The 72,089-nt window shown below is 30.2% G+C and overlaps 1 protein-coding gene across 1 annotated transcript; it reads right to left on the minus strand.

Moving 5' to 3' along the window:
* Nucleotides 1–24,819: 24,819 nt before the first annotated feature.
* On the minus strand, nucleotides 24,820–59,525 carry LOC145315041 (uncharacterized). The gene is made up of 4 exons (XM_080155100.1): nucleotides 59,262–59,525; nucleotides 29,404–29,616; nucleotides 28,999–29,096; nucleotides 24,820–28,556 (listed from the first exon to the last, which is right to left on the minus strand). Exons 1-4 carry the CDS (start codon nucleotides 59,310–59,312, stop codon nucleotides 27,122–27,124), a joined length of 1,797 nt encoding a protein of 598 aa, XP_080011226.1. The 5' UTR covers nucleotides 59,313–59,525; the 3' UTR covers nucleotides 24,820–27,121.
* Between the last annotated feature and the right edge of the window lie 12,564 nt (nucleotides 59,526–72,089).

Genomic DNA, 72,089 nt, shown 5'->3' on the forward strand with positions numbered 1-72,089 from the left:
ATAAGCATAAATGTGTGGCACATATAGCGCTATTCCAAAAAGGAGTATTTAAAAAAATGTATATTCCAGACAATTTTATTGCCTGTTGGAAGCTTTAATCTACTTTTTCAGAAATTTTGTGAATTCTTTTTTCAAATCAAATATCCTTATCAATGTTTGTATTACATTGAAAATAAATAGTTTTCCTAAAGGATTTTCTTTAATCTTATTAGCCCAACAAATTTTAAACAATGTTCCTTGCAAGCATCTTTATATTTTCTAGTAGTGTTGCTACTGTAAGGTTATATAGACAGACATAAATATTTAAAGATTGAAGAATAAATGTATGTATAGTTGTACAGATAAACAGACCGATTGCACATATAGAGTATAGACAGACAGACAGATATTCAGACAGGTGAAAGTACACTAAGATAGATCGATAAACAGACAGAATGATATTAAATATTTTGCTGTCGAACTACTGATGTTTTTATTCTTGTAATATTTGTCCTTATGTTTATTTACATAAGCAAATATACTTTTTCTGTGTCTTACATTACAAATAGTTAGGTCTACACATTCTAGAGAACTAATGGATGGGATGCCAATCACTAAAATAAGTTAGACTCAAAGACATACAGAAGGACAGACTAAAAGACTTAGTTTATGTTTAGAATTAATTAGAATTGATGTATCTATTTCTTTGTGATTTTAATATAAAGGATAAGTTTCTAAGTCATCCCTAATTCCTGAGTAAAATTATGTTTATTTATGCTAAAAACATGGAATGAAAAATAAACAAAGCTAATGAGTTTTTTTTCTCATTCTTTTTTGTTTTCTTAAAATTTATCAAAAGAAATTGTTTTAAATTGTAGTTTTAATCTAATATTCCAAATTGATCTAATGTAATATTTATCTCTTTTTGTATCCTAAGAAAAACTACATTGCCTAAAATAATCTAGTACTAAATATTTGTTACCAATTAATTTTTTCTTTAATGTAAATAAGATTCTAAAAAACTGAGCAGCAAAAAAAAATCTTAATAAATAACCACCAGTTCTCTGCAGACAGACATTCACATAACGGCAGAGGAATCTTCACAAGAAATGTCAGCTTTTTCTACTTTTTTGTGATTTTTGCTGGTATAAATTTTTTTTTCAATTGTCCTATCATCCCTGGAAAAGTTCTTCCTGTGTTTCGTGACTTTCCTTGAAAAAAATCTATAAACCTTTCCAAATGATGGCCAATAGTTTACACAATGTTTTGTACATTTTTAATTATTTTTGCGAGTTGATTGGTAGCATCGACACAAACTGATTTATTTCTTTCCTTTTTTCCAGTGGCACAAATAAGGTCCGGATTTCAACGTTTTCAATATCTTATAAAGAAGACAAAATATATAACTTATTCCTGTCCACTTTTACTCTTATTCAAAGTTTTACTAGAAAATAGAATCAAAGGACATTCGACGGCACAGTGGATTATGTTTTCAAGTAAAAAAAAAACTTTCTACTTCCTTTTATTTTGTATAATAGTTCACAGTAGAATAAGATAAAAATAAGAAACAGATAAATCTTGATTATGGATTATTCATAACGAAGGTAGATAGATAAATGAACAAATAAAAAAAATAAAGGATAGTTGATATAAATATAGATAGATAAAAATGTATAGATAAAAAGCCAACTAAATTGTTAGATGGATAAAACAAAGAAAAAATAGATAGATGGCGATAGTATATAAATCTTTATAATGGATTATTCATAGCCCTGACGGAGGTCGAAGGAGACAAAAGCTAGGGTTGGCACGAAATTGATGATACACGATTAACTTGTATTTTTCAAGTGATCCTATTATAAAAAAGTATAAGATATATGTGTCATTAAAAATATCGTTAACAATTGGAAATTTAAGTTTTAGTCCAAAGCAGGTTTTAAGCTATTAGTTAGGGGGATGTATTGGGGTTCGTGATGTCTTCTAAGAGATGATTCCGAGATTAGTATATACAGTATGATTCCTTCTTAAACGTTTACCGATTAGTCCATACATAATAGAAAACTTATGAATTGTCTGGGGTAGGTTTTAAGCTATTCAACAGAGAAAGAGAGTAACTTCTCTCATCTTACAGACACTAGACCCTGAAAATAAATGTATTTATTTCACTTTCTATTAATATCTATGATTTAGTTCTTTTAATAACACTAGCGGCTTTGCTCCTAACATCCATAGCTCTGTTTTAGAAGGGCTAGAGAATAACAAAAAATAGTCTAAATCCATCCTAGGACTTATGTGAAGCTACCTTTATATGGAGAACTCAATCGGTTCAAATAAAGAACCCTTTAATTTTACCGTGCAAATAATTTAGAAGGTTTAAAACTATTTAAGATTTATTAAAACAGTTCTATCCCTACTGTCTATAAAATGGATTTCCTAGTAAACGTGGAAGAAAAGAAAAAAGATTTAGTTTAGAACATGGTTTGATAGTATTAAAAAAAATTTGTTGTAATGGTAGCCAATAAAACATCATGGATTGAGATGAATCCTCTTTGGAGTAAAATAAACATGAATTTTTATATAAAAAAGTAGAGGAGATATAAAAAATACTTTTGTCAATGATTAAGAGTTTTCTTTTCGTAATGCAATTTTTGTCTATGCTAGATAGTTTTTTTATAGTCTGACAATTAGACATTAGAAAAGGGATTTACAGTGGTGTGCACAGCAATTTATAAGAGGGTATGAAGCCATTAGCGAGTAAAAAAGCGGAAGGTTGTTCTTCATATTATCTTGTTTTATCGGGATGTTAACATCCCCTACAACCAACCTCCGAATGCCTATGCACTGGTTGAAGCGACGTTGTATTGCTTTTAAATACTTCAAATTTTCATGATTTATTCTTATACTTATTTTTAAAATAACTTTGTCCCTGTCCTTGGTTTTGTCTGACATCAAAAGTGTTGTCTCCGTTTTTTGTTGCCCGAAGGTTCCCAAAAGGTTTCGGCCTGAACTGAGCATATAATATCCAGGAATATAAGTGTTTTACAACTTTCAGACGGCCAAGGGTTGTATCCTGAAGCGAAGCTGTTTAGTAACTATAGAATGTACGTCAATGCTAGCTCAAAGTATGGCAAAGTACAAAGAATCGTCTTCTTCCACATCTATGAAATGATAAAATATAGGATTTTTTTCATTCTAGCTTTTTTTTTTAGCTTTAGTTGACTATTTCTATAAAAATGTAGGTTTTTTTTCACGGAGATTCTAAACTGGTTCGTATCAGCGGAAATTACCCGGATTCAAAGCAGCGATGGAAATTCTATTTTGTTTATATAATTGTACGCTCATTTGTTTTTTGATGTAAAATATGCAGACTTTCTTAACCGCCATATATTATTGCATTAATAAATTAAGTTACCATACTTCGTGAGCAAAAATGTATAGAGGGTTAGTGATAGAGATATCATATGTTTATAGAAAATTGCAAACTGAAGAAACTTAAAAGTAAGAGTTAAAAGAACTTTTAATCTTGGCTACACCCCCTCCCTTTGCACAAAAATGGCTTACAATCAATTAAGGTTTAAAACAACTTTTATATTATTTTACGTTTTTCTTTTTTACAAACTTAAGATCCACAATTTTTCAAAACACTTTCAGCCGTGTTCCGTTTTATTAATTTTCTGTTTTATATGCACACCAAGAATATTTTATCTGATGATTGTTCTTTCTGATACAATAGACTTCTAGCTAGGCACATGGTACACTAACAATATTATATTTATATAATGCTTGATAAATTTATTAAAAGTTATAATCAGACAGTTTTAAAGTTTAATTAGGTTGTTTGTGTAAAAGTCCTATTTATGTTAAAAGGGTTGAACAAGCCATTGTTTAGAGTCACTTGACATAACTATTAAAAAACCTGGACTTAACTGGATTTCAGACAGCTCTAGTGCCCGCCAGCATGGAAGAATCCAATTCAGTAATACTAGATATTCTAAGTTCACAATGCAAATATGTTTCTTTCTTGTATGGCTACTTTGTAAGAACACCTTGATGCTTGCCAATATACATGTGATCATATTCCTTGATTATATTATCTTTGCAACATTATAGGATAGATAGATAAATACAGCCATATAGTCATATATGAAATACATGATAGTAGAAAATAGAAGAAAAGTGAATAAATATACTAAAAGGTAACAGAAAAAAACTTTTAAAGGAGAAGCTTTTCTACAATTAGAGTCGGTCCGGATTTCCGTAATGGATAGATCTTATCGTTAATCTTGGCATGAAAAAATTGTCTTATCGATTTCAAAATTAACATGGTGATTCCTGTAGTAGTTTATGTGATATGATTATCCGGCGTTAGCCGAGCGCTGCGGCTAGGCAGGCTAGGGAGCAGAGCGCTGCGGCCAGAGTTCATAGTTTGCTGTCGGGGGTGGGGGGGGGGGGGGGTACTCAAATTTTCAATATTGAAAAAATTTGGATATTATTGAGTACTGTTACAACCTGGTATAATGTAATAAGGAAAGCATCTCTATAATTAAGTCTTAAAAATGTCTTAATGTTCGCTTGCTCTAAAAGATGGATGCTGTCATCCTTGTTAATTTCTTTTACTTTTGAAACAGGTTAAAAAATGTATTCCAAAATATCTTCTCAATAATGTTAAAATTTCCATAAGATTCAAATAAAAAGCATTAACCCTGAAAAGAAATACATTACATATTTAAATACATTTTCAAGGATGAGGCAACTGGAAAAAAACTAAATTGTTTCTGTATGACTCGGTGTTTGAAACTTCAACCAATGCTGCAGCGGCCAACAGCTCAACAATCCGCAACTGAGCTGCAAATAAACTGTCCTTATTTTCAACGATGTCCAACATTGGAAAGTCGTCCATTTCATAAATAACTAAAAACTGTTATTTTAGAATAAGGAAGCTATTTTGGAAATGTAATAATAATTGTATTGATAACGATTACAGTACGATAACAGTTTTTACCAATACTTTCGGAAAAGTCAGAAGGTGAATTACTTTTAGCTTTTTTCTAGATAAAAATTCCCTGTCCCCGATTTAAATGACATAACATTTTTGAGAATTTCTTTTAAAATAAAAATAAAATACAGGTTCAGTATAATACTTTTTTGATGTATGATGAGAATTTTTCTTTTTATTTGTACCATTTTTATAAAAGTCGCTTAGCCCAAAGCAGCATCTCTGAAAAGGGCATGGTTAGATACCAGCTAAAAAAAGTTATTTTAAAATAAATTTTAAAAATTCTTTGCGGAAATTCTCACAAATTATGAAAAAAAACAAGAAATATCTAAAGCTTTACTGAAAAGGATATATGTATTTGAATAACTTGATTATAAGTTCTTCATTTAAGTATTATACGTATAACATTCTTCTTTTATATATTTGAACAAATAAATTTACATTATTTGTAAATTTTCTTGTAAAAAGTAATTCAACTAGGAATAAAATGCACTAAACTTTATTGTATTATGATTTGCATGTACTAACTTTCTTTATTTGTATAACACATCCATTTTAATCTTTTCTATTTTCAAAAAATCATATTATCAATTTTCATTTCTATACCAACTCATTGCTTTTTTTTGTGGAAAGATAACTTTTTAAACTATTCCGTCTGTAAGTTTGTCCGTTCCTAATAATATGGAATAAATCTTACTCATGAATATAATTTCAAAATTTCTTGTGAAAATCTAGGGCTTTTCAGTCCAAAGTATAAATGAATGAAAGCAATTATTAGTTTATAGATCTTTACTGCCTGTACAAATAATGGAGTTTGTAGTTATCTATCATTTTCCATATATAGACCAAAGAACAACCTAAAATGATATTTTGTCAGATTCAGACTTGTAAGGTTGTTCTGACAAACAAGTGAATAAAATAGCTCACTGATAGTAAACATATTTCATTAAGAAAAAAATTATTTAGGATATTTAGGATCTGAATCTGCCGGACACCTTATTTTAATTCGTTTCTTTTTTTGGAAATAAAGAACATTTTAGTACTTTATCAAGTTTAAATGGTGGTTAACCTTGTTGTTTATGTTGAATCCTTCTACGATAAAACATAAAAAAAAAAACATTTAACTTTTAACACTTTAATTTTTGCAGTTATGTGAGGACCTAAAGTTATAAATAGTAGTGAAAACTACTATAGACATACACTAACCCTTAGGCTATACATATGAGAGAAAATAAAGAAAGGATGGTTGATAAATATTAATTCTTTAAATTGTACTAATAGCACATTGTACTATTTAACAGGCTAACTATATATAATGGATAAAAGAATTTTACATTTTAGATATGGAAGGTAAATCATAACCAGTTAGTATATATTTAACTACAAAGTTATGTGAAACATAGTTTTTGAGACTTGTGTACTCCTATTTGAAATGTATCTACATATTTTTGAAATAAATTTTGTTGGTCAAAAATGGTAGCAAGTTAGAAAAATATAGAGGCTGCAGAGTATAACTTTTAAATTATGAGTGTTTTTTTTGTAAAAATAAAACTTATGCTTTAATTTTTCGGTAAACTTCTTTTTTTGTTTTAAAACACTTTTTTATTATAATCTGAAAAGCTACTTTAAATGTCAAAGTCAAAAGAGGAAGAATTGATTTTAAATGAAAGGTATGTGTAAGCAGAATTTTAAAAAAGAGATTCTATCATTCTAAAAATCTCTAGTTTTCTAAAATTAAGATGCTTTTATATTTTTTCATCTCCAGATTATGATTGATATCTTAATTAGGAAGGTAAGACTCACTTTCCTTATTCGTACATCATGATCAGTGTGGTTGCAGCGCTAGATCCTTAATGCCTTCTTATAGTAACTTTTTTATGATAGATGTGATGTGGCTTCTAGAATGCCAAATGTAAGAAAGCAGTAAGCTTGTAATGCATAATGCTGATATAATGTCAGCTATAGGCACTTCAGTTCTTTAATAAATATATAGCTTATATAATTGACTGTTTGGTTGTTGTACGTTTAATTGAAATAAACTTTGTTGTTCCTGAAACCTTAATTTAGATTTAAACTTCACTATGTAAAATTGGTTACACTAATAACTGGAATTTAGGTTCAATTACATATATTTTTTAAAAAGACCTATTGTGTAGGTTGGATTTTATAAACAAGAACCAAATTTTTGAAGACTTAGCAGTACTACTTAGTTTTTTAAGTAAGTATAAGTAGACAGACACTTTTTAAATTTGAAATACACGACCGTGTGTTTTAAATATTTTAAAATCTTGAAATATTGGTTTATTAACCTTCATAAAAAAAACTTACTTTAGTCTGACATAAAAATATTTTAAAGAAATGCATTTTTGTTCTGTTTTTGATTGGCATTATGTCTGCTTCATAAACTTAATTCAATTATCACAAGAATTATGCACTTTGTAGGTGGTAATGTCTCCCCAAAAGTGTTTGTTTCTCAAACTATAAAGCTAGGTGTACAATAACATAGTGTGTATTAAGATATATAAGTTTTCCGGAATTTTAAAGTTAGGGGGAGATTTGAAATCTGCGTCAAATTTTAAGGATTTTTTATAAAATTCGTTTTTTCTATAATTCTTTATCTAAGAGCGGAAATGCATTTTAAGTTAATTAATTTTGACCAATAGGATAGGTGGATTTTAAACTACCTGCGCTCTAATTGGTTGAATGATGTACGACATCCAATCAGAGCGCAGATTTTTTAAATCCACCAATCACAGATGCCAAAATTAATTAACTTAAAATGCATTTCCGCTTTTAGATAAAGAATTATAGAAAAAACGAATTTTATAAAAAATCCTTAAAATTTGATGCAGATTTCAAATCTCCCCCTAACTTTAAAATTCCGGAAAACTTATATATCTTAGTGTGTATTACTTATAAATGCTCTATTATTCTTTACTTTACAATGCCTCAACATTGGAATTTACAAAAATTCTTTAGTTTTTGAGTCTTCAAATTAAATGTACATATTTTTTAAAAGTGTAAAAAGGTCATTTTCATTTTTGTTGTAAATTGAGTTTTGATTTTTTTCATCTTCGTTTTTTTTTATTTTAGCATGTGTACAACCTTGGTAAAATATAACTTATTTTGGGTATGATTGTATAGTCACTTTCGTGGCCACGCCTCTTAAGGAACGATTCGCTGTTTATTAACAGTAGCTTTTCTCCTATTTCTAGTCCCTGTGGGTGGCTCTAACCCTGCGGGGCCAATTACCTAACCCTGTGGGGCAATCACCTAACTTAACCTAACATAACATAACCATTTAAACGCTACTGTGAAAATATGACGAATCTCCCCTTAAGAGGTGTTTCCACGAAAGGGACTGTATCCCTTATTTTTTTATAATCTTGAACTTACAAATTTTCATAGTTCATTTAAAATTGCCTTGATTTATTGCCAAACTTTGGTGATTCTTGTTCTTGATATAAATTGCAAGATCTGTAAAGTAGAACAATTAGTTTAGTTTTGTTATTTTTCAACTAACAGTTACAAGAATATTGTTATACAGAGCTGGATCTTTAAATGTGTAGCCGTTGGCGTGGCTGTAGCCGTGGCCGTAGTCATGGCTGTAGTTGTAGTTGTAGTCGTTGTCGTAGGCGTAGCTGTGGTTGTAGCTGTAGCCGTAGTCGTCGCCACAGTGCTGCTAATAAAACATGGATTTTTAAATGATTTTACAGAAGTGCAATGCCGGCTATCCTAGAATTATGGATATCTAAAATCTTTTATGGCCCACCTAAAAATAAATTATTTTCATCAGAGAAATGAAATTATATTTTATACAAAATTACTATTTTAATAACACATTTTAAATGTTTGTAATATTTACATATTATTAAGGGTTTTGAGCCAATGTAGTTGGTACTACGGCTGGCATGGCCTATATCGTGCTGGGGCACGGCACAGCACGACATTGCACGCCCGGCCAATTGCCCAGCACGGCTGGACAGACAGCCACTACACACAAGACAAAGGGAGAGTCCAATAAATTCAATATAAATAAAAAAATACATTCAATTACTAAAATTTAAAAAATGTAATCATATTCCAACCTTATCAATAATATTGCAGTAATAAATCCCCAAAAGAATTTAATTTAATTTAAGTATATTTATAGTTTTATCATATTAATTTCCTAAATACTGTCTCTTTATGTAACACAGGCAACATACTTTATTAGTATTACCCAATACCCATACGTGACGGTTCAATATTAACAAATCATTCCGTGCCCGTACGTTATTTTATACATCATATAAATAAACTACATCCTAACTTTTATAATTTACTTTTATTTTATTATTTATAAAAACCACAATTAAAATATTTTTATGATAGTTTTTAAATAAAATATTCCATGCCCGTACAATTATTCATACATTCATTTAACAATTATAATTTACGTTTTCAATAGTTTTACGTTAAAATTATCAAAAGCAGCTGTCTTCGTGGCTTTAGCAACGCTTTAGCCACACCAACAGACTGTGGTCACTTTTAGCGTGGTTAACCACGCTCCGATTACAACTACGTGTTGTCAATATGATTTAAAGATCGCATTTTTTTTTAGGCCACGATTACGCGTGGTTAATATGATTTAAAGATCGCTATTAGGTTGGTGGCTGTAACTCTGACCACGACTACAGCCACGGCTACGCTTTTAAAGATCCAGCTCAGATTAAATGGTTTATAAAAGTTTAAAATTTAGTTACACACAAATTTAATACTATAAAATAATTTTTCATGGAGGTTATCGTGGAACGGTAAAAAATAGACTTAAAACGAAGATTATTTCAATGAGTACCAAATTGTGTTATAAATAGAAACAATTTCTAAGATAAAAACAAAAATATAAAGCATAAAAGTATAAATTATTGTTACATTTTACATACGCTTTTTCTTCAAATTGTCATTTTAAATATTTGTAGATGTTTGCTCTTTTACTCTTTTTTAAAATATTTGTTAACACTTTTCTTAAAGTTAATGCGTTATTAATAATGATTTCCACACACATATAAATCCTTGTATTGATAAAATCCATTATTATGCCGTTGGATTACCGACATCCCCCAACCTTCTTCTTCTAACGAAAGAATGGCGATACATAACTCAAATATTTTGGGGCAAATGTAAAAAAAACTAAATGACAATCCCCAACCGCATTCAAGCCAACCCTTTTTTCATATGATGATAACTTCTTCTTATTGGTTTGTCAGATGATGTAAGATTCACAATATAACCAGGGGAAATAGAGGGGGAGGGGGCGATATTGGTAGTCAAGTGACAAAATAAATAATTTTACATGTGTATCTTTTCGATCATTTACATACAGAATAGAAAAATATTTTACATTTTAAATTTGACTTATTTGGCTTCTCTTTTAGTTTTTTGTCATGTTTAGAATATTATATTTCTAATTTGATTATTTACTTTCATATTATGTTTTTATTGAAGCGCAGTTACTCTTTATGTATTTAATTAAAATATGTTTTTTTTAGCTGCTATAAAAGATAGGTAACTAAATTTGCAGTGGAAATGCTCCTTGACAGCTTTTGGTGGTTTCCCTCAAAGTACCTGATGGCCATTGAAACATTCCCTTTTGAAATTAATTGAAAATTGGTAAGAATAGTTGTTTCTCCGAGAAATAACTATTCATAAGCCTAACTCCTTCAGTATAGACAGCCGAAAGGGTTACCCTGTGCCAAAAATAACCTATCAAAACCTGACCTAAGTAATAACAACAAGCAATAGAAAAACCACCCCCCCCCCCTCCCCACCCTCAACGCTTATTTTCAATTTTGTTTTCAAATAGGTAGGATGTTCTGTGCTGTCTCTTTATGTATTACAAACAATATTGTCTTTGTTTTAGATTATCATGAGAATACTTTCCCTGAATTTTAGCGGAGCTAATGCAAAAAGGTATAAAATTGCATTTATTTGCTAATTTTGTGCATATTAGGTCATATTTTCCCACTTGCCACTAATTGTGTCAAATTAAATTATTCCGTGTGTGGACAGGAAACTTTGTCTGGGTGAAAAGGGTCCTCTAAGGATTAGCAAATTTATAATATTGTACCTAATAGTCCAATTAATCACTTTAAAACAATTAAAGCCAAAATTGATAAAAAATCAACATGCATAAAATAAACAGACGTTTTTGTAATGTGAGTAAAGTCTCTATGTTTTTATACTTTACCTTACTATTACAGGAATCATCATGCTAAGTTTGAGGTCGATAGGATGATTTTAATATTTCTAAATTAAGAGCTACAGCTATACGTTTCGTTATGGACATATAGACTAGCTGACAAATTGTTTATGTCAACAAAAAAGTTTTTATATAATGTTTTTTTATATCTGTCACTAGCCTTTAAATGGACTGTTATGTTTATTTTCCTGTTAATTTTGTAGGGACCATTAGAATAGAAAAGCTATATTGAAATGAAAGTTTGTTAGTGCCTGGACCTTTAACTTTTGTCTACCTCTCACAATCCATTAAACTTTTTTTTTGATGGAGATTTTTCTTTTTTTTTGGGGGGGGGGTTGACATACACTTGTATCCCACCCTCCTTCCTTTATCAACTCTGTAGAAAATAGTCTGAAATTTTAATCTTTATTATTTATTGAACTAAGAAAATTCAGAAAGATTTGATGGTATCCTGTGGTCGACACGATGAAAGTACTTTAAGAATGACAACTGTTGGGTTTTTCATTAATTGATTTTAAAAATATACCTAATTTTAGTCTGTCCTTTCCCCACAGAAAGAAAATTTGTAAAGGAAAGAGGGATAGATCCGAAGCCCGTCACTACCATCACTTGAAATCAAAAAAATATGATATGATTATGAGAGACATACAGATATACACTGAAATATCAGCTGAGAAATTATCTTTTCCTTTAAAGCTTTTAGGACAGAAAGATTAGCTTATACTAACAACGAGATTAATTCGAAACAAAATCACGAAACCTATATGTGATTTTCAGCTGTCGTTGGAGGGCAACGCCTATTAGAATTGATGACCTTTTTATCTGTTTCCCAAATATTATTTTAGATTTTTTGCTTATTAGCTAAATCTTACTTTCAGATGGATGGAATTTTGTGATAATAAAGTTGTCTTTGCTACTAAAAATCATAAAAAGCTAATAAAAAACATTTTTGAAAAAATGTATCAAGCAATAATGAAAATAAAGTAAAGGGGAGAGTCCTTTTTGTATTTAATATAAAAAAGCCTCAAAACAAATTTGTTTCAGTGATTTCTTGTTTGCTTCTGAGTCAGTTCCTTTCTTCAAAGCGAAGCATTATTATAAATTGGCATCTATACGTCTTTTCTTCAAAGAAAAAAATAATTTTAGAAATATTTGCTAGCCTAAAACCTGACCTGGACAAATTTAGAACTTTATAAAAAAAATTTACCATTTGGTCCAGTGGTCTCTGAGATTTTGCCGGACATACATACAATTAAGAGATGAGTTACTTCAATACAATGAATCTAAATTATTTCTGATATCATTAATTCAATTACATTTTATTACCAATAGGGAGTGGTTTGTTCTAAATGACTGTGTTAAATTATAATTGTCTTTTATAGATATTTACATCCTTGTTATTTTTTGTTTATATGCAGTGCAGTGAACTCTATTTATACTCAGTTTTGAATTTTAAGCATTGTCCTATCAATTTCAAAATTGAGGTACAATTTCGAGACCCATTTTGTTTTGTGCTATTGCGAATTATAAAACCAATCAGTTTAAAAAGTTATTTCAGATTGTCTTATATTGATATAATAACAGCATTAAAGTATTATTACAGAAATCTTTGACCAAAACATACCAAATGGATAAGGAGATGAGGCAATAGGGATCAATTCTTATACACTTTGATCCTTCCCCTTAAACAAGAATCGGTGGATCTTTTGGGAGTGTAATCAAAAAAAGGTTTATGTTAGGGGGATGAATTGTTTTGCTTGACTCGCCCGTTGGCTGTTTCAGGTGGGTGCATCATGGGGTTGTTGTCAAGAGGGGCGTAGAGGGGTATACTAACCCCCTAATATTGCCAGGGGAGTGGACACACCTAAACGCCTTGAATTCTGTCTTGTAATAATGTTATCTAAATTAATGGGAAATTATTTAGTTTTAAATTGTTGACAAGTTAGTGAGAAAAGTATTTATTTAGTAAAAAGTACTCATAGAGAAAAAGTATTGCATTTCTGAAGTCATCTTTTAAAAGCGTTACACAATAGATATGTTGAAATAGATATCTTATTTTGACGGTTCTTAAACCCTTTTTAAAAAATATTTTTTTTTATGTTTTAATCTATTCTTTCTATATGTAAGAGTCAGTATGGATAATGGGCTGTAAATTACATTGGTAACCAGAGTTTATAACCAAGTCATATTATTCGTTGATTCAAAAATGTTTTTTTTTATAGAGGAGGAATATCAATTTATCGTTCATTGTCTCATCCTATAAGAGTCCTGATGCTATTCAACTTTATTTTTGCTTTACTGTAAAAAACTATACACTTTCTTTTATTGTGTAAAATCAGATATCTATTTAAAACACTCTTTTTTTAAAGCACAACAAATAATTAAAGCATAATCATTCCCAAATAAAGTTTTATTCCTATTTCAATGGTTTCATCAATTTCAACTTGAGTAAAAATTACACAAAATTTCAAGCTAGTATAAATATTCCTTCTAAACATTTTAATAATGTTGATGTTTTTCTTGAAGCAGATCAAAAAAAGGACAAATGTTCCAGCATTTGGCAGAACTATGATTGACGTCATTTTCCCTTCTAATATGACGTCAAACAGGATAGCTCGACCAACCGTTGTTTTTATTTTCTCTTTTATTCTCTTTTAAGTTAAAAAAACTTTTTGATACCTCGGTTTCTTATTGACCTATAGCGGTTGAATTCTTCTATTGATATTCTTCTATGAAATCTTTTATTTGTTTGTTCCATATCTGTCATTAAAGCAAAATCAGTTTCGATATTAGTAAAGCCTTTTTAAAGCAAAGGGGCAAAATCAGAAAATTTGATTTAGCATGTAGGTTGTAAAGGAATTAACAGTGTAAACGATATAAACGTAAGTAAATGTACTTTAAAGACCTACCGACACGGATACGTTTTAGAGTAGCTTCTTTACAACAAAAAATCCCCGTTCACCCTAACTATTTCCTCTGGAAAGTATTTGTTGAAATAAAATTGTCTATTTGTCAAAGTTTGATCGATTAACTTTAACAAAGTTTTTTTTTTGTGGAGCTAAGATCTTATTTAACTATGTAACAAATTACACCTTAGCACAGTGTAATAATCTAAAATGTTTCTTTAGCCCTATAGCATAGAGAGAGAGAGAGAGAGGGGGGGGGCGTTGTATGCCCTCCCCACTCTCATCTAAAGTTTTAACTGTGTGAAAGATTTTTAAAATGAATTACTTTGCTTTTGAAGAGATAGAAGGGGAGGGGGGGGGGGGGGAAAGAACATTTTACGCCCTCAACCCCCCGAAACGGTGATTATTTTAAGTCCTCTAAGGATAGATTTAAAAGCAAGACCCTTAACTGTATGTTATAACTCTATATGTTGTTTGATTTCAGATTTAAAAAATTCTCTACTGTTACTATAAAGGTTTTTTTCGAAATAGTTATCATTTTTTATTAATACTATTTACTACAATACTGTACCAATGCTATAATTTAAAAACTTATTTACTATTAGTGAATAATGTACAGAGTCAAATGCCTTTGTTAAGTCACATTCTTGTTTAATATAAAATAATGTGGAATAAACATTCCACGCAGAATGAGAAAAGTAAATTTTTTTTTGGTAGATACTTATCAATTAAAATGAAGAATAATTGACAATTCTGAAGACAAAGGCAATCTAAAAAGGATTAATTCTACGATTTGTACTTTCGCTGCTTGTTTGATTTATATTAAACCATACCAGAAATATATTTTAAAGGTTTTTATTCGGCTAAAATTCAGCCACAATGAAATAAAGATTACCGAATCCTTTCCCCTATTTCTATAAGAAAAAGGGGGAGGGAATATTATAAGGTTAAACTTTTACCCGGAAACAATCAACTTTACAAAATAGATAAATAAACTTTTAAATTATTTTTTTTAAGAGCAATTAATTATTATTTCCAACTATTCTTTAGTATAGGATAATATTTATAGAAAACAACAATTAATCTCTTGCTGTGGGATGCTTTCTAAAACATATTTTTAATAATAGTTTTTTTTCTGTGCTTCGCTATTTTTGGTCAACAATTTTTACATCCTTGTATAAGTAAAAAAAGTGCAAATATGTACATAATTAAATAAAAATGATTATTGCCATTTTTTGTGCAAAATTAGCTATGCATGTTTTTTTATGGTTCTACCATTGCAATTCTAAAGCGTAGCTACACTATAAGTAATTATATATTATTTTATTTTCATTAATAAAGACTGGTTTCTGAAAGAAAGTTTAATGCTTACATATCTTTAAAAAGAAAAGCTCGAAAAAGTACCCCTTTTAACAATGTTGCATTTTTTCTTTAAAAATCAGATGGCAAAATTTTTTCTACCACCAAAGAAAATGTCACACTTTTGTCAATTCTTTTCTTGTTTTAAAACTTTTTTCCCTTCCTAAACCTTTCCCCCACTCACACAAATAAAAGCACACAATCTGTATTATGTATTGAGGTTTATTTCCTGTATTTGAAGGTAAAAATGATTGTATCACTGGAAAATATGCATTTTTCCCACTTTCCTTTCAAGATAACTTGTATCGATTTTTCCAACCTCTTTTATAATTCCATAGAAACCCTTCTTCCTCTACATATTTTTAATGCGTTAAAGGTTAGACCACTTTTTAAAAAAAATTTATTATACTGACGGCTACAGAAAGTGATGAAACCTTGCTGTATCATCCTTGTATGACTAAAAATATTTTATTACTTAGACACATCATTTATATTTTCTAAAATTAGAATATATTCGTTCATACTTTTCTAGAAGTATGCTAATATAGGTTCAAAAGAAATATTAGTGCCAGGTATGATCCTGCAGGTCCAGATCCTCTTGGTTACCTTGGTAATATCTTAACATGAAAAGATATTGCCACTAAATCTACTTGTTGTATCGAAGCCAGTGCAAAAACTAAACTTTCCAAGATGTTTTAGCCCAGGTTATCCTACTTTTTAAAACTTTAAAAATCAAAAACCTAAACTTCTTGTAAATTGCAAAAAAAAGTCTCCAAGTTTTGGAGAAAAATATGGTTCAACCTATATTATAGTATAATTCAAAGTAAAAAGTCTTTGAATTTGAAAAGTAATAGAAATATAAATAGTTGCATAAAAGCGATAACTACGAAGAAGCATTTAAAATCATTTGTTAAGACAGATTATTTTATAACATGGATGGGCTTTATGGTTGAAGTTGACCCCCCCCCCCTTCCCCTTTCCATTTTAGTTTTAAAAGGAAAGGTAAAAAAGTGGTAAGGATATTCTTCCAGGGGCGATTTCCCTATAAAACTTACCATACATTTCTACTCAAAGTTTTCATTTAAATTGAATCAAGTTTTGAAAACTGTGAAACATATACAATACATACACTATACACATGTATTATCAGTAAACTTGTAAGTTCTATTGTGAATTTTTAGTTTTACCAAGTAGGAATTTCCCTTACAAAATATTTTCAAATTAGAATTAAAACCAAATCTGTGATGTAACACTTAATTTTAAAATAAAATAGCCTTAAACCATCAGGGGACATTGTGAAGTTCCCCTATAAATAATAGGTATCGAAATCTTACGCTACAGACAAAAAAATCGTACTACTTTATGTTATATTATAAGATTTTTTATAAATAAATGCACAGTATGAAAATGTTTATTTTCATAAAAATGATAATAGTAATATTACACTAAGGGAATGACAATTTTAACTCTTTCAAGCATTTTTACAATGATAGGTATCCTGAAGATAAATATTAAATAATGGTAGAAAATTGCAGAAAAAAACGGACAATATATAGTTATTGGATAAAATTTATGATTTGTTGCTTTATCTTCATTTTAATCTTCCCAAATGCCTATCAATGAATTTAGGATTCTAAAATAAGTTAAGCTTGCTTGAGTTTGACTACAATATTCGCGGGTTATAGAGTCGCTTTGCCAAGCTTTATTAACTTATTTTTGCTATGTTAGGCGTGTGATTTTAAATGGACTTTCAGACAATTTAAGGGTGTTTTGTGGCGAAGCGACTCTAAAACCAACGTTTTCTACTAGCTATGTAAATTGTAAGGTATAATTTTATCACAGATATTAGACATTATTCATAAAACATTTAGATCATGATATTTATGATTTAACATTTTAAAAAATTCTAAAAGCACAAATATCAATGACTAAATATTTTTCTTCAATAATAATAAATAAAACATTGAAATAACAGGATTCTAGATTTTACAAATTAGCAGCCAAATTCTAAAAAACTTCTTAACACAAGTTTCAGAGCGTGGTTAAAGGCATGTTATAATTGTTAAAAATTCAATTTTGTTTACTTTTACTTTTCTACCCTAAAAACGACATGATAGATAATCAAAGCATGTTAAATAAGAATAAACAGTTTTGGCACCTAAAATATTACGAAAAAATAAGATTGAAAGTGATAAAAAATGTAGTGATAATTACATTTTAATACTTTTTATAAAATCAATAAAATTTTAAAATGAATATTGCATACTTAGATTATCCATATTGAAGTTGTAAGAAGGGATACTTCATAGTATTAAATAATATTTTGACTTAAACTTTTTATTTATTTAAAATAATCATTAAGTCAAAATGTATTTTTTTATGCAAGTAAGAAAAATATCTCATGCTGCAAATGTCATCAACACAAAACGTTATTAACTGACATAAATATTGATGAAATAAATATTTTTCTTTAAATGAGATATCCCTCCCTCCCCCCATAATTGAATGAACATAAACTTTCTAAGGAGAGAGAGAGATTAGGGAAGGCATAATAAATCTTGTAAAATCAAAATTATGAAAAAAAATAATGTTAATAATTCATTTCTAATTGGAAAAAATATCAAGTACTATTAATTTTCCCTATTTTTAAGAGAGAGGAAGAAAAGGGTGTCTTAACCTCTTTTCGAGGAAGCTTTGTGTTTATCAAGTTCGAAATTAATTCCTTATCATTATCCTAAATTAAGCGCAAATGTCGTCTTTTTTGACTTTCCTTCAGTAATAGACGCGGCATGGATTGTTTATATGCGCCCACGTTTTTCACTTTTGAATGAGATATGAGAGTGTGAAGATTTCGGAGAACAAAATTGGGCCTATCATTGGTCTCATAGTGTGTGAACGACCCTAGTATATCAGGGATTTGAAACCATAAGAACTTCAGGACTTTGAAATAATTTCATCAATAAATCTATATTCAAACCTGCTGTTGAAACTTGATGGTTCCTGGTATTGGGGGTTTGTATGTTCGCCAACTGATCTCGTGAACTTCCCGCTAATTCGGAAGTCAAGCTCAACCAAAGTGTCATGGTTGAGACAATTTCAAATGATTGGAGTTTGAAGGAGCTGCACAAGCGAATTTCAAATAACCTGATGGTTGAAGGAGCTGCACAAGCAATTTCAAATGGTTCTGAAGAATAGGCATTAGCATTCTTCAAAGAATCTGAAGAATAGGCGTTAGCATTCTTCAATAGATCAATAGCATATAGTGTATTGATGAAAAAAAACATTGACAATTTTTCTGTGAAATAATTACCTAGTGAATCAATATGCCACTAACAAAAAAGCAGAAAATTGAGCGAGCTATCGCTATTGGCAGTGAAAGGCTAGAAGTGTTTGACGAACAGTTAAAAGTGTTTTATGACAATCTAAAAGCCTGCCAAAGTTTTAGTTCATGTGAAAATGTGAATTTAAAATCAATTCGTGACATTTTTAGTGAGGTCAAGGACCAATCTGACCTAATAAAAAGTCTAAAACCTGCCGTGGATACTAGTGAGCTGCGCGAGTTCAAGCGTGATTTGGATGAAGCTAGTGAGCAGAAAACTGTTGCTGATAAAGTTTATGCGTCGTTGGAGCAGTGTACAAAAATTCTGTACTGGCTTGACAATGATTCAGACGACGCGAGGTCAAGCACTGTTGCCAGGAACCTCGACGTCATTGAGAAGGTGAAGATGGACATGGGAGTGCTTAAAATTTCCGTGGAGTTGCGCCAAGAAGTACGTGATGTGTACCGAAGGCTTAGAGAGATGGAACGTCGTTCATCTAACCTGGATGAGAGTGGGACACCTGCCATGCTCTCCAGAAGTATGTCTGCCATGGATATTCGGAGTTCCAACCCGCAGTATGGGCGCTGGGACAACAGTTTGTTGCCGTCGTTCGACGGTACTGACACGGATTACCCAAACTTTAAACAGGTCTTTAAGGATCTATGCTCTGGTTATGGATTTGCTGACCAGAGGTTAAGTCTGATGTTGTGTATGGAGAAGGTGATAACCAACCCGGAACTACGCAAGCAAGTGTCAGCGATTAGAGATCATAATGAACAATGGGCGTTTCTTGATCAGATGTTTTTATCAAACACTCGCCGGTTCATGAGGATTTTAACTAAGCTGAACAAGATGAAACCTGTGGATAAACCTGTGGACGTGGTTAGCGCAATTGCTACCTTCAAGAGCATGATGCAGGAGGTAGAAACCATCGTTGGTTCTGCAGCTAAGGATTACAATCACCTAACTCTTATTCATATTTTTAAAGACAAGTGCCCTGAAAATTTGAGAGACAAAATTATGATGGAGCTAGGTAGCATGAACCAACCAAACATCCAGAAGATTGTAGAACTGCTGGAGAGGACCAGGGGTGCCATGTTGGCCGGTGATATGTCCTATGACACTAGCGCCGGCAAGAGAAATCGTGACAGAGCTGCCGCCGCGCAAGTGTCTGGCCGCAGTGACAATGAGAATGGATGGGCTGGAAAGGACAAAACTTCCAAATGGAATAGTGCATGTCCTATTGAAAATTGCGAGGATAAACATCCTATTTTCCGTTGTCCCACATTTAAGAAGATGGATGTTGTTGACCGAAAGAAAGTTGTCCAGCAGAAGAAGTTATGTGAACTCTGCCTGTGTGACGGCCATGCTGCTGACAAGTGTAATAAATTGGATAAGCTTGGTGTTTGTGGCACCAATAATTGCGACGGTTATCATAGTCGTATGTTGCATGAGGCTAGTGCTAGTGTGAATGCAGTCTACAAATCAAGTTCTGCGCCTAGCACATGTACCTTCCTGCTGCAAATAGTTCCAGTTGTAGCACCTGGCGGCGGCGCCTGCCATGCCGCCGTCATGTTTGATTCTGGTGCGAGTCTACCACTTATATCTGAGAAGATGTCCCACAAGTTGAAGCTGAAATCTACCGGCAGATATACAAACATTTCTGTTGCTGACGGTAGTGAATCATCCTGCCGCAATGTGGTGTTCTATCTGAAGGACAGGGATGGTAATTTGAGAGAATTTGAGGCAGCTGTTATGCCTAACCTCGGAGGTGGCAACGAGATGCGCTCGGTCCATCCGGAAACCGCCGCCGAAATATTTAAGATGCCCCCAGAAAGATTTACATATATTAGTGGAGGCTTAGATATCATCATTGGAAATACACATCCTGACGTGTTTCCATCAACCTACCAGAAAGTGGGCCAGTCTATGTTGTGGCGAACCATTTTTGGTAGTGGTTTTATCTGTACAAGTGCTGACTATGGAGCTGGTCAGCAGAAATCTGCATATAAAGCTGCCGTAGCTGTTGATAATGAGCCGGTTGGTACTGCCGTAGCTGTTGATAATGAGCCGGTTGGTACTGCCGTAGCTGTTGATAATGAGCCGGTTGGTACTGCCGTAGCTGTTGATAATGAACCGGTTGGTACTGCCGTAGCTGTTGATAATGAGCCGGTTGGTTCTGCCGTAGCTGTTGATGAGAGTGCGTGGCCGGTTGGTTCTGCCGTAGCTGTTGATAATGAGCCGGTTGGGTCTGCCGTAGCTGCTATTATTGAACCTGTTGGTTCTGCTTGTAACGCTGCTGATGAACCTTTTGGTTCTGCTAGTGCCGCAGCCGTTGACAACATGGCTACGGTGGGTGTTGCCGTGGCTAATATTGATAATGATGTTAGTTGTGCTGCAGTTATTCCTGATGATATTGGTAACGATACTGTAGCCGTTGAGAATATTGTTACGGCGGGTATTGAGCCGCTGAATGATTCGGTTCCAGCCGGACAAGAGCCGACGGGAGTTTCGGTTCCGGCTGGACAAGAGCCGATCAGAGTTTTGGTTCCAGCTGGACAAGAGCCGACGGGAGTTTCGGTTCCAGCTGGGCAAGAGCCAATAAGAAATTCGGTTCTGGCCGGACAAGAGCCGACGGGAGTTTCGGTTCCGGCCGGACAAAAGCCGGTAAATGATTCTAAGTTTTATGACAGTCACACTTTTATTACTTGCCCTGGTGCTGTCATGAATCAAGAATCGACTTGGCTGCTGCCAACCTTGCCGCCCGACACAGGGTAAGAGGCCTGCAAATGGCGGGTGGAAATATGGCGGGTGTTGCCGCCAGAAAGTCATTGAAAAATTTCAAACCACACATATCTAATCTACAACATAAACTATTTATGTGAAAATGATCTTTAAAGAAAAAATATTACAAGTTATATATTAAGCTTGTGAAGGGAACCTAAAAAGGTTCTGCAAAGAATAAGTATTCATTATTCAACTAATTTTATTGTTCATATTTAAGCACAAAAATTCTACAAATTGTTTAGACTTTTAAAGCAGATTTTAAAAGATTTTGTTTCTTAAGTATGATTTTGAAAAGCAAAAGTCTGTGTGTATTAGCCAAAGTGATTTTTGCAGATTTTTTTTAGATTGAGAAAAATAGATTTTTTAAAAGTATTTTTCGAGGTATTTTTTTTCATGGTTCACGGTTGCTTAAATATGTTATTCTCAGAGTCTCATATGAGATAATGCATTAAAGTAAAGAACACAACATGTAAAATTATTATGATAATGTTTAAAATAATTTCTTATTATTATTTTTAAAAGATTATCGCAAAAAATCAAGATATTTGTTTTAATTTGTAAGCAAATAAAGGTTTTTCTTTCACTCCGGAGGCAAGGATTCCTAATAATCCACGCGTAAAGATTTTTTCTTCATTCCGAGAGCAGAGATTCGTAGTAGATATGTACCTAGCGACTTCGGACAAATTTAAACTTTGAGAAGTATTTATAGCAATTATTTTCCTAGGTACATATATTTTCGTTCATGTTTAAATATAAACTCTATTTTCTATGAGATAAGCATTTATAATAATGAACACGATGTATGATATTATTAAATTATTGATTATTATTTATATGAATATCACAGAATTAATTTAAGATAAACTATGCATATTTTAAATTAACCTTTCCTTCATTTTTATCGCAGATATTAAAATAAAAGCAGTTGTTAAAAATTATGATTAACAATTGATTCTTATTTTATGGAAATTGAGATTTTTTTTAGTAAAAAAAAAGCCACATTTTTCATATGCCTATTTTTATGCCTAAAATAAGAATCAAATGAAATGCGATTAAAGTTTATTCTATTTCATATGCTCAAATTTAATTTTATTGAGTTTAAATTCTTTTCAAAAGTACAATTCATTAAAAAACTTACCTGAAAAGTTTAACAAAAAGGAATAAATGTGTCGAGGTTGCGTGATTCGATATTTATTCTAAGAAAAAAATCAAGTATTTTTTTAGCAGATTTTTTTTAAAATTATATATGAATTTCAATCAAGTAAACATTTTTTATTCAGATCAAGGAATGATTGAAAATTCATATTTAAAGTCTCATATTTTTTACAAAGAAAAATTGGTATTTTTTTTTCATAATTCCGATGAAAATTCTAACGAAGATATTATTATTTTGCTATTCTTTAAGTATTAAAAAGTTTATTGTTGATTAAGATAGTACAGTTCTTATTCATTAAATTTGAAAAACTTTCTGCCCAAGGATTTTGAAATATTTTTTCTTACTACTCTTTTTGATGCTTAACAAATTTAGTCTTAAGTACCTATAAATCTTAATTTTCTTGTCTAAGATTTATTTCGTTTTATTTTACCATTATTGTTTACATTTCAACCTGATTTCGTAGGTACTTATTGATTTATTTATAATGATTTATTACCTATTGATTATGAAATGATTATTATTTAGTATAGTTGTTATATTTACAACATCATGATTAATAGGATTATCTATTTTAGGATTTGTGTATGTGATCTTGTGATTGTCATGTGCATGGAATGTTGTATGGTACAAACCAATCCCCATCCTTCTATCCTAAAATGTGAGGTATTATGAGTCCTAGTGAGGAGTATAATATTGTGTATGCATTTCACGGGGTTTCATTTAGTTAGGAGCAAAAATTGTCACGTTTTTTGGGATGTGGCCATTCTCATGTGATTATGGTGAGTTGAGTTTAGTGAGAAATGTTGCTAGTGCTCAGCGCAAAAAAAACCTTGAATCTCGTTAAGGAAGTTAATTTGACTTTCAAACGGGGGGTGTGTCTTAACCTCTTTTCGAGGAAGCTTTGTGTTTATCAAGTTCGAAATTAATTCCTTATCATTATCCTAAATTAAGCGCAAATGTCGTCTTTTTTGACTTTCCTTCAGTAATAGACGCGGCATGGATTGTTTATATGCGCCAACGTTTTTCACTTTTGAATGAGATATGAGAGTGTGAAGATTTCGGAGAACAAAATTGGGCCTATCATTGGTCTCATAGTGTGTGAACGACCCTAGTATATCAGGGATTTGAAACCATAAGAACTTCAGGACTTTGAAATAATTTCATCAATAAATCTATATTCAAACCTGCTGTTGAAACTTGATGGTTCCTGGTATTGGGGGTTTGTATGTTCGCCAACTGATCTCGTGAACTTCCCGCTAATTCGGAAGTCAAGCTCAACCAAAGTGTCATGGTTGAGACAAAGGGAGAACAGTTGCAATTTTGATGAAAAATAACATAAACTTTTTCAAGAAGATGGTTGAGAGTAAACTAACTAAAGGAGCATTTGAGCACTTTTTATGATTAAAACAAAAGGAAATATATAATCTAAATTGAAGTTGATTTTAATTTTTTGTAAGTAAAAATTTGATAAGTTTATTTAAATGCAAGAAAGTTAGCATCCTAAAGCTGATGTTATTTAAGATTTTTTTGCAGCTTTAAAGTAGCTCTTTAATTTATTCTTTTCTTAATTTTTTCCTGTTGAGTGCCTTAACTAGAAACTTCATTTTCTCCTGGGCGGACGACCACAATTAGTTTTGAGATATGTGCAATGTCTTTAAATTGAAGAAAGTTACTTTTGTTTCATTTCAGTGAATTTATCATGCATTTTATTCCATTACAAAAGAAATGTATAGTAAATATGGTCTCTAGTAGTAATATATAATGTTTAATTAAAAACTTTTAGTGGTTTCAACTGTAAAATAATATTTTCAGCCATATTTTTATGATCAAACTTTAAAAATTTAAAAAATCTAATTAGATTTTATATGCTATGCAAATATGGGGAATAAAATTAGCAATTTTATCTCATATGAAGAACATCAAATGAATAAGGGAAAAAGAAAAAAAACAAAACTGGGAAAGAGGCCTTAATTCTTGAGAAAAATGGCTGTTTTTATAATAATTTTCTGCAGTTTTATATCAAAATAAAAAAAGGTTTTTGAATACTATTAACCTTTTATAATATGATTCTAATATTTTTTTCATTTTTCAGAAAATGTTTCCTCCTCTCTAAAAAAGTGAAATATATTTAGCTATTCTACTCCTTTGGTGCACTTGGCCAAGTGTCCATACAAAACAGATAATTATATTTACTAAGGCAAATTCAATTTGTACTTGCATTTTTTAAAATTCAGGAGTGTATATCCTATCATCTCTCTTATTATCTTGTATCAAAAATTATTTCATGGACTTACTATTCTTTAAAGCACAGTTTTGTAATTTTACAGGGACGCCTGACAAGGATGTGTGTGCACTACAGTAGTGTGTGCATTTCTCATTCCCACTTTCATCTATTACAACTATTCTCTCTTTATACTTACTTGGTCGACTATATTAAATTACCTACAATATTTGTGTAGGTTTTAAATGTACCTTTGAAAAGTATAAGCTAAGTAACGAATGATAATGAAAATATATAAATTTAATATTAAAAGCTAATTTTCCTGATATTTGATTAGTTGTTATGTCAAGCATTATAAATTACAACTTTAGAATTGTTTTACTTTCTATCTGTGCTTTTGATCCTGGTCTTACTTCAATTATTTTACTTTAAAAAAGAAAAAAGTTTCTTTTAATAGTACACTATATTGATAAACAACTATTGATTTAGAATTTGGGCGATTTTTATTTTATCTCTCTCTCCTTTACTCTTTCATCATCATAAGAAAAAAATACCAGTGTTCATAAAAGACTACAGGGTTTTCTTTTTTAGCTTTTGAAAAAAATAATAGATATCATATCATTTTCTTTTTAGCCGAAAATATATTTCGTTCCGTTCTTAGCATTAATTTGACTAAAATTGGAATCAAATTAAAAGAATATATATTTTGCTTCAAAAAGGGTAAAAAGATCCTCTTAGATCTTTTTGTGAATAAATCTAAAACTTTTATCATAAACAATGTATGTTTTAAAACAGTAAAAAGACCAAAATATCTGTAAGTATATATTTTTTAAAAATTTTAAAGAAGAAATTGCTATAAAGAACCATTTGTAGAATTGCATGAACACGTGGTAAAAATAAATTTGAGTAGGCACAACATTTTTATCCTTCCAACTGTAACACTGCATTTTTATACACACACTCTTGGATAAACATTTATTTTACCAGGTAAGGCTTTTTTGCCTCTTTCTTTGGTTATTTAAATTAGCTTGATATTAATATGTGACAAACAGCTTTTTTCATGTGCCTTTAAATTGTTCTTTAAAAATCTTTAGGTTTTGATATTTATAATTGTCATTTTCTAAACTTTAACTTTGATAAAAAAAAGTTGTTACAGGTAAATACCTTACTTCTGGTAAAATAAATTAGCCATGTGGTCGCAGGTTCGTTGCTGAAACAAAAGGCTTCGTGGAATGCAAGTTTTTAAAACAGGATATGGTAACTTTGATAAATAACTGTATAACATGACTCTTTAGCTATAGGTATTATTAAGTCGGACAGAGAAAAGGAGTCTGAAAAAACACAAAAAATATTTTAATTGAAGATTTAAGTATTTTAGCCCTATTGCCCTGATAAAAAGTATTTTTCTGAATATGAATATTGAATAATTAAAAACTTAAATTTACTATTTTACCATAAGTTTTTTAGAATCCTTAGCTCTGTTCTATATAAGGCAAATTAGGATTATAATATTTCAATTTTTTAATTTAAGGATTGTACTTCATTTCTTTTAAACAAATAAAATATTGATCAAGTTAAAACCTTAAAAAATTTCATTTGTGCTAGAATTATATTAACAACATGGCTAACTACAATAGGATTTTACTCACAGGGATTTACTAGAAATATAAAACTAGAAGACATTGGTAAATATTCTAATTTTTAAGGAATGACCTCTATTTGAATCAAGTACACTTGTAGAATATCTAACCATGTCAAAACATACAAAATGAAATACTGAATGAATCTCTGAGTAATATTACTGTGTGCTGTTTTAATACAAAATTTTAAGGATTGACATTTAAAAATAACAAATTTCGCTGTTGGTATTTTTAATGATTGAACTGTTTTTAATTAGGATTTTTAAATAATAGATTTATATTAGAGATCACTTTAAATCACTGGTTGGTCCTTTTTATTGTCTTTTTCATAACAAAAAAAATAACTTTAATTTACAAGTTACAACCTTTTGAAAAATTGAATTTTTTAATAAGACGTTTAAAATTAAAAATCATTTAAAACTTATTTGTTAATGTAGCAATTACTTGGGATAGCTTGTAATAATAAAACGAATTTATACGAGGAGCTAATAAAAATGTTTAAATAAGACTTTTCTATCACAAATGTGCTCGAGGTTCTCGTCTACTCGTATTTCTCACAACTATTTCTGTATCTATGGGTAAATTTCCGTTATTAAAACCACCTGCAGCGGCGGCTGATTGCTGCCAGCTTTGTTGTTGTGAGGGTAACGGCTGCCGCCGAGGGGGTATATCACTTGGGTAATGTTCTGGTGTTGGTAACTGTCTTCTAGCCGGACTATTGCTGTTACCCGCCGACGCAGGAAGAATTTTTCGACTGACAGCGTCGGACATTGGAAGACGCCGCATGCCGACACTATTGCCAGTTATGTCCAGGCTTATATCCTCTTCACTGCTGACAACAGGATAGCTGCCGCGTATTGCAGGCGGTCCAAGGCCACTATTATTTCCGCGCAACGATCTATTGAGCTCAAACCTGGGTTGCGGTGTGCTTTCACTGCTCGTATTGTGGCCCGACCGGCCGCTGCTTACGCCACTATCTGATTCTTGTATTGATTCTCGTCCACCCGCCGAGATGAAGCTATCACTGCCGTTATTACCGACAGCCGGTCGCCGACGTAACGTGTCGCTGTAGTAATATACAGAATTATTTGAGTCTGATGTTCTGTGCGGCATTCGCCCTCCGCCACCATTACTCGTTGGCGGTCGGCGTGGGCTTAGTGATTTGGAAGTCCATGATTGGTTGTCTGAATGTAAGGCGGAGTTGTTCACGAGGTGGGGCGGAAGGTGAAGGGGAGAGGCACCGTGGGGAAGGTCTTCTGGCTTCACAACGCCGCGATGGTTCACAGCCATTGTGCGGACAAAACCCTTGTTATCACTAGTAACTAGAGCCGCCATAGCGGCTGCAGACGGCGGTAAACCAACAATATGTTGTGCAGACGGTGTACCACCAAATTGTGACTCTGTATACTGACTGTGGGGTAACGTGTTTTTGTCAATTTCTTCATAAATTGGCGGGAACCCGTTATTTCCGCCGCCGTTGCTACCGCCTTGGCCGCCGTTTGAAGCTCTGTCAGAATCAGGACGATATGTTGAGCTCTCAGTCTCGTAATCTGACCCAGATCTGTAAGTACTGCTCCCACCTCCCTCATAGATATGTTGCTGGTTAACGCTGTTGCCGACTATAACAGCCGCATGACCTCCCGGCGAAGTTAAATTACCGGCTGCAATTATGGGACTGCCCTGGTGCCGTGGCGATAACTGTTCACCGTGAGTTGGCACCGGTACGTGTTCTGACAACTCTCCTGTAGGCAGGATGAAAAACGGCTTCCCGCCGATTATAATATGTGAATAATTGGGGTTATCATACACTTCAGAGCTTAAACCGCCGTTACCGCCACATGATTTCATCTCCAGGCTGTCGGCGCCCAATGTATTGGCGTCTGATGAGCCGCTAGCAGCAGTTGACTTCCCATCCGAGCAGTGGCAGCCATCTGCATTCGACTTACGTTTCCTGAAGTAAATAAATAATTACTAATACATAATATATATAAAGATAATATAAAAAATGCGTAGCAAATTTCTTTTTGAAACTTAATTAAATAGCATAAAACCAGCCTGGACTAAAATTAAAATTGTATTGAATAAAAGAGAAAATATACCCCTTCACTTTTATTAAGATACTTCATACTTTTATTATGAAATTAAATGCTATTTTAATTATGATTACATGAAAGATTGCTGTTAGTAATTATAGGATGTTGTTATTCTTTTTACAAGTTAATTGTATGGAGGAAAATAAGATATATACATTAGATGCACAAATATTCTTTAGCTTACTCTGTATCATCTTTGTATTATCTTAAATACAGATATATAAAGAACATTTATGACAAACTTATAGACAACAAGTAGAACCAAGGCAATGACAAACTCTAATATTTATAAGAACATACCTCCAAACACAAGCTACAAGTAGAACCAAGGCAATGACTAGAACAGCAGAACACACTGCGACTATGATGAGGTTTTGGAAAGTTTCTTCTAATTGGATCTAAAACAGAAAAAATCATATTATTATAAAAAAAATACATCGCAAGATTACGTTTTCTGTTGTTTAAAAATGTCCAGCTTCATTTTTCAAAAGCATTTTCTTTTATTTTTACAAAAAGTTACATTGATTTGAAAAGGGCATCAAAACTTTTTCAACCTCCCCAAACTCAAGTTCTATGATATGTTGTATTCATTACTGGTTGTTAACTATTACATGCTAGATAAAATGTTTTATATTTCGTATCAACAAAATATTTTTTGTAAATGAAATACTCCTTTCTGTATCAAAAGTCAAATATTTTTCTTACCTGACTATCAATAATTATAATATTGTCACAGCTTTCATAAGGGGAGAGACTTGAACATGAATCACCCATTTCGGGGGGTCTGGGGGGCGGGGGCAGTAGGAAGAGCGGGGGTGGACAGTCATCCTGGTTCTGGCAGACAGGTTCTTCCAGGAAGCCGGCTGGAAGGTCAAGGAAGTATTCGTCCAGTAGAGGGTCACCATCATCCATCACTAACTGAAATAAAAGAAAGGCTAATGAAATAATAGTTAACATACTTAGCAGGAATATTGCATTTGAAGAAAACGTACATTGTCTCTAACATTTTTGTCAGTGTTGTAACCCAAATTAATGAGGACAAAATTTTTGCTTTTCTTTTGCTTTGACAGGCAGACTTTTATATATAATAATTCTTGGTAGAGTATTGCAATAAAAGTTAATTTTAGCTTTCTATATAACAAGGAACAAATTTGTTTATTGTTTTGACCTTTAAAGAAAGAGCTATAGAATATTGATATTTTCTTTCTCTTTTTTTCTCTTACTATCTTTCAATATCTCGCTTTTGCTTTCTCTTTTTTACGTGTTATATAAATGTACTGCATTTTCAACAATAGACAAATAATAATTAGAGATAATAATAGATTGAAAATATGGTTAAAAAACTTGTATCTTTCTTATGAACTCTTTAGACTAGGTACTAAAAAGTGTTTAATATTCTATGAATTTTCAAATAGCGTTAGAGGATTATTTAAGTATTAACCTTTCTTTAAACCTTTAAAGTTAACTCTAAAAATCTCTATTTTCTATTTTTTTTTTTATGAATAATGAAAAGGAAAAGTTATGAATTCTATTTGCACTTTGTCTGCTTTTGTGTCTATGACTTATGAATCGAAAAACAGATTAAAAATGAGTTTTAGATCTCAATAATAGGACATAAGGATGGTATCTTAATCAGGAAACATTTTTTTCAGAAAACAGAACTAAAACAAGAATAAGGCCCCGTGATACATTTGCTAAAAAGTAAAACATATTGGTTAAATGATTAGAAAGACAAACTTAATTTTTTTAAATCAGCTTTCATCACCTTGACTTTCAAATAAAGTTCTTTCTTATTGATAAGTTTATCTTTGTTTTTAATAATAGATTTTTGGTGTAAAAGATATTAAATAAATAATTACCATTATATATTTTTACTTAAATATCATGCATTATAAATAAACTTTAAAATAAATGATAGGTATATTTTCATTATGGATGATAAATTTTAAAAAAGAATTTTTTTGTAGATAGAGGAAGAGTTGTGCAATCAAATGTATAGCTTTTATTTTATCCTCTGAGTTGCGTAGAAATGGATATTAATATGTTTAGTAGCTGGCTATATCTACTTCTTGCTCTATAAAAATGGATAAAAAACCATATAAAACAAAAAAATTATTTCAAAACTTTGTTGTATACATACTCTGGAACGTAAATGTCAGTAAAATCAATTTCATGATAAGTCTGTTAGAAATTTTTAGCATAGACACACTTTACTTTAACAAATTCGGCCAGTAAAAGGAATTTTTTGCGAGAAATAACTATTATTTTATTTCAAGTCAAAATAAAAGTAATATGCGTGGTAGTTAACAAGTCTACACTAATCTACTTGCAATTGCCCATTAAATCTTTTTAGTCGTTCATTTTGAAATTTAAGACTATTACACAGTAATCAAAGATTTGTTTAAATAAAACAAAAATGAATAGAAATTTTTTTTCATATTGTAACATAGAAATGTAAATTGTGAAAATATCCACCAAAATTTAATAAAAGTTTTATATAATTCCAGAAAATAACATAACCATGGCAACCAACTTTTTTTATATATGTTTATATATATTTAAACTTTTTGTTTTATATTAGAAGCTTAGTTACTTTACAACTATGGTAAGTCTGTAACTAAATTTGCAATTGTTAACAGGCTAACAGCTCTACTAAAAAGTATACTTTCGTCTTTGTTAAAAATAATCTAAAAGAATTAAAAATAAATGCATTTTTGAAAGGACGTATAACAAAAGATTTTGGTTTTGAATCATATCTAAGCATATCTGTAAACATTATATAATTCTACAATATTTTAAATTTTCATTTTAGCAAAATAAAGACAATTTCCTAATTAGCACAGCAAAAAAATACTTTTGAAATTAATAAGCTAGATGGCAGGTATTGTAAATAAATCACTGAATAAAAGATCTACTTAGACCTAAGATGTTTCATAGTCTACAAAATATTAAAGATAAAACATTAGTTACAAGGAAGAAACAACTCACAAAAAGAAATTCAATCAAAGTATTGTTCCTTCTAAAATGCATATTTAAGCATTTCAGACTTGTTTGCATTTATAACTTGCTTGACCAATCCTTAAAATAAAGTAACAGGATCTGTGTATGTCTGTACCGAAGGATCTCGCTAACCACTTGAACGATATGGTTCTCATTTACTGTGTAGCTTCTCGTAGGTCCTATTCAGGTTTATAACTATTTGAAGGTAGGGTACCACCACCCTCCCAAGAGAAACCGCCAAAAAATCATATTCTACAAAACTAAGATCTTAGCAGACAGCTGAAATTCTTTACATTTATTCTACAATTTTAGCCCAAAATTAAATATATTTACTTAATTAAGAATTCTCCGAGCATAAAAGACATTATACAAACAAAAATTACTTTTACTCTTATATAGACTATTTTAATATATCAGGAATATAGGTTTAGGTATTAAAATATCTCTATGTTCTTAGCTCAAGACCTCGCTAACAGCTAAACCGATATGATTCTTATAGGCCCAGTGATGGTTTATATCTATTCTGGGGAGGGTATCTTCTTCACCCTCTCAGGATAAATCACCCATGGAAAAGAATACACCCATCCTCTTAACAAAAATATATAATAAAATAGCTTAGCCGCTAGTAGTCAATAAAGTGACATCGTAGTAATACTGAAAATTCTTAATGTAAATGTTTTTAGTAGTAAAAATAATTATAAATCAAAACTACGTTTGCGTCTTTTATTATTATTTTTTTGTAGATTATAAAGCACTCCTTCAACCATTCTAAAAGTTGCATAGTAAGAGAAAACTAAGGCCATTTCTAAAAAAAAAACAAATATATAAAGAATAACATAACAGTAACTGTCAGGTAAAGATAAAAATTCTACAGTAACTGTATTTATTTACTTTAGAAATCAGTTTAGTCTAGACTTTAGACTACATTGAAATTAGTTTTATGTTCTTTTTTTATTTTTATATTACTAGAATATTCTTTTTATATATACTTTATGTTATTTTTTATATGAAATGTGTATAACATGTATATTTGTAAGATAATGGCTCATTTTTAATTATTTTATTGCTTAATTGTAATGTTTTATAAAAAAAGGAACTTTCTAATAAATTTTAAATTAAGCATAGATTTATAAACAAAGCATTTCTATAATCAGGTTTTCAAATATTAGACGTTCTATATAATATAAATATTTATGCGATTTCTAAATAACGTTGAATTGGCCATTGTTAATAAATTACAAATAGAAGTACAGAAAATAATAAAAAAACATTATTTCATTTTTTATATCGATTGAAGGCTTATTATAAATAGAGCGTTGCAGGGGCGTCCAAGCTTTTTATTTTGGGGGGGGTAAATTTTTTTTTAAGGGGGGGGTAATTCGGTTTTGGGGGGGGTAAAATGCCGCAAATTTTTTTTACCCCCCCCCCAAAATTTTTACCCCGGGGGTAAAATTTGCTTGGGGGGGGTAATTACCCCCCCTGAAATCTGTTGGCAGGGGTAAAATTTGTTTACCCCCCCCAAAATTTACCCCCGGGGTAAAATTTTTGGGGGGGGTAATTTAAATTTTATCAAAAATTTAGCATTAAAAATGCGCGCGAAGCGCGCAAAAATTTTTTTTGTTAGAGATTTTCTATTTTGGGGGGGGTATTTACCCCCCCAAAATTGTTTGGGGGGGGTAAATACCCCCTCCTAAATGGTTGGGGGTGCCTACGGCACCCCCAGGGTAGGGGTAAATTTTAAATGAGGGGGGGGGGGTAAAATGAAAAAATTCGTTTGGGGGGGGTAATCGCCCTATTACCCCCCCCCCTTGGACGCCTATGGAGCGTAGCATAATGATAGTTCTTCAGGCAAATGACTTTGTCAGTCATATGTTAAACCATTGAAAAAAACACCTAAAACAGAATAAATATTCGTCTACTCTGTTCTATTCTGTCCTTGTTTGTCATGTTTTTATTTTAACCAAAATGCCTTAAACAACTCACATTATCCCACACTTTAGATATGATGAACAATAGCGGACACTAACCTTGTTATATTGAAAACAAGGAAAATATTCTAAAATAGCACAGCAACAACAATCAAAAACAGCTTTATTCTAGTAATAATTAGAAAAAATGAAACTTAAAGAATAATTAAATAACAAATTAAATAGTTCCTTTGACCTACTATTGTCAATGTTTTTAGAAAAGGGTTATAGCAAAATTGTGTGCAAATAATTGTAACCTAGCATTGTACATTTTTTAGAAAGATTAAAATGTACAAAAGATTGGGACCTAGAATTGTACATGTTTTTAGATAGATTGAGTAGCAAATGTAGATAAAGAGATAAGCTTAACTGACTTAACAACAAACAAAACCAAATATATCTAATGTCTTACCAAGTAAAATAATACCCAAAAGTAGTGCAGCAATATCAAGCTATTTTTTTTAGATTTTAGCTGTATTAATATGATAAATATTAAAATTTTAGTAAAAATGATGCATGTGTAAAAGAATATATGTACTGTAAAAAGTTATGAAATAAGCATTTGAAATAGATAAAATTTCTGTATGTATAAGTGCATGAGTATCCAGTTTTATCTACTTTTGTAATAAATCACTGAATAAGAAATCAATAAATTAATTTGAGCAAAAATCAGATAAAGAAGTTTATATTTGACATACTCAGTTAAAGAGTAGCCTTGCTTCCTGTAAAATCCAGTTAGATGTTAGACCCTTTAAATACAAATACATTGTAAAGATGGTTATCTACAGGATTTAACTTGGAGGGAAGAACAATGGTAGATAATGTATATTCACAAAACCTTCAATACCACTAGAATACCAGAATTGTCTGAATAATTTTTAGGTATATTACTTCATCTTTAATTAAGCTAATTAGTGAATTATAGATTTCAATATTTTCAATTCGCCAGAATTAGGATTGTGTTCTTTAAGAAATTGTGGGTTTTCTAATCTATTTTCCACTGTCCTATGCCAGTTGTCCTGGGATTTCAAAACAAAACTGTTAGTTTCCATAAGAGGAATTACAAGTAATAGGAATAAACATTCATTGATTTTAATCTAATAATGTTTTTGTAAACTTTTGCATTATACTTTACTCGCGGTACTGTAATCGAAGGGGCATAGAGGCGCTAAAAAAAATAGCTTAACATCATCCCAAGACTTAAAACTGAAAATAAGATAGTCTAAAACCACCACAGAACGTATATGAAGCTTACTTAAAACATATTACCAAATCTATTCAGAAGTTATATAGCTCTTCAGCTTCAAACAAATTTCTTCTCTATATAAAAGGATATTTATTTCATCATTAGAATTAAATGATAACAAAATTTGAATTCAATTCCGAAAATTTGTCTCAATCCTTAAAGACTAAAAAGGTAAATATTTTATTTTTATTTTTTGGTACTCTATATTTATCTTCTTACATTTTTGGGAGAGGTAAAAACAAGTCATATTATGTTTTAGAGCAATACACATACGTTGTACTTTATACTTTTAGGCAAAGTTTTAAAATTTCAATGTATCACTACTCTCAAACCACCTGGATATCTAGAATTGTGGCTTATACCCAGGGGCGTCCAAGCTTTTTTATTTGGGGGGGGGGGGGATTAAATTTTTTTAAATAAAAATTTTTTTTGGGGGGGTTAATCTTTATTTCATAGAGGCATTTTTTTTATTTTGGGGGGTGTAAAAATTGAAAATCCCCAAATTCATTTGATTATGAAAGTTGTCATTCTTGTATAAAAAAGAAGCCTCCTAATCAAAATTGAAAGGTATTAAATCGGTCAATGATTCTATAATAAGTTTCCTACTGATTTGATTAATACATCTATTTTAATACTTTAACTCAAGCCAAAAAATTGTGTTGGTCAAAATTTAATTATTTCAGTGGCGTATAAATTATCACATTTCATTAGTAGCGCAGCTACTATTAGATTATGCTCGTCTGTTTGTCCGTATTTAATTAATTTGTTACAATTAAACCTTTATGTCCTTTGTCCTTGCTTTATCAAGAGAAGAATACTAGTTCTTCTCTAAATTTTCCTCTAGTCACAAATAATGTTATAATGGTGAAAGGATATAGTTTTTCATGAGATGAAATATCCCTGACAGTCTTATAAAATGCAGATTGCACCCGATGGGTCAAAATTCCTTGGAAGGTAAAATTTCACAGTATGGTGTCACTCAGCGATTTTAAGATAATTTAATTAGAGTGTTTACAAGAGGGGTGTATATATATCACCCTGCTGATATAAAAACTATATATTCGTTCGTCGATGTTTCTGAGCCCCGAGGGAATTCGTATTACAATAATTTGAATAAAAACATTATAGATATTATTATTCTTAATCAAATATATTGAAATTATCTTTTAAACTTAACAATAATTTGCTCAAATTATTTGATAGCCGTGAAGCCGAAATTTCACTTCTATTATGAAATTATTTTTTGAAAATTGATTACCTATTGATTTCCGAAGTTGTACGACAGATAACCCAACTATTGCAAAAGCTTTTTTCAGCTACTCCGGTGAAAGGGAAAGGCCTTTAAAATTTATAAAGCGATTTATTCATTCAAAATTTTAATTAATATTGAAGATGAGGGTGATACGTACAAAATCGGAAACTAAGATTCAGCTCTTTTAACAGTTATAAATCTATCTCAACCATAATATTTATAAATTAGTAACTACTGCTGCTTAAGATTCAGCTGACCGAATAACAATATTTGAATTGCCATGGAGAGGGGATAATTGAATAACACAGTTCTACTCATTCTAGTTATTGAACTGTGTTATCACAGTAGGACAAACAACTTGAATTGGGAGAAAGTCATCAAAATGTTAAACCCAATTTCTTGGTAGACTTAGCATGTATTTTTCAAAGATAAACTTTTCTTCAATAATAGGTGTACGTCGTCAGTTAATCTCGAAAGATTTTGTGTATTGATTTTTAGGGATGACAAATACACTCCCTTTTTGTAGTTATTATCAACAAAGCAATACACACAATTACCAGGATGTAATATTTAATCAACTTTCAGAAAATTATTTGCCACTGAGATTGAAATAGATGTTTTGTTTTTCATGATTTTCTATTGTGATTATATAATTCAAAAAAATATAGTATTATCTTTTAAGCTGGAAAAGTTGGATATATCGTTTTTTCAGGTGCAATATAACTTCATAAAAAAAATTCAACAGAAAATTTGGCATTGAAAAAGATAAAGGAAAAGAAGCTTGAAGATTTATACAGATTTTATTTTAGATGTGCCGATAGGGTAATTTTAAATCAAGAACGACAACATCCATAGGACACAAAAAAATTACAGTTTTATTTAGATTTTTAAATACTTAAATTAATTTAAACATTTATTATTGCCGTTATGTTATGTATGAAAAATTGTATTTACAAAGCAAATAGTCGATTAGCAATTAGGACTACAGATAACGGACGCGCAAAGGACTGGAATTTGGTTGTTTAAAACAAGGAGGATATCATCCAGAGCAATCTAACATACCTACAAAATAAAAAAAATATATTAAGTTAGGTTCATGTTTAATAAGTAATTATCTTGGAGTAGCTTTACAGAGAGTAGCTTAGTTACCAATAAAATAGAGGTTGTTTAAGAAAAGGACAATTAGGAACAACGACTTAAATTCTTATATTTATTCTAAAATCCTTTCCATCATTGGTATAGGGAATGTCTTGACCCTTGAGGTGGCGTAATTAATTTCAAAACAACACTTATAACTTTTAGATATAAGTTCAGCAATCAAAGTTTAGTTATTGCATATAATAAAAGTATTTTTAAAATTCTTGGCCATGTGTTTACAACCTGCTAGGAGCAATGCCACCTTTAATAAAAGATTGTAAAATAAAACTAGATAAAAATCTTTTTTAACATCTTTTCAATAAAACCTTTAAAGCTAAATTTGGTTAAATTTTATATACATACAATATATTTTTAACTTTAATAATATATATTAGAATTTAAAGGTAATAGAAAACCAAACAATTTGTTTACATTACATATTTTTGGTGAAAGAGATTTTCACTGTTAATATTAAAGATAGAGCTCTGTATTTCGTGTTTAATTCAAACCACATAAAAATCTATTTAAAGGGATTTTCTGACTTCAGATTTAAAAAAAAATATTTTTAGGGATTACAATTTTTGTAGTATGTAATCTGTGTATAGAAAGTATTGTTGGAATTTTGATGAAATTTTTCCTTTTATAGAACCAGATGAATATCAATGCGCATTTATGAAGGTGATACAATTCTTAAAATGTTTTGTCTTCAATGGACAAATAAAGAAAAAAAGGCAATATTATTTGGGCACCCTCCATCTATTTTAGCATAATTGGCTAAAGGAATTCTATATAATATAATTTGAAATCAATCCCAATTCAGCCTTTAATCTTTTTAAGTTACTGTAAATAAAAATCACAGCCCCTCCAATCAACTAACTAGAAATTATTAGTAAGATTTGAAAATTTTATATAAAATATCTATTTTATTACTTAATACATATTTGTAGGACTACTTCCCTTTATTTAATTTTCAACTCCAACTTAACTCAGCATTAAATGGTTTCATGTAGGGAGATATATAATAGAGCTTAATTAATAGAGTGTCATCTGCTTTCAAAATTGTAAACATTTTCATTATTAAGAGAGGGAGAGGAGACAACTGCCCCTCAATGGTTATTAATTTTTTAGAGTGTAGTAATTTATGAAGATTTTTGAAATTGCTTTAAGAAACAAATTAACATGTTATGTACTTAGGCAAAAAAGTAAAATATTGCATTAAAAATACATGTATATGTTAACTCTTTTAATAAGTGTGATCTATCTATAAACTGGAGCTCTATTATGGAGTCACAAATATACATTTCATAGGGTTTGATATGGTAACATTTACAATAAATTTAATAGAAAAGCTCCCCTATAATTCGTATTATTTGTTAATTTTATATATTCTTACAATGTAAAAAAGATTAAAACAGACGTACATCACATATCCTAATAATAAAGTAACAGTATGCTGTAAGTCTGTCTGTTTGTTTGTACCGAAGGATCTCGCTAACCTATGGACAAGTATTGTTTTCTCATAGATCCCAGAAAAGTTTATAACTTTTTGGGGGGAGAAATTTGCCCTTTAATCAACATTTTAAAAAAGAGCAATAGAGTACAGAGGGCGGCAAGCTAAAGAAAACATCTGCAAATATGTGTTTTTTCGCGCTTTTATGTGGACTGCGAGCTTATTTCATCATGAAATATTGGCTAATTCAGATTATGCATAGGACTTACTTTTTTGGTTACACTGATATGTACGGTCACCCATTAGGCGGTAGTATCCTTCTATGAGTGCTTTGTTGTTGAATTATTCGATTCAGCAACATATTACCGTGAACTGTACCATATTCTATAAATATATTAGCTCTGCTGTTCTACAAAAGTTATGCAAGACTTAAAAATGTCTCTTTCCAACCATCTAATTTTAAGAAAAAATCTTCTAGATCTTTTAAAGATGAAAGGCAAATTCTTTGAAATTTGCATATTAGGTCAGGAATGAAGGTATAGATAAAAAAAGGATTAAACAATATTACTTCCTTATTAAAGAAATAGATATTAAACAAATATTCAAACAATATTTAAGGGTGTTTGGTAGGAGTAATATTTTGTCAGAATAAAGTTTTTTTACAAGCTACGCAAAGGTTTTATTTATTAACTTATTCTTAATTCGCGTATCTCTGTCTCCGTGCTAAATGGTTAACATCATAGCTAAAAATGCATATATACTAGGATAAAGACATTTATCTAGAAATTATATGAGATTGAGATTTCATAAGCCATAATATTCCCAGGAAATGGCTTTATTATTATGTCTATAATCAAGCTGATATATTTTAGAGATCTTATATCCTAAATTATCTATTCTTTCAAATAAATTTTAGTGCCATTTAAATTTAATTAAATTAATATAGCCCTTAAAATAAATGATGGTTTATGTGACCCTTTGTTTTGGACAATTATTATTATATTCAATGAAAATTGCGTAAATTACAGAAACAAAGAAATAATAAATCGATGATTTTCTCTATTTTATAGAGGGCATGGCACTCAGAGCCGCAAAGTTTTTAAAGTAAGGGCACCATCTTTTATTTTTGATTTTTTCTCTCACTTTTATGAAAATAAGAAGCTAATATTTGGTTTGTTTTATAATTTTTCTTGATATACTTTTATTCGTAGAAAAGTTGCCTTAAAAAAGGGTGGTTGCCGAGCCCTAATTTTAATTTCATGTAGAGTATCACAAAGGATATTAGAAATACAATGAAAGAAAGGGATAAATAGTCAAAGAAAAAAGAATTGAATAAAAAGAAAAATCATTCTGCCTCGTAGATGAGGAAAGTGTCATGTGGGACGCCATAAAAATATGTTTATTATCCATCTCTTTCTTAAGGGTTTCATTTGCCACTTCCCCTCTCAACCTCCAAATAAGACGTATTTTATGACGTCCCTACTGACACTTTCCGCATCTAGCTCTGCCTCCAATATTAATATCACTACATTTTTTGTAATATGTAAATTTGTAAAATCTTTATTAGACTTACCTAATTTTATATAATAACTAAGTTTAGTTAAAAACCTAATGCTAATCTCAAACTAACAACTTTAGGCTCAAATACATGTGTATAGGAAATTTAACTCAATCAGTTGACAATATGATTGATAAATTCAAATATTCTGAAAACCCCAATAGTTTAGAAAAAAGGAATGTTTAAATAATTTTAAAAACTAATCAAAACAAAAACTTGTAAAAAAGGTCGACAAAAAATAACAATTTGCTGCTTTGCTATTGTTAAGGATATTGCAAGATATTATACATATATAAGTACAATGCATTCAACAGATGAAATACCCTATATGGCCAATCAGTTACAATGACGTTAATGACCCTTCGAATTTAAAAACGCATTTCTTGCAGATATTGTCAGATTGTTCCTGTACTGTGTTACTAATTGGTCCTATTGAAGTATTGTTCGTTTAGACCTTCCATATTTTTATTTATTTATTTTCTCACATTACCCATTCCTTAATCCCAAAGAAAACTTAAAATGTGAATACCTAAAAGTTACACGGCCCCTGCCCTTGCATAATTTCCTTCAAAATATTTTTTCCTTATTGTTTAAAAAAAATTAGTAATATATGAAGTATGAAATACTCTTTATTTCTTACTTTTTCTTTTCTTACTTTTTTGTATTTCTCCTTTTTTCCTTTTGTAAAAGTCTTTGAAATATTACATGGAGTATAAAGTTAAGTCTGCCAGTATTTAGTTTAATGTCCTCATGTAGACCAACAAGAAATCATCCCAAAGTTTGTACATTGAGTACTATGAATTTTAGAAACCAGAGAATCTACATTCTAAAAAATATTTAATTCATAAGGTTATGAAGAAAAAACTAGGTACTTTTAATGGACAAAAAAAAATAAAATAATAAAAATGGTTTTAATCGAAAATAAAGTTTATAGGATATCCAAACTATTAAAGTTCTGCAAAGGGAGCTTTACTATTTTTATGTATGCCTAGATTATTAATAATTTATAGATTACAAATAAAGTACAAATATGAAAAATAAGAATTTTCGATACTATTTTCTAACATTTTGCACCTCTCCACACTAACATAGGCTTTATGCACAATGGGCTAAAAAAAAATTTTCTCGTGCATTTCTAATCACTGGTTCTGTAGGTCTTTTGGTTAAGCAAAGTAAAAAGGCAGTGTTATTCTTACTACAATTTATTTTTTAAAATAAAAACATACATTTCGTTTGATTTTGACAGATTTTAAACCACTGAGAATGGGTAGATTTATTCCAAGCCGCAGAAATGTGATGGGGATTCGAAAAATTAACGGAGAAAAAGAATAAAGAAAGAGGGAGTCAGAAAAGAGAAAAAGCACCTTGTTAAACTTATAACCTTATGTTGACATACAATTGTAGTAATTGCAATCGATACTATGACATTTAAAAATATGCTAGAATCTGATATTTTATTTTTATCATGTAAAAAGATTTTAAACACTTTTGAAATTACAATCTATTTCTTTAAATCTAGAAAGGCCTATATTATTGAACAATACTATCTTGTTGATATAAAAACAGCAATAAAATTTAACAGGGTAAGAGAGAGAAAAGAGAGATGTAGAATAATTCAAGTTTAACTGACCGAAATTCCTGTTAAAAAGTTAGAAATATAAGTTTAAAATTACATCTCTTAACAAGGATGATTAGGATCTATTGTGGCGAACCTGTTTAAAGTATTAACAAATTTTGTATACCTTTACCTTGATATTTAATAAAAAATATTAGTTTTTAACGAACACTTTTCAAATTTTCAATGCCATTTCTTGTGTAAACGTTCAAATTCCATAAATATAAGTTGCAAATGGCCTCTGCTTAAAATAATTAAAAGAAATAAAAGTAAATTGTCATCTTGGAGTTTCTGAATTAACGAATAAACTGACCAATCAAAAGTAAAACCGGTAAAGTGGCTTTGCTTCTCAAAATTCCCTTTCTCAGTTCTCACTTTGTTCCTTTGAATAGATTTATAAGGTGGAAATTTGTGATAACGACTTCAAATCAGGGACAAGAGGATATGGCAATGGTAATTAAAATTTTATACTTAATTTTCCCTACAATAAAAATTTAGTTACATTGTAAATATCGCTTTAGTTCTTTTTAATGTTAAAGGGTGTTAAAAAAATAACCGATCGCTCACAATTTGAACCAACATAAGTACTTCAAATCTTGGAGATAGACCCCATAATGTTTAGAGTTTTTGATGGGGCATGTAAAGACCTTTCTTTAGACACCTTAACAAGGTTTCTAACTCAATCTATGCCAATTTGACATAAAAAAGACATTCCCATTCAACTTTGAGGCATGACGGCTCTGTCTATTTCTAGATCTTGATGATTGCCAGGTCTTTCTTTTTCATGCCAAATTAGCTAAGATTGTGTTAGAAACCTTGTTAAGGTGTCTAAAGAAAGGTCCTTACATGCCACATCAAAAACTTGAAACATTATGGGGTCTTCAAGATTTTAAGTACTTATGGTGGTTCAAATTGTGAGCGATTGGTTTTTAAAAAGATAAATTTGTAATAAAATATGCACTTTCGGCGTAAGGCAAAGTTCTCTGCAAGGGCTAGGTCTTAACCTCTAGGGCTCTGGAAGGGCGAGTAGATTAAAAATTCAATATTGTTTTCTCATTGTCATTGCTTGGGCATGAATTGTATTATTTTTTATTAGTTTTGGACCAAAACTGTAAGGTTTATATTGAAAAAAGTGAAGCGATTGGTTTTTATTTATTATAATGAAGCCTTTTCTATTTTGAAATTATTTCTTGAAAAAAAAGTTCCTTATCTCCTATTTCATGAATTTAAAAGGCAGGTGGACTTTCTTTCTATCTAAGATATGTTAATTTAATTTAATTTGCAAAAATATTCAAATTTATGTAGTGTAAATAGATTACAAGAGTTAGGATTTTGAAAACGGCTGAATAAAAAATACTTATAAATATTCAAGGAAGCTCTCCTTACTTTTCAAGATTTTTTTCTCTAATATTTGTTAATTTAATATCGCATTAATTAATTCATGATTAGGATGATTTGGTGGTTTACAAGAACGAGACAGTTCAGATTTTTGAAAATAGATTTACTCCTGCCAAACTTATAAACTCATGTTCTAATAGCAACTTAAGACTACAAACTTAATGTAACGTGGTTTTATTCAAGTAGATATATGCTTCTAATGGTAAGACTTACTATTAGTCATATGTTATGTCGAAGTTAATAATGTGCAAATTAACATAAATGATAAGCACTATTTGAGAATTATTATCAATTATGACCACTCAAATCTCTGTAACGCCATGATAGATATTTTCTTTGGTTGTAGATATAAGATAAATATTATGCATGTAGATTTTTTCTTCTGGAAATATGTTTGTCTACATTTCAAAGACATGGGTAACAATTTACTAAATATTTGAGGAAAATTTTTAAAAAATATTCTAAAAGTCTAGAGAAATAAGGATAACTAGAAAATATTTTGAACCACTAAATAAATATTTTAATTAAAGGTATACCATGGAGATAACTTTATTATAATTCCTCTTTAATTCACAAGAAAAGTATCTTTAAGCTGTACTTTTTCAGATATTCTTTTAGAAACAACTTCCCTAATCTCATTCCTTAAACAAACAAACATCCTTTTTTCTTGAGACTATTGTCAAACAAACCTATTCCAGTAGTATACCTAATAAATTAAGTGGACTATATCACCCCCCCCCCCCCACCCCACCCCTACTTTACATTTTGCATAATTAGGAAAGTTTTACTCTGTGATATTTGTCAGTAATGGTAGAATTTTTTCGACCTTGAATTTGAATGTTTTTTGTGGACTAATGGAAACAAAAAGTGTTCATAATTGAGAAATTGCCGACATACTATCATTTTAATTATGCCTTTAGTGCATTAAATAAAAGAGGTAGGGATAACGTTATTATAATAAATAATATTCCTTATTGGTTATAAAAAAAAGTTTGTTTGCATATGTTAACACTGTCCAAAACTGTAATGGACTGTGTTTAATGGTGTCCTCTAGAAATATGTGGGTTTCTCCAAACCATCTTTTTTCTTCTTGATTATTTTCCAATACAAACAATATTACTATTTAATGTAGGAGAAACAAGGTAGGGAATGGACAATATAATCTAAATTCCATCTTCAACTTTGAAAAAACCAACTACCAAAGAAAGAATATCACATATAATGTTTGAGCAGATCCATTGTTTCGTACCTTAAATTCTTATCTATAGCTTATTTAATTTTTGTTTATAGATACCCTCTAGAGGACAGGTATGCCGGCCATAGGGTCTCTTGATGTATGTAAGCTAAAGCAAGATTAGCAAAGTAAAACATATAATCGTCAAACGTTCATGAACTAACCAACTAAATTGGGTCTAGTTTATGAGCAAGAGGTAAAACTTAATTTTGATATCCATATAACTGTATAAATCAATTCTATCTTTAAAAATACCTATCATATAACTTTAAAAAGTTAGGTTCTATGGTGTATCAAAACATTTCTTTACTAACATACCTAAAATAATAATAATAATATGATTTCTATTTCATTTAAAGCATTGGTTGTTATCATCCTTGTTTTATTAAGATATAATACATGTAGATATTTTGAAAATGAAAAGTTAAATATGTAATATAAAAGTTAAATTTCATAAATGAAGATTGATAATGGCAAAGTATATTAACTAGGAGCAAGATATGTCTACATTTACGCAAATAAAATTTTAGCAAGTAGAAAAAAAAAGTAAGGAACACGAAAGTAGCTAGTTAGATTATAATTATATGGCAGAAAAAATAGCAAAATTTAGTTTAAAAGAAATCAATTTAGTTCTAAAAAGATTAAGTAAAAAACAATTTGGGATTAATTATTTTCTAGGGGCGTTTTTTTGTAGGGGAATGGTGGTACCCTTTCCCAAAATAGTTTTAGACCTTAAAAGGACCTATGAGAAGCTACATTGTGAACTTTTCAGTTCAGTTGGTTAGGAAATCCTTTGAAGATGATTAAAGTCCCTCAACAGATTATGACGTCATACGATAAAATAACCAATGAGAGGCCAGCATAAATTTTACCACTGGTCAATTACAGTGTATACTGGCCTCTCATTGGCTATTCTGTCGTATGACGTCTAATCTGTTGAGGGACTTTAATCATCTTTAATCCTTTGGTACAGAGAGACACAAAAATAGAAGACATCCTATTACTTTTATACAAGTATAGTTATTTTAGTTTGCTTTTGTTTATTAGAATGATTTTCTATGTCTATAGATAACTAAACTATATAGACAGACAGTGCTATAGACATAATCTAAAATTTAATGGGTACAGCTACTTGCCATGCCTCTAGAAAGATAGTAGAAAACAGAATAAATGTCCATTCGTTACAGCAATTTTAAATGAGCTATCCAATTTGTAAAGATAAAGAAAAACCTCACTGACTTTATCCCAACACCTAATTCATAAAAGTTTAGCATGTAATTTAGTTATTCTTTGTTATTTTGTTTGCTTTTAAAATATATTTAGATACTTTTTTGTGGATTTCTATTGTAACTTTAGCTTAATTAATCCGAGTTTATTTGTGAGGTAGTTCCAATACATGAATTCTAAATATTACTTAGCTCAAACAAGATATCAATAGATAAAACAAATTCAGTTTAAAGTTTCCTGTTTTGAAAGCAAGGTTTTGGGTAGTTTTGAAGACGCACTGCAAGTTAGAAAATCTTAATTTAGGAAGTATGCGGACTTTACATAAACACGGACCAATTTTGTACCATACATACAGGGTGTCCAGAGGAAATATACATTCAATACCATACATATAGGGTGCCCAGATGAATTATATACATTTGTTACCTTAAATATATGGTGCCCAAATGAATTATATATCTTGCACCATGCATACAGGGTGTCCAGTGGAAATATATATTTAATACCATACATAGAGGGTGCCCAGATGAATTAAATACAATTAATATCTTAAATATATGGTGCCCAGATGAATTATATATCTTGCACCATACATACAGGGTGCCCAGAGGAAATATATATTTAATACCATACATAGAGGGTGTCCAGATGAAATTTTAATTTGGATACCGAAAAAAATGATTATATCTAATATTTTGGAATACTTGTAGTAGTTTAGGTAAACAAAATCCACAAAAATTGTAAATGTGATATTACATCTTATTATTGACATCTTGTGCTTAAGAGAGATGTATAATATATATGCTTTAACCTATAATTTTAAACACCATAAACGTATAGCAGGCAAGGAAATAAAGAAAGGTTTTATTTGGGACACCCTGTCTATTTATAAGTGGAGCAAATATGTTGGAGAAAGATGGATGGAATTTTATATTAATAGGAAGCTAGCATTCTTTTAATATTTTCAAAAAATTTCCTTTTTTGCTTCTGTAGGAAACTTGGAATTACAGAGAGAAAAAAATAAAACAATTTTTAATTTAATTCAAATTTTGCAAGTCAACATAACTATAGGTTTTCAGAGTATAGGATTAATAGGAGTTTTTGTACACACTTTCAAACCAATGGCGTCTACAGGGATTTACCAGGGGTAAAAAATGGTAATAATCAATTTCTTATTGTAAACTCATTTCTAACTATTTTCTATCTTAATTTTTATCTACATACAAAGCAGTCTGTAATATCTTATTAATTATGAATTAAAAATATAATCAAACATATAAATGAGCACGAGATACCTGATAAATATTAAATCTAGAAAGTATTTGTAAAGTTCTGTTTTTACGTCACTGGTTTAACTTTCAACTTTTTACATTTTTAATTCTAAACAGAAAAGAGTATTTACTAGCGCAAAATCATGCAATCTCTGCCACTATTGGCTAAATTAAAAGTGCATGTGCATATTTTTCTTTATAACCGAAACTGTTTTTTTTTTTATCTAAGTCAACTTTCCCTTTAAAAGTCCTTTTAGGTAAGTTTACTAAATTGCTGAAATAGATATAGAATTTACGTTGATATTATGACAGGGGAAAATGTTCGTCAATTTAGGTTGCTAACATGGAAGTCATTTATTGGAAAGTTCATTCATCCAGTAGGAGGGGACTGGATAGGTAAGGGGGTTAATGGGAAATATTGTTATTTTAGCCCACTGCGAGATTCAGTTGTAAAAATATTTCCTTTTTTGCCCAAAATATTATTAGACATCACATAATCGTCTTAGTTTTTGATCATTTTTCTAATTTTAGCCAATTGTTGTGCAATTTAAATCGATTCATAAATTTATGACTTACATAAAACTTTATTGGTGATCATGAACAATTTTTAATGAATTATACAATACATAAGTGCCTTTTTAAGTTTCCTTTAAATAATTTCTACCAGTAAGCCCACTTTATCTTTTTCATATAAACCTTTAGGAAAAGAGCTATTTATGACCTTACTTCCTTAGGGTATATCCTCGTTTCCAAAGAACATCCACAGACCAGTGCAAACACACACACCCATACGGTTGAAGTGGCTGTTCTTAAGAGAAAGTATTTTATAATTTATATGATAAATCCATAGATGTTACTGTTTTATAGTTTATTATTCTTTTTTCACTACATTAGGTATGGCTCTTCAAATTTTAATTATGTATTATTTGCTGAGCGACTTATGGACATAGTTAATCTAGAGCCAAGGGCCAGTTTGTAAGTAAAAATTTATCGTTGTACAAAATACCAAATTTTTGGTGTTTCCACATAGTTTATTGCATTTAACACTAATTTTATCATTTCGCTGAAAAAAACATGAAAAAATAAGTTTAAATTTTGAAAACTTGGTGTAAATAAATTACGTGTATTATCTGATTTATTTTGATCTTACTCAGCTATTTTACCAGTCTGAAAGTCAGTTATCTTATCTTAAGGGATGTAATTGTATACAAAATGCATTCAGTCGCTGAAATTTAAAGATAGGTTTGAATTATATTTGTAGGTTATAGTCAGATTAATTATGATCAGTGGCGTGTTCAACGTTTTGCCAGGGGGTGCGCGGAGCGCAACCGAAAATTTCGCACCCCACTTACTTTTTTTCATGCCCGCCTTTGACAAAATCGAGGGTTTGTAACTTTTTTTACCTTGACGCCCCCTTAGTGTATTTTGAGGGATGTAGATCCTTGTCAATGTGGGTGTAGGGAAGATACACCCCCCATTCTACATATTTAAAATCTGATTTTACAAGATAACTAATCAATAAAAAAAAAAATTTTTTCATAATTAAAGAAAAAGTTTCGTGCAAGTAGTTTTTCCTTTGGTGCCATATATTCAATCTTGCTAATTTTAAAAGGCTCTACTCATAAAATGTTTTACAACGACTTGAGCCTGCCGTTACAAACAAGTGAAATTGGATTAATCACAGAGATAGCTTAAAATCTTAATTAGTGATTCTACAATGCAACTAAAAGTTTATCCTAATAATAAAGTAACGGATCTGTGTGTGTGTCTGTTTGTGTGTGTACTGAAGGATCTTGCTAAAAAAATGGACCGATATGGTTCTCCTTTAAAGGGTAGCTTATCATAGGGCCTGGGAAGGTAGCCACTTGTAAATCTATAGTGCAATTAAAATACATTTTAAGTTTAGCAATAAAAAACGTCATGTTGAATAAATTTGCATCTTATATGTAGAATATTAACATATTAGCATTGTTAAATAATTAAAAACTCAATTTTCATCCTTCTTTATATGAAAACTCCTTACAAAGCTTTACCTAATTTCATAAGTTTTTATGCTATTTTGTCCAAACACTTTTTATTGTCTGCCAAACTAAACAATTAAAAGTTGTCCTCTTTTCTTTTTTTATAATTAGCAAAGAGAAATATATCATTGCTTAGACAGGAATATATAAATGAAAAAAAATATATTTTATTTTAATTCTATTCTAAAAAAACATAATACTTAAAAAAATGAACCCGAATTTGATATAAACACCTATTTAACATCTGATGCACATTACATTAACAAGAAAGGTCAGTGAAATGTATTGGTCAATGCACAGGCGTATATAAAAAAGGCACAAAATTAGTCGTTGGTTGTCTAATGGATGTTGCTTACTCTAAATCCCTTGGTTTATGAAGTAACCCTATCAAGTTTCTGAGGCGACATCTATCATTTCAAAATATGACTTTTTCCTATAATGTTTATCATTATCCATGACCAAAGCAAAGAGTTTAATTAAGTGGATTCAAGTCTTGTAAATGGCTCCATTAATCAGCTGTAATGAGCCGTAGTCTACCATTAGATATGATATTATAGAGTACTAGACTTATAAATAAATTTATTAAATTGCTAAAGAGAGTCCGATTCTACCAAGAGATGTGTTTTAAAAGAGTAATATTATTTAATTATGTGAATATATCATCAGCTGTGATGAGCCCTAGCCTACATATATTCATATTGTTGTAGAGTACTAGTCCTTTAACTTGCACTGGTCGCCGGAAGGGAAAAGCAGTTTTTTGAAACAGGCTCTCTGAGATTATTACAGATTCTGATATATGCATATATAGACAAATGAAAAATGCAAAAAACGAAATCAAAAGCGTTCCTTCTTGGGAGAAAATGCGGGAAAAAGATTTTTAGCTATTTTTAACCTAAAATTCACATTAACAAGCCTGTAAAAAAATATACAGACATTTTAAACATGTCATTGCTCAGCACCAAGAAGTGGTAGAAAAATGCTACACATACCATTGGAAAGCTCATAACCTCTAGTTTTCATATTGATATCAGGGATGGCAAAATAAAAACCACGTGGTTTTAATCAAGTGGTTTAAACCAAAAAAAAAAAAGCTAAAAAAACCAAAAAAAAACAAGGTGGGATGGTTAAAATGGTTTTTTTAATACAAAGACCTATCTTTCCAGTTATATCCTTATAATAAAGTAACAGGATGTTTGTATGTGTGTTTGTTATTTGTACCAAAGGATCTCACTAACCGCTGAACCGATTGGGTTCTCCTTAACAGGGTAGCTTCTCATAGGTCCCGGGAAGGTTTATAACTATTTTCTTTGGGGGTGGGACACCCCCAACCCCCCCTCCGAAAAATTTTAAAAAAAAAATTTTTAACTAAATTTAAAAATGAGGGGGGGGGGCAACCCCCCCCCCTAAAAAAAAAAATGTTCGCCCCCCCCCCCGAAAAATTTTTTTTTTTACTTTTTCTTACAAAATATAAAATAAAAAATTCAATTATTAAATTCAACTCTCTCCTCCTCAAGTGCCCCTAGAGGCCTCTAGGGGCCTAGCCGCTAGTCTTTTTATAATGTAAAAAATACAGTCAAAAACATAAATACCTAATTCAAAATTCTTTTAATAGTTTAAATCTTTATACTAAAGGGGTAGTTTCACGAAATGAAATGCATTTGAACTTAATTTAGTGAACCGCATATTTTTTCTCAGTGAATGGGGTAAACTACATTTAAATAGCATATATTTGAAATAGATTCAATTTTCTACCACGTAGTTTTTAGAATATCAAGACCTGAAAATTGTCTTTTTGTGATATATGCAATTTAAAAAGACGATTTTCAAGTCTTGATATTTCAAAAACTATGTGGTAGAAAATTGAAATTTTTTCAAATATATGCCTTATAAATGTAGTTTAACCATTTAACCAGGATAAAATATGCGGTTCACTAAATTAAGTTCAAATGCATTTCGTGAAACTACCCCTTAATACTAAATTAGAATACTTTAATTTGGATATTATTAAAAAAAACCAAAAAAATTATTTTAAAAACCAAAAAAACCTGGTTTTTATTAATAAAAACCAATAAAAACCGGTTTAAACCAAATAAACCACACTGGTTTGATCTTTTTTAAAAAAACCTGGTTTTTTCCCATCTCTGATTGATATATAACGTTTTTGTACTATTATTAGTTTTTGAGCTATCCTCTGAAGTATACACAAGTTTTAAAAATGCAGTTTTTTCTTGAATTTTAAGTTTGATACTTGTTACACAAACCTTTTTCAAATTATAACTTAGCACCTAGGAGTTATAATTATTATTAGTTATATAATTATTTTATATAGGTAAAATTGTATATTTTGGGTACTTTAATTTTTAGTTTAATTAAAAATTGTCTTTGAAATGTGTATAGTTTGTAGTAAGAACCAAGGAGGGAGGGGGGGCGTTTATACACTTACAGGAAATGAATTTCAGTATAAATTTTTGCCCTGGATGTTTTTGGGCTTGTTGTTATAGTTATTAATCTTTTTGTAAAATCTCTTATATGATTAAATCTACCAGTAAAACTTTAAAAATTGAATTTTGGCACTTTCCTTCTAGGGGCTAGTGGGTTAAAACAGCCCCTAAAACACTAAAATCTAAGGTATATCAAGCCAATTTTTTTTAATGTAAACCTTTTTTTTTCATAATTAAGCTAAGTAGTCACTAAAGATTTCATTTTGTCACTTTCCTTCTTGGGGTTAGTGGGATATAACACCCCCCAAAACACTAAAATTTAAGGCTTGAACTTATTTTTAGAGATATCAAGATGATTTTTTTAATTTAAAATTTATTCTCATAAATGGGATAAGTAGCCACTAAAGATTTCATTTTGGCACTTTCCTTCTTGGACTAGTGGGGTAAAACAACCCCTTAAACATTAAAATTATATCTCAGTATCATATTTTGCCCTGGCTGTTTGGACTTGTTGTTATAGTTATCAAATGATTCTATTTCAATATTTTCTTATATGATTGGATCTACCTTTAAAGCTTTAAAAATTGAATTTTGGCACTTTTCTTTAGGTGCTTTTGGGGTAAAAAAGCCCCTAAAACTCTAAAATTGTAAGCAAAGATATTATTTTTAAAGATACCAAGCAAATTTTTAAATTTTTTTCCTTCTAGAGTCTAGTGGGGTAAAACACCCCCCAATATACACATATTATGAGTTCTGAGCTTATTTTCAAAGATATCATGTTGAATTTTAGTGAAAACTTATTTCACATAATGAAAAAAAATAACTTAGTCCTTGAAAGAGAATGCCTAATTGAAATCTATAGTGATTTGAAAAAAAAGTATTCATTAACAAAATTAGCCCAATATTTTTTAAAATAAGCCCAGAACTTTAGTTTTAGTAGTTTTGGGGGCAGTTTTACCCCACTAGTCCATAGAAGGAAAGTGCCAAACTTAAATTTTACTGGTATATTTTATCATATAAGAGATTTTACAATGATCAAGTTTATAACTATAACAACAAGCCCAAAAACATCCAGGGCAAAAATGTATACTAAATTTCATTTCCTGTAAGTGTATAAACGCCCCCCCCTCCCTCCTTGGTTCTTACTACAAACTATACACATTTCAAAGACAATTTTTAATTAAACTAAAATTGAAAGTACCCAAAATATACAATTTTACCTATATAAAACAATTGTATAACCAATAATAATTATAACTTCTAGGTGCTAAGTAATATAATTTGAAAAAGGTTTGTGTAACAAGTATCAAACTTAAAATTCAAGAAAAAACTGCATTTTTAAAACTTGTGTATACTTCAGAGGATAGCTCAAAAACTAATAATAGTACAATAACGTTATATATCAATATGAAAACTAGAGGTTATGAGCTTTCCATTGGTATGTGTAGCATTTTTCTACCACTTCTAGGTGCTGAGCAATGACATGTTTAAAATGTGTGTATATTTTTTTCAGGCTTACCAATGTGAATTTTAGGTTAAAAATAGCTAAAAATCTTTTTCCCGCATTTTCTCCCAAGAAGGAACGCTTTTGATTTCGTTTTTTGCATTTTTCATTAGCCTATATATGTATATATTAGAATCTGTAATAATCTCAGAGAGCCTGTTTCAAAAAACTGCTTTTCCCTTCCGGCGACCAGTGCTTGGTTATTTTATCAGCCGTAATGAGCCCTAGTCTACCAATAAATGTAATAACAAATCCTTTATTAATAGAAGAATATTGATTTCAAATTGGAAAACAAGTTACAGAGTTGCTTCCAATTTAACAAAGACATGATGACTATGTAAAACTGCTTCAAGACATTAATCAATATGGAAGATTATTTTGATAACTCTCGACTGTAAATGAACAAAGATCAAAGAAAATTCTTACAATTAAAGAATTCAAATCTATTTAAACCAAAAAATTTGTAATGTAATAAAAAAAAGATATGTCAAGACACTAAACAAACACCAGAAACAAGATTTATGAACATTTTTTCAGTAAATTTGCTTCCCTTTCTCTGAATGTTGCAAAATTAAACTTAAATTCAAAGAACCCTACTCTGAAAATATTATTAGGTAAAAGAGAAAATTACATTTTAAGATTAACAACTCTCAATTCAAACTCTAGACGTCAAAAATAAGTATTTGACATGAAAGGATTAGTATTTTTAGGTTAACGTCTACAGCACATTATATTGCCCATGGTTTTGCTGATTATACTAAAATAATCCTTTGGCCCCTCTGAACAAACAAAACTGATTTTAATCATATAATTTTTAACTTTAAAATCGACGAAAGCTGTCTATAATACGATGCGATAAATAAGATTAAAAGTTACAAGAATTCATCTCCTTGCGGCTAGTTTAATCCTAAATCAATTAATCATTTGATGGTATAAAATGCAAAACTAAAATGTCGATTTCACGCATATTTAGGTAAAATAAATAGCAATTGAAATAAAACAAATATAAAATTTTCTCGTATTTTCTCTATTTAAAAAAGGTAAAAATTGAACCACAAATGTCATATTTAGTGATTTATTGACAATATGAAAGTAATTGGTATTTTTTGGATTCTTTGCTAACATCAATAAAACAATATGATAAAAATAATTTGATAGCTGCACTACTTATGGACAAAATTGTCCTCAAGATTAAGATTATTCAATTTCTGAATAGAAATTCAAATTATTGTTTGACTAGCCTAAAGAGGCTGTTGAGTATTGAAATTTTACAAATTTCTGTTCACTGATCTAAACCACTTTTCAACCCTTCAAATACAATTTCCTTTCCGATTTGTTCTTCTGCTTTTTAAAACCCCTCTTTTCTAAAAACACATATTTTCCGTGAAAACTTTTACAATGTAAATGTAGTTGGCAGCTATCTGAAGCTAATGCTTTATTAGGAAAAATGGCAGTTAAATTAAGAAGAATAAAATTTCATGCTTATGTTTTACCTAATAAATATATGTTAGCTTGCTGCAGTGAATTTTGCAGTTCATTAAACAAAGAGCGGTTAGCTGCAACTGAATATTATCAAAAAATTGATAGCAGCCAATGTTTTAGATTCCAATTATTTTTTAACTAAATTGAAGAATATAGTTAGGTGATTTAAATTTTTAAACAAAATTAAAAATATTACAACTAAATATGGAGGGAAACTGACTACTTGAGTATACTTGAAAGCCATGCCAAATTCTCTTCAAATTATTATAATATTGGCATAATCCGTTTTATTATGCAGGCAATATTCATCTATTTTAATCCATTGTATGATTATTAGTTCTATTAGATTTATTAGAAGACACGTTACTCTATAAGTAGGTCTATTAGTTTGTAATACATTTATCTCGAAAGGACGTACAAAAAGTAAATTTGTTAATATAAATATTCTATAAAATAAATATAAGCACTATTGATTCAACCATTGATTGGTCAAATGATATTATTAAACTTATGATATATTAGTTTTTAATTTGTGCTTTTATGCATTTTTATAATTGCCATATTCTTAGCTGTGTAAAAAAATTAACCAAATAATTAAATGTATGCATCGATGCGCACTTAAACTGTTGCGTCAGCCCAACAGCGCGTAAAAAGTAGTTCCTAGTGCTGCTATGTTAGGTGCACAACATAAATAGTTAGTAGAGGGGAAATTCCTTGGCACAAAAAAGGGTCAACACATTACCAGTTAGGGCATCTAGACAAAGGTCGTGCAACCAAATTGTTGGTTGTCTACATGGCGTGTGGCCATATTATTATTCATCATGCACAGCAATTAGGCAAGATTTGGTTTAGAACTGCACCAAAATAAGATCTTGTGGTGCATCCCGTCCTCATAGGCTATCGATGGACGCAGGCCTTGTTTACATTTTTTCCTCCATAATCGAAGGGAAACTAAATGTAAAATTTGTAAATATATGGAAATAATTGTGACTTTACAATTAAAAGAATAAATAAATGGACATGCTAACCACAAACTATAGGGGGGCAAACAACCATAATTTAACAAGTATTGGTATTAAGTATTTGAACATTTCATATTTCCCCATAATAGTCAATTCAATGACGGTTATTGTTTCAACGTGGTTATCATTTAAATTTTTATTCAATATCAAAATAATCTTTATTAGACTATGTCAAACAAGAATCAGAAACATGCATGATAAAATAATAAAACCATAATGTACAAAAGTTTAGTGCCATGAATTGTGAATAGAATCATATAAATCATTAGATATTGATAATTGAAGTATATTCTATATGAATGGTTAAAGCTAGCTTTAGCTTTTGGATTTTAACTATCTTATAACCTACAGAGGCCGGCTCTTTGTATGTTCAGAGTTGGTTCTGGTCAGGTTCAAGGTTGTTTCTATAAAAATACCTCTTAGAACGAATCTTGTATGAGAGTCAACTTCTCTGCTCCCTCCTTTTTTTTTAGTGTTTAAAAATTATACAAGATATCTAAATCTGCTTATATATAAGAAAAGCCTTTAAGCGAAAAACTTTTAAAAATCATTTTTATACGTTTTATGAATTGAATAAAATGATAATATATTTATGATTAATTAATAAGTATTTTTTATTTACATAAAAACTTGACCCATCATTTATCACGCGCCTGACCTCTAGTGACAGTTTTATTCAATTTTCAACCTTTTTATAAATGAAAAACACGAATTGTTGGATGTCAAAAGTTGTTTGAAAATTATGTACTTCATGTAAAATATAGTTTGATGCTTAGAAAACTTTGTGTATTAAACTTGGAGACATTTCCTTAACTTATAGTATAAACAAGTTTTTCATTTGATAAAAGTGATATATTACAGATTTAGCTGTGTAAGACATATTTGATCTGTTGTATATTTACAAGTAAAAACCTCTAAACTTAAAGCTTTTCTGTCGTTAGTCTTGTAAATATTTTGCTATATATTAACAACTTAACATTACCTTTCATGAATAATGTACAAATATCAAAATAATAATTAGCGACCCAAGCAAAGTCTATAATTTCATAATTTTACGGTCTAAGACAAAAACTTTCAAGAATTTTTAGTGACAGCTGTAAATTATTTCTTTTTCTGTTTCTTGTTTTTTAATATTTGCGTCAAAAATTGACAAATTGTTTAGCAAAATAATAGGTAGATAGGTCAATTTTTTTTTTTGGAGAAATGCAGCTATGTAAATATGTATAACCAAAAAAGCTTGATATATCATAAGAAGATACATTTACCTATTTTGTATTTGAGTTCAATAGAATATATTTAAGAAATCACAAAACCTTTCATCATATTTTTAATATTTTAAGACCCGAGCCGTGTTGTACTAATTAATAGTAATACCAAAATAAACTATATTAAAAATTTCATTATCCGAATAGCATTTTATTTTAAGAAGCAATACATACATTTAGACCTAATGTTTCAATTGACATTAACAAAATTCTGCTTTTAAAAAAGAAATATATGCATTTAAACCCAAATTTAAAAAATATTTTATCAATAGTTAGCTTTACATGCTTCTATTTATAAATAAATAATAAAATGTAAACCAAAAGTAAATATTAATTAACCAATTGGAAATATATATTTATAACACGTGAATAATAAAAACAAAAAATACCGGTAAAATGTCTTATTTTGCTCACGATTTACTTCTAACTACCCCAGAAAAAAAACAAAAAAACATTAACATTAAAATGGAGACCGGAGACCTAACCACCATTAAAATATTTTTTTAATGGAGGGAGGGGGGGCTAAGGGCTAAGGTTGGAGTAGTGGTAATATAAGTTGTTTTGCTAACTTGCCAAATAAATTATTACAAACCCATATCTTTATTTGTCAAAAATAAAATAAGTTTGTTTCGTTTTAATCAAAAGTATTAACAAGGTTGACAACACTCATAGGTTGCAAAACACCCCATAAAATTAAATACTAAACATAAATTTTATGTTACAATAAAATTAATATTTCTTATTTTTAGTGTAAATAACTTTAGTCTAAATAACTTAACTTAGCTTAAATAGTTTGTCTAATGTTTTCTTAAAACAGAATAAACTCAAATAATAAAGAATCAGAAAATTCTATTGTACAATCCCCATGTTTTATTTCTTTAGCTGCCAATAATTGATTTGTTGAAAATATGCTTGTTCCAATTTCCAGGTGTCATATCACCTTTTTATACCATTCAATTTTATATCACATTGGTCCATTTGCCCAAAAAACTTGGTCTAATAAAGAGAGGATAGTAACTACAAATAATAAAGGATACATTTAGGATCATTTTGATCTTCTTGGTTAAAGTGCTTTAAGTGTTTATAATATAAGGAGGGGACAATATGATGTATATTACACTAGTCCCCAAAGTTTTATAATAACGTTTTCCTATTTGATGGCTAGAAAAGTTTGGGGACCTTAGTGAATTTGGATTTGTCAGTTTATTAAGATGAGTGTTCAAACGTTTTAACTACTAGTTTTAATCTACAGAAGGGGTAATTTGTATATCATCATTCGGGAAGGGATTCATTAATTTATCGGCCATTGACTTACCCCTTTAGATACCTGCGTGTTTGTATTGTGCATGCGTTTAGCAAGATCTTATAAACATCTGAATTTAGTTAAACAAAATCCAATCTCCCAATACTCCTACAACACCTCCCCCACCCACTTTAGACAGTGTTGGACTATGAAAAATCCAAAAATTATAAAATTTTGTGTTTTCGAAAGCATTGTGAATTTTATTGCAAACATATCAATAAAATACCAAGAAATGACAAATAGATTCCAATTATATACTTATTGGTGAACCTTACTTATAGGCGTAGCTTCTCTATAACTAAAACAAACCAATCTGTATGTATAATTTTAATCCCATACATATTGACAAGTGAAGGATCTTATTCTTCATACTTTGCTTTAGTTTTAAAAATGCAAAAGGATATTACGAATCCTTTGGCAGGATTTAATTCTCAGATTCTTAATTTGTAATTATTACTAAAATCAATTTGTTGTATATGTATAAGTATATGAAGTAAAAGTTTTTTTGAATTGTCTGTTAAGATTATTAGATTATTGTCCCCATTTCAGGGAAGCTGAATATAGGTTCCGGGAAGACTTCATTACTTAATAATTAATGTTCCTAGTGGCTTGAGGGACAGTCGCACCGCTCTCTTGTAGTTCAAAGTACTTTATTGAAATACGTTTTTAGCTAATATTTTAAAGAAATTTTAAACAATTACATTCGATAAAATCAATTATTGGAAATTAAAAGAACATTTCATAAACTTATTTCATATTCAAGTTTTGTAGTTAAAATTTAATTCCCTACAATACAGTTCAATTCATGACAAAATCAAACACGTCTGTTAATTAAATAAGTTTTGTAATATTATCACTTTTAATTTTAATTAGTTCGTGGTAAAATGTTGTTAAATTCGATCATTTACAACCACAAAAAATAAGTTTAAAGTATGGCCGCTGATAAACGGCTGAAGTTACATATTTTGGCCATACATCGGCATAAAAAGGTCTAAGAAGTATTTATCGAGCATTTTCGTGCGCTGCGAGATAACTGTCCATCGGGCTATTTTTACCAGTCATTTGACTTATAGAGAGGCTGTTTGACACAATTTAAAAAAATAATTAGATCCAGCTACATTTTACCGTGAACTGCACAAGATCCAGATATTTTTAATAATTAAAACCTACCTTTTCGGGAGCAACATCATTATCGATGCCGCTCAGTTCAGCCACACTCATTTAGTAACTCATAGAGTTGCTACGCTCATCTAGTAACTTTTTTATTAACCATCATTTTCTAGATTTTATCATTTGTTGTTTTCACTATTTTCCATTTCTTTATAATATACCTTTTTGTATTTGTTTAAAGATATTTTTGTCATTTGAAAAAGTCACTTTTTGATAATTTCATCGACATGCTATTTCGCACAATTCAACTAGCAAAGCAAAACTAAGTTACTACACAAGGCAGAAAAGAGATAGAGGGATAGGGTAATAAAGAGAGAGAAAAGGTGGTTATCTATATCAGGAAATGCAGGGGGAAAGAGAGAGATAGAGAGTGTATATGAAATAGAGCGAGAGAGAGAAAGGTGTAATAAAAAGGGAGAAAGAAAGTTACAGTAGATTGACTACTACCACTATTTCTCCCCCCTCTCTCTCTCTCTCTCTCTCTCTCTCTCTCTCTCTCTCTCTCTCTCTCTCTCTCTCTCTCTCTCTCTCTGAAAAAGTATCGGGAAACCGTCGTTCGAACACGCGACAATATTTATGTCTTACTCGTACCCACACACTCTTACACACATACTTATTTTTTTGTAATTAAGGGGTAGAGGGTGTGTTAGTGTGTTTAACTTATGTTAGGTTAGGTTATATTGGGTACAGGGAAGCCTCGTAGTGTTAGGCACTGCATATATAGGCTCCTCAGGGCTAGGTCCCACGTAGAGATTAAAGAAATAGATCTAAACCTCCCCATCATAATGGCATGAATGATTGGTCATTCTTGTTAGTAATACATATTATTTTATTTTATGATTTAGGAGTTGCGAAAATTTAAGCGGAACGATTTGATTACATGATTTATTTTAAGAAGTGTAGCTAACTCTATAACCTTAATACGTTCGCCATAAAACCTTCTGTTTGAAATTGAACTACCTCCAGAATAACTCTTACACTCTTAACTCTCAAGAGATACTATTTGATATGACTATTGTCAATTTTTTTTATAAATATATGCTTTGATAAAACATGACTTTTTGTAGTATAACATTTTATTTACCTGTTTTATTTTCCTAAAATATTGCTGTCCTTTTAAAAATAACTTGTAATTTGATTAAAACTTCATTCCCTGAGATTTTAAAGAGCACATACATTTTCCTTCTGATCAAATATTTCATGTCCAGATGTATTTCAAACGATAGAAACCTGCCTTTTAAACAAGGATAATATTATCCAAAAGTTTGAGTACATATAATTTAAACGAGTTTTTATTGTAGGGTGTTGTTTATATAATTAAAACTGATCTCTTTTAATTAAACTTCAAAGCTTATATTGTATGACCATATAAACTTAAAATATAGAAGTATAGATTATTGTTAGAATGTAAAGTGCGAAGAAGAGGGATGTAGGGGGTTATATCAAACCGCCTATGCATTCAACCCTATAAACCATTCTACACCCCCATGTTGAATTGTTCCTACACTGTAAAACTATTGGTGCTATAAAAGGAGTGTTCATCTAGGAATTCAATGTAAATGTCTTAAATTAAGGGCCTGAACAACCTATTACCGCTTCCATTGAATGCCATAGGTTGGCATGAACTTTAAAAATTCCATGTTCATAAACTTATGTTTAGACGTACAAATTAATGGGTAGCTGTGCTACTTACAACTCTTTATCTTTACAGCTCCATCATGTAGCCCACGTTAGACAATGATCAATAGTAAGTAACAATTTTATGTATATTTAGCTCACTAGTGTTTATAAGAAGTTAAAATCCAAATAAAAATAATGTTACATTGGTTTAAGACATTTTGTAAGACAATAATGTAAGTTATGACAAATTTTAATCAATGCTTAATTAAACCAATAAATTGCTAAATTTCTTAATTTACTGCTCAGTATTGTTCATCAAGATGGACATATTTTGTCTATCCATCAATAATTGCAATTTAACCCGTGTCCAAAATTTAGAGCCAGTTTTTGGCGAGGAGAGACATAAGAATAGAATAGGACAATGGCAGATAAAAAAAGGTGAACAAAAATCTGTCCTGTAGGAAATTTGTTTTACATAGAAAGAGAGAAAGGGGAGGGTTAATGTTAAAAACATGAATTAGAGTAAAAAAAACTAAAAACACCCTCCTAACCTAACTAACCCAATTGTCAAAATGCTTTTAGATGCATTTTATTTCAAAATTATTTCTTTAAGAAAAAGATATTTATTAATGCAAAAAATGGGAGGAGAAGAAAAGTTAGATTTAATTGCAAGTATTGCTTTCTCCAATATTGAAAAATAGCCGAGAAAATTACGTTTCATCCTAAACATTTCAGACGAACATACAGGGATAGATATTTGGAATTATAGCGAAGCTTCGCTAATAAAAACACAATTGACTTTTTTTGGTAAAGGTTTCGTGGTTTTCCTTTTCAATATATTCAATTTTGCATATTACTGCAATTATTTTGCATTTTCTAACGAACAACTTTTAAAGTATTGTAATTATAACAATTTACTCACTTGATTGTCCTGTACTTTAAGATTGGTAATAGTCTAAAAATAATCAATTTATTCCTATCATAATCCTTCTTTTTACTTTATGTAGTTTTCGAGTCTTGCAAGGGTCTTAGAAATCATTTTACATTATTAGGATATCCGAATAAAGGTTTTTTTTTGACATTAAAGGGTTATAATTGCAGCAACTTCAATCGAGTTACAGACACTTTTTATAGCAAATTATAACTACGGAGGAGCTTTTCGTCAAAATATTATATAAATTTGATTGAAACCTTCTGTATAATACAACCAAAAAACTGCTTTTTAGAGACGGGTATTATTTTTCTAAAAAACAAATAAAAGAGTCCAATCTATGAACAGCTAATATTGTGTACAACTATACTCTCACTATTTACGCGCAGCCAAATGTTTTTCAAGTTTTTACTAAATGTTAAGATTCGAACCCATTACTTCCTTGACATCTAACGAACAATATATAAAAATAGTAAAGCATTGTTTTATATTTCTAAATACTTATCCCTGCTGCATGATAACTGCACGTGGCTTCAAGAAGCTAATGTCAATATTTATAAATGATGTATTTCAATTTTTGAAGGAAAAAGGTATAGATAATCAAAGAAAAATATATTTTTACAAAAATAAAATTCGTGTCTGTTAGGCATAAAGGGGATCCTACTCTCATATAATATTATGATAAAAAGAATATGACTATCCCTTCTTCCTGAAGTACATGGCAAAGACAAATCTGATTGATAATATCCAAGTCGTGTTTTGTTTTCACATTGCTTCAGGAATGGTTAAGATTGGCTGTATTCTATGATCAATATTGGCCAAAATCTTATGGAATTATGTTATTTTACTTAACAAAATATCTAAATTTTCAGGGATGATCTTGCAAAGCTTAAAATCGATTGGATAACTCTAACATGCCTTAATTAACAACTAGCGCTACCCGTTACGAATGGGCGTACTGTTCCTAATTGTAAAAAAAAACTAACTTAAAAATGTGTATAAAGTATGTTATGATGTAACAAATTAACAGTGAGTTGCAAAGAAGGTAAAGTAAAAGAATATATAAATATTTTTTCATCCGTAATAACTCAAAGATGAATATATAGCAATAATCAAAAATTTGACTTATTTTGATTATATTTTATTAAAGAAAACTCTTTTCTAAACAAACAAACCTTTATTTGTACATATGTAGAGTAAAGCCAGTCTTTTATGGTCTTTTCCTCCCTTGAGATTTAATTCGAGACCAACCAATAGATATATGAGATAAAAGAGGTTTCATGCGCATGCACCCATTAGCACTAAGATGACTACAACTCTACAAGCTACTTCCAATATCTTAACAATCATTATGTAAAAGTAACACGATTTCTGTCTGTACTGAAGGATCTTGCTAACCGCTGAACTGATACAGTTCACATTTACAATGTAGCTTTTTGTAACTACTGGGAAGGTTTACAGCTATATTTTTTTACTTTTTCATTTTGAAACTTAAATAAAAAAAGGGAGGGGGTCCGATCTGAGCCCCCATCCACCTCAAGTGCCTTAGAGGCCTCTAGGGGTTTAGCCTAGAGTAAACTATATTGTACAATATTGGTTGTAAATAGAAAGGTAACAAAACTCTAAAATCATAACTCTATTATCCAGACAGGAGACTATATTATACAATATTTGTTGTATAAGTAAATAGAAACAATTACTGAATGTTTACCTATTTCAGATTATTAACTTCAAGTTTTTCCTTTTCTTTACCTTACATACATCTATAAATAACCTGAAACGCCATAAATAGGCAGCATATTTTTTTTGAAGAAAATTCTTTCAGATTTATAAAAAAAGCTAGAGTTAAATATTGGTAGGATATGCCTCTAGGGGCACTTTAGAAGTAAGGTAGGCCAACCAGCCCTTTTAAATTTTAGTTTTGAAAATGTAAAATAAATTATCGTAGATGAGGGCTATGTGTTATTTCTGTTCGAATTGTGGTAGTTGTACCCTACCCCAAAATAGTTATAAACCTTCTTAGGACCTATGAGAAGCTATATTGTTAAGGAGAACCATTTATTTTTCAGCGGTTAACAAGATCCTTCAGTTCAGGAAGACACACAGACGGACATTCTGTCACTTTTATATAATACATATTACATATATGGAGAGGGTGGGGTTAAAAATGGTCCTTTGGTTTTGATATTGAAATAGATTAGAAAAATGTTTATTAATTTTGCATATTAGAATTGAATGGTTGAAAAAAAAATAGCTTTACAATAAAAAAGTAAAATTTAAATGAATGCAGAAACCCATATACAGCACAAGCATGTTTCTAAGGGATAGTGAAATGGAATTTTTAGGAACCTACTCCGCAAGCAAAAAAATTTTTAAGAACATTATACAGTATTATAAAATAACTTTGTATTGGTGATACATTTTTCTTCATGATCAGTATACCCATCCTTTTTATTCTATGCAAATAGAAAAGGAAAAAAGTTGGTTGCTCATTTAATATATACAAGGTACACAATATAACCAACTATACATAAATCTATGATATGTTTCAACAAGGATAACAAGGTCCATTATAAAAATATATAGATAATCCCCCTCATCCCTATCTTTGAACTAAATTGAATAAAAAGGAGTGTAGTTTTTTGTAGCGAGGCTACTATATAATTTTAAATGTCCGTCTGTTCGTTTGTCTATCCGTATGTTCGTATGTCTGAAACGTTTAAGGGAAACTTAATTTTCTCTGTTCCAATATACCTACAGACAAGTTGTAAAGTTATTTTAGAACAGCTTCTTAGCTATAAAAGTTTCCCCTCTCCTACTTTTTAATATTCCGAATTCTTGGTATAATTTCACTAAGCAAATAATAAAACATGTTGATACAGAATTTGATTATTTTTTTTGGTCATACAAATGGATTTTTAAATGATCCATGTTTGTCATTAAGTTTTTGTACTTTTCAACAACTTTTACAGGATTATTTGTTGATATTTAGCTTTGGTCTTGTAAATTTAGTTTAAAATAGGAACTTTAAAGTATTGTGTTTTTTTCCTTACAATTTTAGGTAGTTGGTTTGACGATTTCAAACCTTGCAGGTGAAGCTCCAAGAAGCTAAGGGCGAAGCTGCACAGTAATCAAGGTTTATTCTTAGTCATCTTATTTGAAAGGACCAAGCAATCTAACTAAATTTCATTAAAGTGTGTTTAATATTTTACTTAAATATTATGTAATTATAAATTTTCAATTCATAGTATTTTATTTTTTCAAATAATGTTTTGTAAAAAAATAGTCAAAGCTATTTTTTGCTTACATAACCTAACCCTTTAATTTTAAATAACTTTGTCTGTTAATACACTTACAGTGGAAAACTATTATAACATTCTGAACTTCTATCAATGGTTGCAGCATTACTGACAACCAATAATTCGATTGTTTTGTCATGTCAAAAAGTCCTAACTTCATAATTAAAGGTAGTCCTTGTTTATAATATAATTATTTTTATCATTAGCCACTATTTTTAACGTCTTAATTTTGTGTTTTGTTTACTGTAAATAAACAATCTGAATAAAAAGCGTATAATTATAATAAAAGGGCTTCACTGAAACTGTGCTATGCATGCGTAAATTAAAACATGACACCAAGTTGGGGTACAAAAAAATCATATTTTTAAATTGAGTAATTTATTTTTTTTCTTCATATATTTTGATTGTACTATATCAACTTTAACATTTTTAGTATTCATCTAACTAGCGGTTACGCCCTCTATAAGCGTAGCCGCCGTCTTTTTTATAGTTTTGTAAAGAAAAATTAAATCTTTTTAGGGGGAGGGGGTATTTTTCTTTTTTTGGGGGTTGGGAGTGTTTCACTACCCAAGAAAATAGCTTAAGACCACTACAGGACCAGTATGTTTATTCCCTTAAGATTAGAGCTCAATCGGTTTTGTGGTTACCGAGATCTTAACTTTCAGACAGTCGGACAAACATACAGACAGACATCGTTCTACAATATTAACACTTTTCTCTAAAGTCATGCAATAAAACCTCTGTTGTTTGATAGGCATGTAATATGCCTAATAATTTTGAATTTAATAATGGTGTTGCTACTCTATAATTTACACTTGTTTGTATGTCTGTTTGTAGTAGTCAATAAGGATGATAAGTTTTTGAAACTATTCTATAAGGAAACCCATTTACGTTAATTAAATAGAGGTTTTAGAAAATTTTTAAAATTTTAATTTGTTAAGTTTCGCTACTTTTTAAAAAACCTATCTTGTTTTTACTATGTAATTTGCAATTTTATTTGCCATATAATTTGCATGACCCGTGCATGTGCTATAAAGGTTCATAAACAGTTAATTTTAGTAAAGAACTACTCTATATGTAAGTTTGTTCGTCTGTTTATTTTGACTCTCATAGTTACATATCATTTTATTAGTTTGTGACCTTATATTTGGCAGAAAAAAAACTCCCAAAAGTATTTTTTGTTTAAAGTACCTATGCAACTATATTTTTTTGACTAAATTTAGAAGAAGGTACAATCTTTAACAAGTTGATTATCAACAGAGTTAATGAACAACATATGCCTCAACTACTATGCTACTACTAAACGTATTGGTTCATGTTTGTAAATATTTGATATTGTTAATGCACTACCCTGTTACAATTTTTATTGAAGTATGATGCATTTCTAAAAAAACGTATATCTAAGTCTAAAAATGTGTCAAAAATTGATAGCATTTTATATATGTGGTGGGAGGTGTTAATTTAATTTTAACATACTAAAAAGTAGCATAAAACCTACCATTGCCTGCTATAAAACTTGAATTGTTTACATACCTAATAACCTAACCAATAAAAAAGTTATTAAATATTAAATACAAGTTTGCCCTAATCTAACCCTATAATATGTGTATGTGTTTTATACAATTTTATTCAACACACAGGAAAAGAGAAAAATATGATACAATTTAAATCATATAATACTTGTATTACCTAGTTGTCCCAGAAATGATTTTCATTAAAATAAGTCATGTTAAAGAATATATAATCCATATCTTAATATGATTATTAGTTCTTTATTGTATCTACACAGTTTTCCATGGATAGAAAAAATATGATGCATTTCAGTTTTGTTAGTCTGAGGGGCAGAAGTCCAGCAGATATTAATCGGTCTTGAAGCCATACTGGAAAATGAAACAAAAAGGATATCTGTCCCTTACAAAATTGGATGTATTCTTTCTGTTCCACTGCTTATAACAAAACTAAAATTAATGAATTGTTAAAAACATATTTTTGATTGAATGAGAAGTACTAAAATACTTCCACTAATTAATCCATATCCTAGATTTAGTTTTATTTTGTTATGTTACTGCATACTTGTCCTTGTTCACTATTAAATTGAAACAATGAATAAAACAAATTTCTATGTAGATGATTTCATGTTATCATGAAAAACTGTTTAAATTTAATTCTATTTCATATGGCATGTTGTCTTTTTATTATCTCAAACTTCAGTCTTAATTTTATGATTCTTAAAAAATTAATTTTTCTGAAAATAAAGGACTCTGCCTTTTAATTTTTTTGTGTATTAACATGTAGTTTACAACAAAACTTATTTTTAATGTTTTCTTGATTTATTTCCCTGTACATGGATATAAGTTTTCTTGTTTAATTTTATATTCAAAGAAAAATATGAATGCTTTGTTAATCATATACCTAATTGTTCTTGTTGAACACAGTAATAGTGTCTGACTGATTATGACGTAACAAAAAAATTAGCCAATGAGAGGCCACTATAAATTTTATCATTGGTCAATAACGGCCTCTCATTGGCTAATTTTTTTTGTTACGTCATAATCATTCAGACACTATTACTGTGTTCGTTCTTGTTTCAGTATGTATCTATACTACAATGTGAGCCTGTTCGACCGTCTGTCTCACCGTTAAAGTAACCTTAATATTTTCCGTTCTTTAATCTGTGTTTAGTTCATTTCTTATACTTTTGGTCTGCTACAGATAAATTAAATTGTCCTTGTTTTAGTACGTGCATATGATATGATTATTGTATGTAAGCATTTCTTTAATTAAAACCTAAAATGTAAGTATGTCCTTAAACATTATCCTGTATTTCAGCAGTTTTTCTCATACTACTATGTTCTGCTGCAGATGAACATGATTGTCCTTGTTAAAGTACATTCATACCATATGATTATTGTCTGTAAGTCTGCTTAATAATTAAATTAAATTGAAGATGCACAAGCTAAAATAGATTCAACTTTGTCATTAGTGGACCACTGAAAACCTCGACCCCCCTCCATTATGTTTAGAAAAAAAGTTCATAAAGCTTTTTTAAGCCGCATAACAATGTTTACAAATAAGCAAAGTATCATTGATACACTCATAAAGTAAATTGTAAAAGTTAGAAGGTAGTATGATTGGTTCACTGATGAAATAATGGATTCTGCCTAGAACTCGGTATCTTCAAAGTAACATGGTTTAACTAGAAATTAAGAGCATCCTACATTGAATAATTTAATTTTTTAAATTATATTTATTTTTGTCTTGAAATGTGTGAATTATCGTAGAATTACGCTTTTTAATGGCAAAGCAAAAAAACATTACTATGGTCTGTCCGTCCGTGAGTTTGTCTTTCTTTTCGTCACATAGTTATGTTTGTAATGTTTGTATATGCCATCATATACTATATTAGTAGTAGTACTGTACTTTTAATAATAAATTCATTTCCTATGGGAATTCTATCAGGGTAGGTCCATCCATACGTCCATAGCTCAAAAACGTGGCATGCTGATTCCTGTAACAGTTTATTATAATTTAGAAAGCGTAACAACTCTATAATCATAACTAGATTTGTTTATACTTTTTTAATATTCAATTCATTGTAACTTTATATTTTCCAATATTCCTTTGTTGATTTTTTCAGCTTCGCGTTATGATTCTTTTTTTCTTGTTTGCTTTTTTAGCTGCGCTACATGTGGCTACACGATTTCTTGTTTTGATTTTATTGATTGTCGGTAATTTGTTTTGCAACCCAAATAAAATGAGGGGAGGGAGGGTAAATCCCAACATATTTTATTGTTGGGGTTGATCCCAACATATCTATTGTGGTTTGTTTATCAGGGATTTATAGACTTGTCCAACGATGATAAGTTAATTTTTACCCATGAAAAACTTTTACCTGTCCCTTATTCATTGAACTAATATAGGTATTTTCCTTCAAATTGCCTAGCGAGCACAGATCTCATTCCCCTTATTTGTTAAGTGAATTAAAATTAAGGGGCCTACACAAGTGGTGCAATAACCATGCGTAACTACCCATGCCTAACCTGACCTGTACTAATGTACGAATTTACGAAACAAACACTTGATTTTTCCGTTGATTTTTAATAAAAAAAGGGGGAGGGTTCTCTGCTCAAAATGATACTTTGAGGGAAACCGCTCTAACATAACATTGTAATGTCTAAACATGATTAAGAAAGTACAAAATATAAATATATACCTTTGACTGGAAAAGTAAAATTAATCATTATTGTGACAAAATGTATTTTTAAATCAAATACAGCGATGTTTTAAAGGAACTACTTCATAAGAACATGGGAGCTGGCGTGCAGAAGGTAGAAAAAATAAGGGGGTGTGAAGCATATCCTAGGGCTTTATATTAACCCTTTAACATTTTTGACAAGTCTATTATGAAGATAAGAAACAACTACTGTTTTTTTCTCCTTACATACAAAATCCTCAGGCATAAAAGGAAAGGCGCCTTGTTGAATAAAATTTTGCCCTTGGGTAGACTATTGAAAGAAAAAGTCTAAAACTATATGCTTAACAGCAACCTGTAAGTATATTCCCTGAAAGTAGATACCAATTATTCAAGTAGTTAGCAAGATTAAAAATTTAGGAAATACAGACAGCTACTGTTCGTGAAAATTTACATTTACATATTTAAAGATATAAGTATGTTTGAAAGTTTAGGGTACAATCTCCAAAGAGAATACATCATCAAGTTATTAGCTTAGTAATTTAACCCTAGCACCATGACAAAACATATATAAAGATAGAAATTATTACAGAGGGTGAAAAAGTATGATGGGGGTAAGACTGAAAAGAAAATGGGAGAGGGAGAAACTGAGTGTTTGTGGGGGTAAAATGGGCTGAGGCATTATCACACTTCCCAAAGCAATCAGATTCACAGTTGGATTCATAAAACAAGAACTTATGGCGGGTTCTTATGTCTTTTAAAATCTTTAATTTTACAGTATATAATTTCAGTAGCATGGTTATAGATGAATTTGTGTTGTATTGCATAACATGACTCCAGGAATCATTATTTAAGAAGTGAGATTAATTATGAGGTTTGATCTAGGATAAAGGACTAAATAAAATCATTTAAAAATATTTTTGATCATAGATATAAATTTGAGTTAATGGCTCAATTAAAAACTTAATGATCTTTTAACATGTCAGATACAAATATTATATTGCTCTAGTCGCATATGGTTTCATATATGTACATACATGCAAAGCCAAGGATTTTAAAAACCATTTAGATGGATAAGGTATGTTAACCAAATGTTCATATAGCATCATATATGTTGTTTAAAAAAGTATTAATTTTAAAATATATTTTAGACTAAACAAGCAGTAATAACAGTCAATAATTATTTTATGATGATTAATCTTTGTATTTCTTTATCAAGTTATTTTACAGGTAGAATAGAAAGTAAAAAAGAAGACAAAGGGTTAAATGCAATGTTTACAAGAACCAAAAACAAATTAAAAACATCCTAAAAAATTGCATGGTCAACTCCCCCCCCCCCTCACCCATATTTAGGTGCTCCTAGAGATCTATATGCTATATATGAGATCTGCTAGTATATTATATTTTTGCCTTTTTTGCCTTTTTGCCAGGAACTCCAAAAAGGTTTAAAAAGATTAAATTGACCCAGAATGATGAATATAGAATTAACCCATTTGAAATATGTTTGGTTATGTTATATTAGGTTGATTATTTTATAGCCCTCTGCATGGATTAGAGAGAGACTTCAATTATACAATAAGTGTGTGGAATTTCAACGGAACATACAGAAATTGTGTATGATATCTCATTGAAATCTGACTGCTTTTTATCAGATTAACAAACAGTGATAAATATACCAAAAATATTATTTTTAAAAATTAGATTTATGAACTATTATTAACGAGCGATTGCGGTCTTACCCAATAGTAAAATAGCATAAAACCTCTCCGGATCATATGTAAATCTTTCATAAAAGGAAAAACTCAATCGGCTTAAAGGGTTGCTAGATCTAAACGAACAAAAGAAATCCTCTAAATTATTGTTTTTGTCTTTTTTTATGTAGTTAAATCGTTGTCTGTTATGTTCTACAAGGAACCATTCATCTAAACATGTATCTTCTGTCCCCCTTTCCCTGTTTCTTTGATAACAAGTAGGCATAAAGTTTGATAAGATTTAGGCGCCTCTTCATTATCCCCTTTCATTGAAATAGGCCCACTTATAAAGATGTACATTTTTTATAATATCTACATATTTTTTTTTGCATAACTTTACTTAAAAGTCTCTGCTTTTTAAGACAGCTTCGTATTATTCCTTTGTTTTTACTGTATATAGAAATTGCATGTAAAATATCTTCCTTTCTTCCAACTATACCAAAACTAGGATAGCTCCATTTGGTACTTGACCGTTAGGAGATCTAAAGGAACTTAATATTACAGACAGGTTTTTCCCTAAAACTTTTGGGTTTGTTTTTGTATTTTCTCATCCGAATGGGAAACTACCCCACCTTTCCTAGTATATGTCTCACATTCCTCAAGAGTTTTCAAATTTGTAGCCCTGTCTTGGTATTTATCAGGGAATAGGGAGGTGCAATATGAAAAATTATTTTGAAATGTTTACCAACAATTGAGCGTTAACCTATTGCCACTAGGAAGCCGGCACTCATCTTTTAATTTTAGTTCAAAATATTGGGGGTAGGTGAGATTTTTTCCTAAGCAATTTATCTTGGTATGGTGGTGTCATCCTCATTTAGAAAAAACCTTCGCGTAACCTATTAGAAGGAGAACCATAAGTGTCATCGAAACACTTTGCTACACACACACATACATCTTGTTATTTTTTAAGGATATTCACAAAGTATTAAGATATTCATTAAATTGACATTTTCATTTATACTACAAACATCTTATACATTAACAACTTTAAAATTGTTTATTGTTTAGTACACCCCGTAGATTAGATGTAAAATA

This window comes from Acartia tonsa, chromosome 1 (assembly GCF_053477335.1).
Source record: "Acartia tonsa isolate MP-2025a chromosome 1, ASM5347733v1, whole genome shotgun sequence".
In the NCBI taxonomy this organism is placed as follows: Eukaryota; Metazoa; Arthropoda; class Copepoda; order Calanoida; family Acartiidae; genus Acartia; species Acartia tonsa.

Excerpts from the sequence above, each read along its gene's own strand:
- LOC145315041 (XM_080155100.1), bottom strand. The coding sequence starts at position 59,312 with ATGAGTGTGGCTGAACTGAGCGGCATCGATAATGATGTTGCTCCCGAA. Across the intron at positions 29,617-59,261 it reads ATGATGTTGCTCCCGAAAAG|TTAGTGATGGATGATGGTGA; the intron begins GTAGGTTTTAAT and ends CTTTTATTTCAG. Across the intron at positions 28,557-28,998 it reads CTTGTAGCTTGTGTTTGGAG|GAAACGTAAGTCGAATGCAG; the intron begins GTATGTTCTTAT and ends TATTTACTTCAG.